The 72,089-nt window shown below is 39.0% G+C and overlaps 1 protein-coding gene and 1 long non-coding RNA gene across 2 annotated transcripts; one reads left to right on the top strand and one right to left on the bottom strand.

The window, feature by feature from the left end:
- The first annotated feature begins 11,768 nt into the window (after positions 1–11,768).
- On the top strand, positions 11,769–20,404 carry LOC115506319. The gene is made up of 3 exons (XR_004343173.1): positions 11,769–12,050; positions 18,611–18,813; positions 20,141–20,404. It is a non-coding gene; the product is annotated as an uncharacterized LOC115506319 (long non-coding RNA).
- TRPA1 (transient receptor potential cation channel subfamily A member 1) lies at positions 15,898–71,335 on the bottom strand. The gene is made up of 27 exons (XM_030304275.1): positions 71,215–71,335; positions 65,400–65,556; positions 61,960–62,135; positions 56,946–57,053; positions 53,947–54,055; positions 53,617–53,762; positions 53,067–53,203; positions 49,959–50,007; positions 48,147–48,246; positions 47,360–47,460; positions 45,673–45,842; positions 45,421–45,585; positions 43,748–43,862; positions 42,647–42,813; positions 40,941–41,034; positions 35,309–35,368; positions 34,697–34,795; positions 32,136–32,206; positions 31,051–31,213; positions 30,168–30,257; positions 28,372–28,541; positions 26,737–26,866; positions 26,160–26,342; positions 22,923–22,991; positions 18,717–18,827; positions 16,990–17,087; positions 15,898–16,166 (listed from the first exon to the last, which is right to left on the bottom strand). The coding sequence occupies exons 1-27, from the start codon at positions 71,323–71,325 to the stop codon at positions 15,962–15,964; spliced, it is 3,354 nt and encodes a 1,117-aa protein (XP_030160135.1). The 5' UTR covers positions 71,326–71,335; the 3' UTR covers positions 15,898–15,961.
- Between the last annotated feature and the right edge of the window lie 754 nt (positions 71,336–72,089).

Genomic DNA, 72,089 nt, shown 5'->3' with positions numbered 1-72,089 from the left:
TTGCTGCAGCCCCCATTTCCCCAGCACGGACCTAGGAAGGAGTAGACACGCATAAATACTTGTTAAGTGAATAAACGAATGAATGGAATTTCTCTCAACACTCATATTTTCCACAGGGCTTTCACATCTATTTCACTTTTTCCTCCAAAACCACCCTTTGATTAATTAATTAAAGGTCACAGTGTTGTCCACATCAAATGGGTGAGGAAACTGAAATCCAAAGATGTGCCTAATTGGTGATTTGCTCTCATTCATCATATTATGTTCATTAGTCCAGCATTTCCCAAAATGCTCCATAGATGTGAATTCTGAAGGATGTTAATAGTTATCGTGTGACAGGGGGATCCATGGAAGAATAGGTTTCAAAAAGACTGAAGCAAAAAGAGAATTGGCTTATTCAATACAGTTTTATCAGAGACTTTATTAAGCCAATGTACATTGTGAAAGTGGAGTAGGGTTGGCTGGACACGGTATTGAATGACGTATCCAATGTTATTAGCAGAAAATAGTCACTAGACCAGCGCTTCTCAGACTGTCATGTGCACGCGAATCACTGGGCAATCTTGTTAAGATGCAGATTCTGATTCAGTGGGTTTAAGGTGGGGTAAGAGATTCTGCGTTTCTAGCGAGCTTCCAGGAGATGCTCGTGCGGCTGGTCCACAGGCCACACCTTGAATAGCAAGGCTCCAGAACACATTAGAGTCAAGAAAAATATTTGGTACCCCCATGAAAGAGCATATACCACCACTGAAGCATATACTACTCACCATCAGGACCAATTGTTTAAACCAGTATGCTGCTTAGAAGGGATGAGGAAATGTGGGATCAACTCATACGGAAAACACGTTTTGGAGGACGCAGCCAGCGAGACTAAATTGAAGTAGCTTAAGTAGGGCAGGTTGCATTTGGCTAACGTTTAGATGGTGGGTTAACTGGAGAGGGACACAAGGATAGTTAAACAGCCCCCTAATTGGCATAGGGACTAAAGGAGGTTCATTTTGCCATGAAAACCCAGGTGGGAGGAGGGGATGGGGGCGGGGAGAAAGACAGTACTCGTTCAGATTTGTTATTATTTTCTTTCTCTACCTACAAACTCAAGTTCTGTAGGTTATGAAATTTTAAAAACGAACTCATTTTTCAAAATGGGATATTAATGTCAGAAATTGGAGGGGGAAAATGGACTGAGATAAAAAGAGGTTAACCTGAGTCAAGTGTAGTAAGGTTAGTAAGGTAAGACCACAAAATATAGTCAGATATGTAAAAAGGTTCATAAACCCTTCTCCCCCCGAAGACCCATCTTTCTGCCGAGGCCCTGTTCTCGTCTGCCAACCTGGTTCTGGCACCTGTGCTACTCCAGTGGCTTCTGATCTCTGCTGGCTGCCTTGGCCCTGCAGACTCTTCCCTCCTGGTTCCTTGACAACCGTGTTTTAATAACCTTTGTGGGTCACACAGTTCATAAATGCAGAGCTTGGGATTAGTCTAATGGAGGTGTGATAAGGTTCTCCCATAATATTTCTATCAGTGATTCATTTCTACCAGTTATGGCTTGACATATTTTGGTAACTTATTTGAAACAAAAAGGCTAATAACTCATGACTCCTTAATAGATCAAAACCTTTATCAGTGGAAAGCACTATTTTTGCTTAATTTCATAATTTCTCCCTTCCGTTCTTTACGTTCATTGGATCACTACCATTGTTTACATTTTTAGACTTATCTTTGTTTATCTTTCTACACTGCTAGCTTATATTATCCTCTAGTAATTAAATTTCTTCACTCAATTGATTTGTTGTCAGAGTCGACAGGTTTTGTTTTATTTGGGTAGTCTTGTTTATGTGTTTGGATTTTTGCATGTCCTGGCGTTTTCCTTTTTTTTAAAAGAAAGCTTCTCTTATATTGCTCATTTGGTTAACTTTCTGCTATTTTTAATCGTAGGTATTCTGTTTAAAGTATGTTTGTGGTTACTTAACAATTTTTAAAAGAAATTGTCTAACCTGTATTTCTTAAGTTTCAAACATCACGTATGAAACGGTATCTTTACTTGATTTGAATAGAATTGACTCCTTGCTAAGAAAAATGATTTAATACATTTGCCATCCCCTGTTTACCACCATAACTGCGAAATGCAAACAGCTGGACTTTTTTTATCGTTGTCAGAGCTGTCATTGATCAGTACTGAAGGTATAATCTACAGGTACACAGCTCTGGCAGTCTTTCAAATGGATACGGTGGAAATTTACAAACAGGTTAGTTTCTTCCCCCATAAACATCTGTGTCTTGCGCCATATACATCCACGCTGTGGTGTTCCCGATCTCTTGGAACTTTTGTTGATCAGTGAGAATTCATAGTTGTTTCTGCTCCAGAGTTTGGACTCAGGCATAGTCAGTTAAAACTGAGTTTTAAAATATCATAAAACAACTATCCAGTGCCTAGTAGAATCTTAGTTAACATTATTTTCTGCATGTTTCAGCGCTGCATTTTATTGCTCTTGTCTTATCTAGTGGAATTGGTGCACATGTCAAATGGTGTTCCTCATTACGGTGAAAAATGAAACAAAAGGTGCTTTTTTCCCATTACCTTGTATCCTGAAATAGCCAGAATATATACACATGGCACCAGAAGAACAGAGAGCTTGCCTTTTTCTAACTTGTTTTAAAAGTTCAGTGCAGACAGGCTAAATCCATCTGGGAATTCTGTGGGTCACAAGTGTCATTAGTGGTGCAGAGTTGAAGCCGTCTAGAGCTGACTCTAGAATATTTACATGGAAAGGTTGTTTGTGTTGCCTTAAATCTTCTTTGAAGGTTATGATAGCCACTTAATGACTGGCTATTTTTTTTTTATCAGTGATACATTCTTTGTTTAATTCAAAAGCATCTGATACTTCTTACCTAAATACAGAATTTTAAGTCACACACATAATACAATGTATATTAACATTACAGCCCAGATACATAGCCCTAATTTTCTATTTACTCATGTGATTTGTGTCATTTGAAATGTACTGTTCAAATCAGAGTTTACATTTCAAAAGTTATCTTTATTGGTAACTCTCAATATATTCACTTATAAATGGTTCTTAGGATGTCATTTTTCAGAATATGAAGATATATGAGTGTATCCTTGGGAAGTTAAAAACCACAGCTAATTATTGTTTTCTGAGACTGTGTGTGTGTGTGTGTATGTGTTTTCCTATGATAATGGTTTCTTAAAATATTCATTTAAAAGCAAATATTAACCATAAATGGAAACATCCATGGCAATTACCATTTGAAATGGTTTAATCAAAACACCCATCCTGACTTTTTCCCTGTCATCCTTTCCAAGCAGGTGAGGCCCTGAATCTTAGGAAACATTTTACCCAAGCAGCAAAGTTCTGCCCACCCTGAAAGGCCTACCCCAGGTTTCTGCTCTAGTAGCGTGCTTCTCAAAGTAAACAACCTTAAAAACTAAAAATAGAACAGAATGGCTACTTTAAGCCACTCATGGGTTATGCTAAACTGTGTACCAATCTTAGGGAAAATTAAAGCAGCAGTTTGCTGAATTTCCACATGGAAAGAACATCAGTAAAGCCAGCACAGTATTATTTTTTTGTAAGATTTTATTTAAATATTCCCTACACCCAACATGGGGCTCAAACTCACAACCCCAAGATCAAGAGTCGCATGCTTTACGGACTGAGCCAGCAAGGCACCCCCGCCACATTATTACCTTAATAATAAGGAAATCACTGCATTTTTATGATGATTCTTATAAATTCTAGGACTTAAAATGGCAGTTTCAAACATACCTCAAAAAACATTTAATTTCTCTCTCACTGGCTTTTCTCCATAGTTAAAACACACACACACACACACACACCCCTCTATTTTAAAAACTTAACATTGTGAAAAATTTGACCTGCCACATAAGCAGTACTTTCATATTGTGAAATTAATATATTCCGCATTTCAGGGGTTTGATAAATTCTGTGGACTGTCACTCACCAATGTATAGAAACTTTGAAAATCCCTGATCTTCTGGCTGGTCATTTGCTGGCAGTGTCACCATGACAAACTTGGGTTGAATCCATTTCAAGGCATTAAGTGGCAGCATAGCTCTTACAGGGTGGCCAGAGCTTGTTACCAGTACTTGGACTGGTCAGGGCTTGTTCCCAGTGATTTGGATGAGAAAAAGGCCACTCTATGCTCTTAGGAGCTGAGGCGGAATGGTGGAGGCTGACCACTAGATGGCAGTGCTCTGACTGCCACGGAACCGCAAGGGGAGGACAATTGGGTTTAACATTTCCCGTGCTATTGAGGAGGGCACCTGTTGGGATGAGCACTGGGTGTTGTATGGAAAATCAATTTGACAATAAATTTCATACTAAAAATAAATAAATTTGGATGAACACTTTTTTTAAAGCAAATTTATAATTGGCAAAGTTTTCAAAGCGACATTGGATGGTGGTAATTGCATACAATTTTACAGGCAGTTCAATACCGCAGCTCTCCAGTACTTTTCTGGTTCCTGTAGTACACCCTGGACTTGAAAGGCAAAACCTGTCTGGGTCACCATGGTGGAGACGAACAGACTTGGAGTCCCTTTTTCAAGACAGCAGTGCGGCTTGCTTGTTTCATTTCTTCACAGGACCCATCCTGTATCTCCAGGGCTGGGGACACCTCCCAGAGTCACAGTAAACTTGGGACTTGCGGGTTTATCTGGTTGTGAAAGATTTTATGTCTAACGTAAGGTGTCCTGAAAGTAGAGATGTCTGCTCTTCATCCCCAGCTCCTGGTTTTTCCCACTGCGATTTTCTCAGCTTTGGCTTCTTTAGAATCAGTGCCGTGTGTCTGTGCAGCGTATGGTTAGCAACTGGACCGGTAGTGTTTTCACTTCTACTGAGTCTATTTGTAGACAGGAAAACAATTACCTTTGTTGAGCCACTTGATTCCCCACCCCGCCTCACACACACACATTTCCCTCTTCTTGTGGACACACTTAGGCGGGGGCTTACACTGAGGGTCCTGCTTTGCTCTGAAACCAGGCCTGCAGCAGGTGTTGATGAGAAATTTGCATTTGGAGAGCAACTGTTGCTGTGGGGCTGTGGAAGAAGAGTTGGTTGTTATTCTAACAGGTTCCTGAGCTCCAGGATTGCTTCAAAATTAGATTCTTGAAAGCTGGTTTAAGAAGGTCCAAGAGAAAGTGTCCTCTTCAGGTTTTGCTGGTACCACTGAGACCCCTTCTGTCCATGAACCATAATAACCTTGCTCCTCCCTCTTTTTCTGCTTTTCTTCTCCATCAGTTTTTTAAAAAACAATTGAACAGTTGAAGTTCCTACTGATAACTTTGTCTTCTGAGACTTTTATTCCTCAGTTTACTCATTTTTTTCGGATTTGGTTCTAGAGAGGGAACATCTCCTTTAAGCCACTAAATACTTGTGATTTACACAGAAGTATCATTTACTGGCAGCCTAAATAATGTAATGTTGCAATTCCAATTGAAGCCTTTGGTAAATTAGTACCACCATCTACCTTTGCCCTTGCAAGTGATCAATACATTTCAGTAGGAGAATGGGCAAAATTGTATGTAATTGCCAGTGGAGATTTTCCTGTGATTTAAAAAACAAAACAAAACAAAGCAAAGAAGAAACCTGTGGCACAAAACAGGTCTCTGGCAATGAGGTCTTCCGTTCAGGCTCAGTATCATTCGCACCTCTAGGGGGCGCTAGTTTTATTGTTGCCATTAGTGGAGTTGCAGTTCAGTTGTCTTAAATCTCCTTTCATCTCCTGAGAACCTGTGGAAATGCTTGAATGCCTTTTTGCGGGCGAGTCTAGAGTTGGAAATGGCCAGGGGTGGCCTGCAGCTTCCTGTCTTGTCTCCCACTGAAACTGCTCTTGAGAGCAAGTTAATGACAAAGATGTTGGTGTCAGGGACTCCAAACTAGAAGGCTCAGATGTAACAATGAAATTTAACCCATCCTGAAGCCACGCAATGACAGGAACTGAGACAGTCCCCAGAATCAGAGACGGGTCCTCTGATTTTTAGACCCCATTTCCATAATGTCATCAGGAGTTTTCTAGCCCCGGATTCCTGCAATTTCCCTCTGATTACACTCGAGATCTTGCAGCCAAGCAGGTGCTGCTCTGCAGGTTTCAGTGACAGTCTTGATATGTGAGATCCCTGGGTTACTGGGTCACTGGCCCCTCCCTCAGACCCTAGGCCTGCATATGCTGCGTGCACTAAGTGATGTTTAAACATTTCTTAGATGTACTTCATATTTTTAAAAAAAATTTTAATGTTCACTTACTATTTTTGAGAGACAGAATGTGAGCAAGGGAGGGGCAGAGAGAGAGAGAGAGAGAGGGAGACACAGAATCTGAAGCAAGCTTCAGGCTCCAAGCTGTGAGCACAGAGCCTGATGCGGGACTTGAACTCACGAACCATGAGATCATGACCTGAGCCAAAGTCAGATGCTCAACTGACTGAGCCACCCAGGTACCCTGAGATGTTTTTTAAAAATAACTTCGAGGGCACCTGGTGGCTCAGTCGGTTAAGCGTACAACTCTTGATTTCCGCTCAGGTCATGATCTCGTGGTTAGTGAGATAGAGCCCCGCATCTGGCTCTGTGCTGACAGTGCGAAGCCTGCGTGGGATTCTCTATCTCCCTCTCTCTCTCTCTGCCCCTCCTCCACTTGTGCTTTTCCCCTCTCTCTCAAAATAAGTAAATAAACTTAAAAAATAAATAAGTAAAAATCACTTTCTACCCTGGCCAATGATTATTTGTCTTAGAAGGATGCTAATTTCCAGGCTGCATTTTTAAATCTCATTGCCCTTAAAAACCAGCCTTTAAAATAAATCTGTGGCTTAAACATACCTGGCAGATAGAAAGAGAACCCAGGCAATTCCTATATGTATTAACCTCCATTACCTAATCTTCAAATGATATGTTTTATGTTTGCCATCTTCGTATAATCACTGTTACTTGAAACAGATATTAGATTCATGAAAGGGTTACCAGGCACACAATGCTCCTCTATCTTATTCATAGTTTAAAAAAAAAAAGCAATTTGCCCATTTGAGTTTTTATAACTTACAAAATGTCACCATGATCTGGTGGGAAGATACGTCATATCAAGCACATGAGTGAAATCAGATTTGAGAAATTTGGGAATCAAACCAGGAGGAAAATCTGAACTAGGATATGATAGCTAAATTTTTAAGATGGTCCTTCTACAGTTCACATTTTTCAATTTGAATAAAAAGGAAAAAATGCTTTAAATAAATAGTTGTTCTTCCAGAACTTTGCAAACGATTTATTTTTCTATAATGGCTAGTAATTTTTGAGTGCTAATACTCAGAATAGTGCCAAATTCACTATTCCAAGCATTTTACCGGCACAAATTCACTTAATCCTCAGCACAACTCTGTGAGGCACATACCCTTACTATCCGCACTTGACCAAGAGTTTAAGTATGTTGTTCAAGGTCACACAGAACGTCATTTGATGTGGAGAGAGACTCGGGCAGCCAGACTTCAGAGCCTGCGTATCTGATGTCATTATGTCTGCAGTGTCCCACGCCTCCTAACCTTCAAATGCACGTACCTGTGAATATTACATTGAGAATATCCACTCGGTAACCTTTCATGCAGAGTCCCCAAGGGAAAAAATGATCTTCCTGATTTTTATTTAAGAGACAGGATAGATAGCTTCATGATGAGAGCGCAGCATCCAGAAGTCACCCTCTGAGGTCACGTCTCAGCACTGTAACTTTGGACAAGCTACTCTACCTACAAGTGTCATGATTTCCTTCATAAAACAAGGATGATGAATAATAGTACCTACCCGCTTTTGGCTGTTTTGAGAATCAAATGAGTTCATACATAGCACTGGAGCAGTAACTGATACAGTAAAATCCTGGATTGCCAGTAACTTCTTCTGGGACTGTTCTGCGAGATGAACAAGCATTTCTAAGAAATTTCAACTTGATAAATAAGCAATGTCTTGCAATATAAGTTGTACATGATGCCAAATGTCACATGATCACAACTGAGCCAATGGTTCTCCCTTTCTCTCGCTCGCTACAGGATTGTGGGTGATTGTCTCCCATGCTCGGATGCTCAGTCTCAGGCCACAGTGTTTGACATAAATCAGTGATTTTTCAGAATGTTGGAAGGTGCCCAAAACTGGCACTAGAGTATTTTTTTTGTCACTTCAAAGCACCTATGCACAGTCCTCTGCTTTTCCATACCAAGAGTAAGCTTAGGAATGCTTTGCTTCATTCTAGGTCAGGCTGCCTGCAGATATAGGCCCTTTCCTCTGCTCCCTTATTGCCAGTTACATTAAATACAGTAGATGACAAGAGTTTATCAATACTGTACTGTAGTCAGCATCCGTGTGAGCATATACAGTGGTCCCCATGCAGAAAAAGGTTGAAAAGAAAGGCAGTAAGGAGGAGGAGATGATTATGGTGGAACTTAAGAAGGAAATCATAGAGATATACAAATGAGGTATGTGAGTGGCCAAAATTGCAAGATTTTATGAGAAGTCTATGTCAGCACCTCTCCTGCAGAGGAGAAAAAGGCAGAGGAACCCCTCACTTTATTTTTTTTTCAATATATGAAATTTATTGTCAAATTGGTTTCCATACAACACCCAGTGCTCATCCCAAAAGGTGCCCTCCTCAATACCCATCACCCACCCTCCCCTCCCTCCCACCCCCCATCAACCCTCAGTTCTCAGTTTTTAAGAGTCTCTTATGCTTTGGCTCTCTCCCACTCTAACCTCTTTTTTTTTTTCCTTCCCCTCCTCTATGGGTTTCTGTTAAGTTTCTCAGAATCCACATAAGAGTGAAAACATATGGTATGTCTTTCTCTGTATGGCTTATTTCACTTAGCATCACACTCTCCAGTTCCATCCACGTTGCTACAAAGGGCCATATTTCATTCTTTCTCATTGCCACGTAGTACTCCATTGTGTATATAAACCACAATTTCTTTATTCATTCATCAGTTGATGGACATTTAGGCTCTTTCCATAATTTGGCTATTGTTGAGAGTGCTGCTATAAACATTGGAACCCCTCACTTTAAATGAGATTAGGGAGATGTGTAAAATGTGAGAAGCATTGCAAAATTTTGTAGAAGAGCAACGCCCGAATAAGGCTGTAGCGGTGTGAGCGATGAATCTGTTTAATAACAGTGCAAGGTCACATTTCTGCAAAATTCTCGAAAGGAGGCAAAAGCAAGTGCCGTTGGATAGGTTCCTTGTTAAAGTTGCGTGAAAAGAAAAGGATTCCATTGAGTCACTAGAGAGCAGTGATTCCATTAGTGATAGTGAAAGTCTTCCTAAACAATAACCCTCCTCTCTCTTGTCTCCCTCACACCAGCCAAGAAGGTTTTCAAGGGTAAGTGCAGGTTAATTTGTTTATTTTTCTTTATATTTTGTATTTGCTTTATTATTTTGTATTACAGTATTGTCATCATTTTTATATGAATATTTTGGGGTTGTGGAATGAATAATCTGAGTTTCCACTATTTCTTATGAGGAGATTGTTTTGGTGTACAAGTGCTTTGGATTACAAACATCTTTCCAGGACAAATTATGCTTGCAAACTAGGGTTTTCCTGTACACAGTAAATACTTCATAAGCCTTTTTCTTATTACTGTTGTTTAATCTGCTAATATCCAGGGGTGTCTGGATGGCTCAGTCGGTTAAGTGTCTGACTTCAGCTCAGGTCATGATCTTGTGGTTCTTCAGTTTAAGCCCCACAGGGTGCTCACTGCTGTCAGCTCTGAACCTCCTTCAGATCCTCTGTCTCCCTCTCTCATTCTGTGCCCCCCCCCCACGCTCTCCCTCTCTCTCAAAAATAAACATTAAAATTTTTTAAATGGGGTTTTTTTAATCTGCTCCTATCAACATGTCAAAAATGATTTCCAAATACACAAAGCTGATGGATTATTCTGGCTAGCAAAGAGCTGGTGCTCTGTTGATGTTTGGTCATTTGAATCTGGGGCAAAGACCAAGATAAGTGCTGTAGTACATATTTTAATTATTCTCTAAATGTGAGGTTTTTATTGTGGTACACACTCCAGGATTTGTTTGGCTAATGAGATCCAGAAGTACCTGGGAGGGCCAGCTTGTATCAGGCTGACAATTCATTCATTTCTGAGGAAATTCCATGCATAATCCATACGATATGAAACTCCTATGTTTCGTGATCCCTTTCACTTCAGGTAAATAAGTTCTCTTAAACACATTGCAATAGCATTTATTGTGGTAGGTACTTTGCATGCATAGTTTCCAATCCTACCCACACCATAGGGATATATGCTCTTATCACCACTTTACAGATGTGGAAACATATCCAGAGTCACTCAGTCAACAGCAGTTAGGGTCAGTATTAAGGCTCCAGTTGTCTTATTCCAAAGCACAGACTTCACCCAGGCTAACCATAGTAAAAAACCATAATCAACAACAACAACAAAAAGATTGAAGCAGTAGAAAAGGCAGAAAAGTGGTATTTTAATGTCTCTTCCACCAGTTAGGGGCAAATTATTCAACTATTGTAGGGCAAAGAGTCAACAGAATAGGAACACTAAACTTTTCTGAGGCAGATTGAACTAGTTTTCTTGCAATATCATTCAGGCCTGTGATATTTATTGTTTTCACAGATTTTTATTATTTATGTGTGTGTATTCATTGGCCTCTGTCATGTGCAAGGGCCTGTACCAGGAGCTACAAATCATGGGGAAAAAAAAAGGTGATTTTTGGATCTCTTGAGACTAATGACGTTAGTGAACCATGGACCCCAGTAGAAAAGAGAGTCATGGTCAACACGGCAGGCAGAAGTGCCAGAGGAGAAATGCAGTGTCACCAGGTCAGAGGAGGCAGGAGCATCATCAGTTGGGATGTTAGGGAAGACCTCAAGGTGCAGGTGCCATTTAAAATGAACTTGAAAAGAGTTGGAGGGAGGACATTCTCGGCAGAAGACAGCATCTTACGAGGCAAGGAGGTGGGAAGCCATGATGTGGTTGGATGAAATAGTGCTCTTCTGGTTTGAAGGAAGTGCAGAATACTGGAAGATAAGGCTAAACTAGATTGAAAAGCCAGGTTAGGAAGATCAGTTTGCTTATGAAAGAAAAGTTTTTTAAAGAAAGCTTTACAGCATGAGTGTGAAGGCCTAGAGCTAGATTTTAGAAAGATTAAGCAATGCAGTATGTCAGTCCTAAGTCTAGGACCCTGAGAGAATGCTGGTACCATGGACAGGAAATAGGATACCAGGAGGAAGTGACTGGTTTACCCTCCTCCATTTGTATTTAATGTATTTAATTTGAAGAACTATGGAAATGCAGAACTGGACTTTGGGAGAAGGAGCAGGAGAGATTATATCAGTCAGTCCATTACAAACATAAGTGAAGGTGTGATATAGCAAGATTGCCAAGAGGTGAGTCTGTAAGAGAAGAGGGCCAAAGACAGACCTCAGGGGTGTAAACATCTAGCTAGCGGGTAGTACAGAAAAGTCAGTGGGAAGCAGAGGAGGAGAAGTAAGCAAAATAGTGGAAAAAGCAGCAGAATTCAGTGTTTGGGCATAAAAGGAGAGAATTTCAGAAAGCTAAATGATTTATTCAATTGTAAACTCCCTGAGAGCGGGCTAGATTACCTATTTATTTCAATATTTCCCCAGAATAGATGTAGTAGAGTATTGCACACATTCTTGGTGTCCAGTAAATGTTAAAGGTCTGTAATATGCAATGCTATTCAATGTTTGAGGAGACCATTCGTTTTCATGATTAGGACATCCTGGTTATTGTTCTTATGTGCTTCCAGCCTTTCTGTTTTAAGGAAAATAAAGGACAAAGACCATGTCTGAATCAAAGATTAAGGAACATACATTGTCTCTAGGCATGTGTTCTGCTGGACCACGCATGCAAAAATGTCTGGTTTCCTCTTATTTGTGACTCAGCACTCTGCGTGTTCGCGTGAATGTATGGTTGCGAATGTGTGTGGCAGCAGGAGGTGGAGGCCACCAAGATGTCCATCTGTGGAGAAGAGATGAGCCCATGCAACGGAGGTGTGTGCAATGAGAGTAACATCTGTTGGCACCCTTGTACTAGATGCACAGAGGGTACTACAGCTGTACCTTGTAGCCATCACATCAAGGGGAGAGAAGAGAAGAATCCTAGCGTAATAACACCTATGTAAATACAAACACATACACTGTTCAACATAACACAAGGGTACATACGTGGCCAAAGGTATTCATTAGAGTGGGCATCTCCTGGGGCAAGAGAGAGAATAAATGTGAGAATCGGGGTGAATGGGGAAAAAAGAATAAAACAAAAAGAAGGACCTTGAAAAGATCAATGATGAGGTATGTGATGATTCATACTTTGTGATGGATATCAAAAGCAAAAAGGGCATATGTGATGGACGCTTTTTTTTTTTTTTTTACATCATGATAAATGTGCTCTTTAATCCTCATCCCCTATTTTACCCATCCCCCAACACATCTCTGCTCTGGTAACAGTTTGTTCTCTATAGTTGAGTCTGCTTCTTGGTTTGTCTTTCTCCTTTGCTCATTTCTTAAATTCTACAAATGAGTGAGATCATATGGTGTCTTTCTCTGATTTTGCTTAGCATAATATTCTCTAGCTCTATCCATGTTGTTGCAAATGCTGAGATTTTATTCTTTTTTTTATGGCTGAATTATATTCAGTAATATACTATATACATAGTATACTATATACTGTATGTATACTATATACTATATACATAGTATACTATATACTGTACGTATATATAGTGTAAACAATACTATAGTATTGTGTATATAGTGTATATACATGCTATATGCATAGTGTATTATTGAACATAAATATTGTGTATATATTGAACGTATATTCAATATAAAGTCTTTGCCAATTTGGATGTCTCACATCTTCTTTATCCATTCATCTATTGATGAACACTTGGGCTGCTTCCATAGTTTGACTATCGTAAATAAAGCTGCAGTAAACAAAAGGGTGCATGTATCTTTTCAAAATAGTGTTTTTGTATTCTTTGGGTAAATTCCCAGGAGTGAAATTATTGGATCATATGGTATTTCTATTTTTAATTTCTGGAGTAACTTCCATACTGTTTTACACAGCGGTTGTGCCAATTTACATTCCTACTAATAGTGCATAAGTGTTCCATATTCTCCACATCTTTGCCAACACATGTTGTTTCTTGTGTTTTTGATGTTACTCATTCTGACAGGTATAAGGTGATGTCTCATTGTGGTATTGATTTGCATTTCCCTGATGATTTGTGATGTTGAGTATCTAAGTGTCTGTAGGCCTTCCATAACTCTTCTTTAGAGAAATGTCTGTCCATGTCTTCTACCCCTTTTTAAACTGGATTACTTGCTTTTTGGGTGGTGAGTTGTATCAGCTCTTTATAGATTTTAGAACCCTTTATTGGATATGTCATTTATAAGTATCTTTTCCCCTTCAGTGGGTTGCCTGTTTTCTTGATTGTGTCCTTCATTGTACAGAAACTTTTTATTTTGATGAAGTCTCAAAAGTTTATTTTTGCTTTACTTTGCTTGCTTCAGATGTGCCTAGAAAAATGTTGCTATGGTCAATGCCAGAGTGATTACTGCCTGTGCTCTCCTCTAGGATTTGTATGGTTTCAGGTCTCACATTTAGTGAGTTTGAGTTTATTTTTGTGTATGGTGAAAAAGTGGTCCAGTTTCTTTCGCGTGTGACTGTCCAGTTTTCCCAACATCATTTGTTGAAGAGACTTTTTTCCATTGTATATTCATTTCTCCTTTATTGAAGATTGACTATTTAACTTGTGTACTTTATTTATTTCTGGGTTTTCTGTCCTATTTCACTGATCCATTTGTCTATTTTTTGTGCCAGTACCATACTCTTTATACTACTGCTTTGTAATGTAACTTGAAATCTGGAGTTGTGATCTCTCTAGTTTTTTTCTTTTTCAAGACTGCTTTGGCTATTCAAGGTCTTTTGTGGCTCCATGTAAATTTTGGGATTGTATGTTCTAGTCTGTGAAAAATGCTATTGGTATTTTGACGGGGACTGCATTAAACCTGTAGACTGCTTTGGGTAGTATGGACACTTTAACGATATTCTTCCACCCCACGAACATGGAAGGTCTGTTCTTTTGCATTGTCTTGAATTTCTTTTATCAGTGTTTTACAGTTCTCAGAGTACAAGTCTTTTGCCTCTTTGGTTAAGTTCATTCCTAGATATTTTATTGTTTTGGTGGAATTATAAATGGGGTTGTTTTCTTTTTTTTTTTTTTTTTTAAATAATTTTAACGTTTATTTATTTTTGGGACAGAGAGAGACAGAGCATGTACGGGGGAGGGGCAGAGAGAGAGGGAGACACAGAATCGGAAACAGGCTCCAGGCTCCGAGCCATCAGCCCAGAGCCTGATGCGGGGCTCGAACTCACGGACCGCGAGATTGTGACCTGGCTGAAGTCGGACGCTTAACCGACTGCGCCACCCAGGCGCCCCAAGGGGGGTTGTTTTCTTAATTTCACTTTCTGCTGAACTCAGTGTATAGGAATGCAACAGATTTCTGTATATTGATTTTGCATGCTGTGACTTTACTGATTTATCAGTTCTAGTAATTTTTTGGTGGAGTCTTTAGAGTTTTGTATATATAGTGTCATATAACCTGCACATAATGAGAGTTATATTTTTTCTTTACCAATTTGGATGCCTTCCATTTCTGTATATAGTCTAATTGCTGCGGCTAAGACTTCCAGTACTATGTTGAGAAAAGTGGTGAGGGTGGACATCTTTGCCTTATTCCTGACCTTAGGGGAAAAGCACTCAGTTTTCCACCATTGAGGATGATGTTGACTGTGGGTTTTCCATATAAGGCCTTTACAACATTGAGATAGATTCCCTGTAGACCTACTCTGCAGAGGATTTTTTTTTTTTTATTATGAATGGATGTTGTACTTTGTCTAATGCTTTTTTGGCACCTATGATATATGATTTTTATCCTTTCTCTTATTGATGTGACGTATCCTGTTGGCTGTTCTGCAAATATTTAACAACTCTTGCATCCTGGCAATAAATCCCACTTGATAGTAGTATATGATTTTTTAAAAAATGTATTGTTGGATTCGGGTTGCTAACATTTTGCTGAGGATTTTTGCATCTATGTTCATCAGATATATTGGACTATAGGTTTTTTTTTTTTTGTAGTGTGTTTCTCTATTTCCATATGTGATGGAAGCATTTTTATAAATCTCAAACTAATTGCAATAAAAAGCTCACACAATTATCAGTGAGGTGACTATATAGGCTTTACATTTATTATGATTGATTATTAGCAAACCAAAAATACAGAAATAACATATACTATCTATATCCATAGTAAAACCCATGCATATCATAAGGTCTATTAATTTGAATCCCAACTCAGAGTGACATCAGGTTTGTTAGGAGCAACAAGAAGGGTGTGGCAATTTCTTATAGTTGGAACAGAGGACACAGGGTTCCACACACAGGTTCTTCCAACACCAAAAACACGTACCTGAATGGTATAACCTAATATTTTATTATATGATGTACTTGTACATCATATAATATGTAATCAGGTAATATGAATATTATACAATTATCAAGCAGAAATCCAGTATTAACATTTGTGTTACATTTAACAGTTGCATTTACTTATTAAAATTTGTGTTCTACCAAATTAGTTTTCTACCCAAATAATGAGGAGTGAAGTGCAACTTGAACTTACTAGCAAAGACATTCTCTATACATAGTAACTGGCATAAAATATGAAAAGAGAGAAAGATGTAGTTTCTTTACAAAGAATGCAGGAACCACCATTTTGCAAATCATGAAATCATAATCCTATTTCTACTTTTTCCTCACTCTTTCCAAACTAGAAATGAGACCCAATAGGGTCCTGCAAACCACCGCCCCCACGATAGGAAGCCCTGTTGCAGGCTAAGGGCAGTGTGTTTTTGCCTTTACTGCTTTCAACACAGAATTCCATTTGCTATTCCTTTGTTCTAACTGCTCTTTTTTAAACCTGTCTTGAAAAGAATGATGGTTGTCTTCATCCTCTGTCTCAGAGATGATTTCCATCTTCTGAATGATGAGTTTAATAAGCTCATGCTGTTTCTCCACAAGAGAAGTGAGATCCTTCAGCCTAAAAGGATATACAGGGCTCATGAACTTGTTTTCAGTTATCTTCTCAGTCTCTGAGTGCAGGAAGGCCCAGGTTACTAGAAGTGTCCTAGATCAGATGAGCTGTGCTCAGGTCACAGCATCCTGGTACTTATAATCTTTCTAAGCAATACATATTTTTAAAAAATATTTTAATGTTTTTTTTTTGAGAGAGCGCACACAAGCAGGGAAGAGGCAGAGAGAGAGGGAGACACAGAATGCAAAGCAGGCTCCAGGCTCTGAGCTGTCCTCACAGAGCTGGACATGGGGCTTGAACTCATGAACCAGAGATCATGACCTGAGCCAAAGTCAGATGCTCAACTGACTGAGCCACCCAGGGGCCCCAGCAATACATATTTTTTAAGTTTAAGTGTTTTTCCTAGTTTATTTTTGCTCCCATTTTAAAGATTAAAACACAGTTACACAGAAAGATGAAACTGCTTTGCCCAGGTCAGTGAATTAGGAAGTAGTTGAAGAGGGCCTTAAACTCAGATCAGTTGATTCTAAAGCCCTCGTGCTGAACCACTGTATAGAGTGTGGTTTGGAATTCTCCAAAGCTTTCAAAGCTTTGATGTATGAATCCGGATGGATCATGGGAATGTGGTTTAAAACACTAATTGGCAAACTGGTGAATTGCAGCACATAAGTTGTTGGGTCTAAAAATGATTTTCAAATGATTCTCAATATGCTATGACATCAGTCAATTAAAAGTACGACTTAATATGTGAAATAAACACAACTATACAACATAACCTTACATACTTATTTAAAAGTTTTATCAAATACAGATAAGGAAAAATACATACCGATATTTCTGCTTCAATATTTCTGTTTCCAGAGATGTGTCAACATTTGGAATTTCCTGCCTTTCTTCTTGGGTATAAAAAATAAAATGAAATATAGCCTGCGGGATAAAAGATTAATTATTACTCAGGTTGAACTCAATTCAGAAACTATTTCTTGCACATGCGCCATGATTCAGCTACTGAGCCAGGTACGATCACACCACAGATATTCTAAGACACGACTATGACCCTCAAGGCGCTCACAGTCTTTTGAGAGAAATAGACGTATAAAGAGCTATACGACAAACTCATACATAATTATAATAAAGGAAAGTATGAGATGTACAGATAATCTAGAAGAAGGAGAAAATTGGAGTGGGGATTATTTATGAAAAGGTAAAAATCATTTTATATTTTCTCATGAAAAATGTCCATCGTCAGTGGTATTCCACACAGGATTAGTTCTTTCTCTAAAACTGCTCTGCACAACTGAATTTCCCATGAGGAAATTTCAGAAATGCCATTTTAATGTGTGTTTTCAAAATTTAGTGTTTTTTAAACCATTGGTAGACTGGAAAGCGTTAAGGGCGGACGTGAAATGACCAGGAATCAATGAGTCAATCCTAGGAGTCCACGGAAGAGAAGATGGCAACTTGCACAGGCCAACCAGGAAGACTGATCAACCAAACAAGGGAGTGACTGGGTGTGAGGGGTGAGGAGAGGGAAAGGAGGTCAAGGATGACCTCTTGCACAGGCAAATGAATGGTGGTGATGTTAACTGAAGCAAGAAACTTTGGAGAGAGGAGGCTCTGTCATTCTTTCCCTGCAGGGAGACTGAAACCTGGGAGGAGTGAAAACTGAGTTCCTTTTGAAGAGTTTATTCTGAATATGCTGAATTTGAGGTACCTTTGAGCCATACCAGTGAAGATGTCAGGTAGACAGTTGGACAGAAGAGCCTGGAACTCGAAGAGAGCTCCCGGAAGAATGAATTGCCAAGCCTTCTGTGTTTCAGGAGTGAGTAGTTGCAAACACGGGTATGAACAACATTTTACAGGGAGCTAGTGTAGTTAGAATAAGGCCTAGGCCAATACCCAAATCAACTTTATCATTTTATGACCACAGCATGGAAAATTAACATGCAAAGAACTCAGAATGTTCATAGAACTAGGAGGAAGCCCAGGCATGATCAGGATTAGCATCCAGTACTTCTGACTCTCAATACAGTCCCTTTATCATTATAATGCAGTGGCCTTGTTTAGTCTTTGATATCTAGTATATTTTCTATAATGCACACTCTCCATGCGCATGTGTGTGCATATATGTACCTGAATGTACATATGTGCTCTATATTTTCACATAGACACACACATATATTTGCACATGCATATAAATGATAGGTGACTGGGAAAAACAAGAAAGGTACACCTGCACTTTAAAAAAGATACTTAAAAGGTACAGTCAGTCCACCCACCCACCCATGTGCTCTCACAGGGATGTGGTACATGTTTAACACGGATGCTGTGAATGAGCCACTAGGAAGAAGGAGCACAGGTCTCCCTCCCACTGCCCATTGCTTTTCACACTGTTGGGTAATCATGCACTTTGTTGTTTTTTTTAAGTCACAATTCCTTCTTTTCCACAGGCACAGTGACTCAAAGTCTATAGAAGGGTACCCTTAAGGATAACACAATGAGTGAATGTCAAGCAGCAGCACATTCTCCACGCTGGTATTTTTCACATGTACTTACTAATAACCCTGTACATCTGGGTCTGTTGGGATACACGATGATGGATTTCTGATCTACTTTGCGTAGGAACCATAGTGGCAGCTTCTTCTCTAAGCTGGTATGAAGTTCCACCTAAAGCGCATTTTGGATTTATTGAGAGAAATGATTAAGAAGTATCTAGAATCCTTACACTACACAGAGACAGCGATGAGTACAGTAGACTGAAAAACGACTCCTGTGTCCTGCTTTACACCACGCAGCTGGGCTGGCCAGGTTTCCCATCTCTCCTCTCAATCACCGACAAGACAGGGGCAGCAACATGCAGTTGGGGCAAATTGTTTAAAGAAGAAGTTCAACTCAAGTGAGCAGCTGTTCACTGTTCAGGGACTGTGACTGACACTGGGCCCATAAGAAAAAGCCTTTGTCCATCCCCTGGGGTGTTACAGAAAATGTGCATGACTGCGCAGTGTGCTGGTATGAAGGCGCGCCTGTGGCAGGACAGGAAACGGTGCTTCGATGGAGGAAAACAGTGGTAAGCACTGAAAGGATTACAACCAGCACACCTAAGAGTACTTCATCGACGTTTCACCCTGTGCGATCTGGTGCAAAATGGGTTATCCATGCTATATCTTGACTACAATTTTTTTTTATGTTTATTTTTGAGATAGGACAGAGTGTGAATGGGGGAGGGGCAGAGAGAGAGACAGAATCTGAAATAGGTTCCAGGCTCTGAGCTGTCAGCACAGAGCCTGCTCTGGGGCTGGAACTCGGGAACCATCATGACCTAGGCGACATCATGTCCTAGGCCGAAGTCGGAAGCTTAACTGACTGAACCACCCAGGTGCCCCATATCTTGACTACAGTTTCTATTTTCAGAGATAACAATCCTTTGTCTCATTTAATGGATTTACCTTGAGTTGATAGTTTCTCATATTTTCAACTTTTTGTTTACCAAATTTGTCTTTCACTCTTTTTTTATAGCCCTTTGTGTCTCTTGTTTAGAATGGTTTATTGTAATTACCATATAGGTGAGAGTTTGCTAAGGCCATAGGCTTTTTTATATGTGGGTATTTAAGTGGCTTCCATCCACAAATGGTGCGATGTTTAAAGCTTTGGGCCCCCCTTCCACATATTGCTTCCCTATTTTTGTAGCACTTACCACCACATAACATGCTATATATTCCAGTTTCAAGAGAAGCTATGTTTTCTTGTATTTTATTAACAATACCAATTAGATGTTTGAGTTTCTATAATAACTTCCAAGGTTCCTCTTCCCCTTGGGTCTTAAGGTCAATATTCTTTTCCCTTTGCAATAACATTTTTTTCAGAGGTCACATGTTATCATTCACTTACTTAAACTTCACTGAAAAAGATTTATTCAAGCCTGGTGTTTGCCAACAGATCAAGCACATGTTTTGTCTTAACCTTATTTGTTTTCCACATAGGACCTGCCAGATATTCTCTCTCAGGGTCCTGGGGAGGATGGCAAGCAGCCCCCCTTGGTGGATCTAGCGGGACCCATTGCCCATGGCTTCTCTGGGCTCAGGGAGCATCTCCACCTCCTCTAACTGGCAGGTTTTCCGTGTTGAAGGTAAGAGCACTCTGTGCATTTCCTTTTGTGATTTGCGGCCTGGACGTGAACGTCTGTGGAGTGTCTACAGCTGCCAGCCTGTGCTGGACGTGTGGTCACCAAATGTTAAAAACTAAACAGCTCTGGGGCGCCTGGGTGGCGCAGTAGGTTAAGCGTCCGACTTCAGCCAGGTCACGATCTCGCGGTCCGTGAGTTCGAGCCCCGCGTCAGGCTCTGGGCTGATGGCTCAGAGCCTGGAGCCTGTTTCCGATTCTGTGTCTCCCTCTCTCTCTGCCCCTCCCCCGTTCATGCTCTGTCTCTCTCTGTCCCAAAAATAAATAAACGTTGAAAAAAAAAAAAATTAAAAAAAAAAAAAAAACAAAAAACTAAACGCTCTAAGCCCCTCACAATACTCACAACTCCTGTCCCTGTGTAACTGTTAGACCTCCCAGCATGTGCTGTCCCCACTTAGGTCTGAGACGACTCTGTGAGAAGACGAATGTCTCTCTCTGTGACACGTGCTGCTGCCTGTCCCCTTATGCCCTGGTTCTGATGCGGCCTCAGACTTAGGTTATAAGTCTGACATAGAGAGTTGTACATGGATGTAGAGATTTGCTTTAAAAAAACTCAGAGAACTAAGAGAATGGCTTCCTGGTTTTCCAGTCAATGCTCTTTGTGATCCAAAACAAGAACTGCTAACATGGGAGTACTTGCTTTGCCGTTTACTTTATAGGCCTTTGTGCCGTTGTGTTTCAGGGAAGAGATCAACTCTGATATAGAATTGTGCTTTTCAAATCACCCGCACTGAAACTGCAGTGTAGTGGCTCTCCCCTAGACATCTAGTGCTGTTGCTTATATTGTTCTTCCTTGATCTTTTCAGGAATTACTAGTTATGAAGTAATGACATGTCTGTGAAGAGGCCTTTTTGCATCTCTTTTCCTCTCTTCATCCACCTACCTGGAGTCCTACACTCCATCTTTGTTGTGGTAATAACTGGTTAGCTCTTCCTTCCTCCAAACTTTCCCCGCTAAGGTGATAATAGATCATCTTAGGCACCACTCCCATTTTGTTCCCATTCTTTGGAAGAGCTGGTAATGACTTCCCACTAACAAAATAACTCGGAGCACTTCACCCTTTACTGCCCTATCTTTCAAAGCTAAGGTTTTCCTCATTTGTTAGCTCTTTTTTTAATAAAGTGCTCTATCATCTTGGGCCACCTTAATACTCTCTAAGGAGCCATCCCTCCAGGCCATGGGCCCTTCACCCTTCCTTAGCCATTTCTCCTTGTTCCGCCTTTAGCCCATTGCTCCTGCTGGGTCCTGCCTTTCTGGACCAGTCTTGCTGTTCCTCTAAATCCCATCTTTCAACATCTGGTTCACGTGCCAACTCTTCCATGTAGCATTTCCATAACTGTTTATTTTCTGTACCCAATATTTTAACCATTTAATTTATGTACTTTTGTTCTTTAAATGTGCCAAGTTCTCTGCATAATACGCAGCTTAGTCACAGAGCATAGAGTTTAAGGATGGTTCTAAGTTGATTTTGAGATTTTAAACTCTGACTGTTTAATTGGTGTGCTCTCCAGTTAGACTTATTTTATTTAGTGAAGTCAAAGGTCACACAGGCCTTTAACTCCTCTGGGTTCTCATGGTCAGTTGTACTCTGCACATACCACGTACTGGAGCATTTTTTAGAAATAAGTATGTGCTGACGTATAGCAGAATGAGTAACAGAGAAGAATGAAGCGTGACGAACAGTGAAGAGTGAGGGGAGAGTTACCTCTTAACATGAATTTGTCTTTCTCTTGAACTTGCCTAAGTTTTTTAATGTGTATGTTCAACTGGTCATCAGGTATTTTTGAAGCATCAGATATTCCCGTTCAAATTTGATAAACACAATGCAAATGAGAGCATAGAAATAGTTTTCCATTGTGTAACAGGAACCACCTCACAAGATTCAGTAGCCAAGGAAAAACGTAAGGGAGGTCACAAAAGAACAAAACCTCATGGATGCAGTGAACACTTCAATATAACACGTTATGTGGAAAGCTTGCAATGCGATGGCCAGAGTATCAAGGGATCCTGGGAAGAGCTGGGCTGTGACAGGACAGAATACCTCACACCTGCGATAATTCTTATTTAGCAGATAGCTACCTGGTTGGCTGCATGTTGACATTTTAAAAAGCTCAGGTAATGTCTCAATTTCTCTGCTCAGATTGTTCTGAGAAAATGTTTTCATTAGTTTTTACTCTCTGATCACAGCAGGCACGCCAGAGAATGTGCACAACAAGGTACCATATGGTGCGGTGCTTTAGGACTCACAAAGTACCTGTCTTAAATACCTGTTCTCAGAAATCAGCTATTCGTATACATGGAAAATTAGGGTGGTGCTAATTTCAATACGTTTTAAATTTTTTTTTCAACGTTTTTTAATTTATTTTGGGACAGAGAGAGACAGAGCATGAATGGGGGAGGGGCAGAGAGAGAGGGAGACACAGAATCGGAAACAGGCTCCAGGCTCTGAGCCATCAGCCCAGAGCCTGACGCAGGGCTCGAACTCACGGACCGCGAGATCGTGACCTGGCTGAAGTCGGACGCTTAACCGACTGCGCCACCCAGGCGCCCCATCAATACATTTTAAATAAACGTAAGACTTACCTGCATAGCAATCCTCTTCAACAATGCGTGCTTCTGGACTTCTGCAATGTCACCAACTGCCAACCCAATCTGAAGTACAACACAGCATTGAGTCATTGCCAATTTAATGGCGCACCTATAAATGCACTAAAGGTCTCTCTAGCTGCAGTGGGGGAGTGGGCATATAGTTGCCTACTAGTGGCCTCAACATACTTTTGCCAACACATTTTACAGAAAACTGCAAAATCTGTACACCTTTGTAACACTGGTGGCCACACTGGTGGGTTCAGTAACCTTAAGTGTTATCATAAAAAATTAAGACACGTGAATCTGAAATTATTTAAAATAAAAATGTTCTTTTTGAAGAGGACAGGGGTCATATGGTATCAAATGCCATTGGGGTGGCCATGCAAATGGTTGCAGATTCCAGGAGTTTAGCATCTAGGTAAACAAGAGTGAGCGGACAACACAGAAAAGTTAAAATAGTAAACTGAGGCAATGCGGGAATTTATACCTTACGTATGTTTGGCAGGAAAAGGTACGCTTCAAGGGTGGGTGTGGCTTGATTAAAAAAATAAAGCAGTAACTGTATCTAGAAATCTGTGGCCAGATAGAATTAGGTGAGGGGACGCTCACCTCTACTCAATCCAAATGAAATCGCTTAAATTAGCTGACTCATATTTGTTAGATAACCAGTACCTGTCTATGCTCAACCAGCCTCCTGGATGCTGATGCTTTCAAGAAGCTCAAAGTCAAGTAAATTCCATGAGAGGGGCTCTGTTTGGGGCACCACTGGATGCCCAGTGCTTAGAACCATGCAGAGCATGTAGAAGATACACAGAATAGTCACTAAGTGAATAAGCAGTGAAGAGTATATGCTAGGGTGTTCAGACTAGCATTGAGAACTATCTACAGTCAGACACTTTATTTGGCAGGATAATGTTTATTTTTAATGCGGAAGCTTTTAGGTAGGCATTATCTCTAGTTTATATCAGCCACCATCAGTCGGTTGAATGTCCAACTTTGGCTCAGGTCATGATCTCCTAGTTTATGAGTTTGAGCCCTGCATTGGGCTCTCTGCTGTCAGCATGGAACCTGCTTTGGGTTCTCTGTCTCCCTCCCTCCCTCCCACCCTCTCTCTCTCTCTCTCTCTCTCTCTCTCTCACACACACACACACACTAAATAAATAAAAAAAAAACAGTCTCATACTGACTGCTTCACACATTTAAGATACTTGCCTGAGATCTGAAGACATCTGATTTTGTGAGTCATAGAGTAGATAAGTTACTAATATTTAATAGTAGCTAACGTTTACTGAGTGCTTATCATGTGCCAACCATGGTTTTGAATGCTTTACTTAAGAGAATATAACTGGGGGAGAGGGGAAGAGGGAGAAAGAGAAGATTTTAAGCAGGCTTATACTCAATGGGGAGCCTGATATGGGGCTCAATCCCATAACGCTGAGCTGAAATTGAGACTTGAACGATTAACCAACTGAGCCACCCAGATGTCCCTCAAATGCTTTGTATTAACTCCTTTTATCCTAATAACTTAGGAAGTAGGTTTTATTACCTTTTTCTGATTTGTGTCCTAAAAATTTTGAGAATACAAGGAAGGGGCATCCAATTTAGATAGGATGATGGGGTGGAGGGTGTTGGTTAGGAAGGTCTACCCAGGAGATCTGATGCTTGAGAGCTGAGTGTTAACAGCTTAGGAAGAATTAACCCAAAGTGGGAAGGTCTTGTGTGGAGCTTAGGCACAAAGGAATATAGGGCATGCTCAGTGAAAGTTGACGGTACATGTCTAGGCAAATCTTGCCAACAGTGGGAGGGGTGGATGAGATCTGGGTAAGACCCAGATCATGAGGATCCTTGCACGCCATGCTGATGGGTTTAGACTGAGTTGAAGAGGCATAGAAGAAAAAAAAAAAAAAAAGGCCTGACAGGCCCAGCTTTTCCTTATCAGAATATCACTGTGGTGACAATTTAGGAAAGATTAGACAGAAGTGAGAGGAAACAGACTGTTCGGGCTACTGCAGCAATATGGATGAGGAACCATGAGGGTGTAAGGCAAATGGAAGTGGGTGTAAGAGGAAAATATTTACCGGAAGAACTGAGCAAAGGGCAGGGCTGAATCTAGAGTATCTTCCAATGATATGAGTTAGAGGACCAGGAGGTGGTACTGAGAGGCGGCAGCAAAGTTTGAAGGAAAGAAAACATGGAGTCTTGGTCGGCTCTTTTGGAACTGATTTTCCTCTGGGACATGCAGGTAGAGATGGCACTAACATGTACTAATGCTAAGCCGAATCTTCTAGATAATTATCTTCTGAAACGTCAGCAATTCTAAGAGAAGAATGTGGGCTTTATGTCATTCTTAATTATTCTTAGCGCTATCCTTTATGTTTCTAGGTCATCAAAATAAAACTCTGGATTTGTATCAAGTAAGTGAATCAAAACATTAAGTAGTATTTTTTTTCTTTCCAGAAACATTGTACAGGACAATCTCTGGTGCATAGTCTCACTCAGAAAATGTACTGAATGTGTGCATATATGCATCAATAAGGAAAAAACATGCACTGTCAGGTCAGCTCGGGCTCTCCATGGACCTGAGATGTACTTCTGTCTGCATTGGCTAACGTGTTCATGGCTAGAGCAGGTTCTCTGTGCAGGGCATGTTCACATCTGCTGAGGATTTTCAACCTGTAACTGGTTTAGAGATGGCATCTGAATGCCACAGATGCCCTCATGCCTGAGAGGCTCTTTGCCACTTGAATATCTGGTCGATGAGAAATTTAAGAGCAGAGATGAGGTTTAATCCTTTATTCCCCCAAGGTCTCTGCCTAACCTCTGACCCCCACCCTAACACCAGAGCAGTACACACCATTTATCTTTATTTCCTTATTCTGCTTTATAGTTCTTCATAGATAGCATTTATCACTCCCATAACATTATACTACATAGTTATTTATTTACTACCTCATGACTAGTTTATAATGTAAGGACAGGGTATTGGTCTATTCACCACTGTTTCCCAGCACCTGGATCAGTGTCTATTCATAAGTATCTGCCAAGTGAATGCATCTTGGCATCCCCTGGGCTTTAGTGCTGTGTCTGGTACTAAATAAATGTTGAATGAGTGGATTTTACAATAGTCCCTAATTCCTTTCATGGAGGAAGATTAAGGAAGCTAAAAATAATGATCATTGTCAAATGCCCCAAATGATCAACAAACAGAAAACACAAGGATAAATTACTTACAAGTAAATTCATGAGCACAATTGGGACAAACATTGTGAAGGCAATAAGCTGTGCAAAAGACAGAACTGGATATACCAATTCATTTCTCAAAAACGGTTCTAGGAAGGCATCGCGGTAATTAATATCTCCTAGCATCATGCTGAAGGTCTGGATTATAGAAAGCAATGGAGAGCTGAAAGCATCCTGAGAAAAGATGGTAAGGTAAAAATGCAATGCAAAACGTGTACAATGAAAAAATGTTTTCTGGAGAGTAAAATGATAAAAATCATATTTAAAATACTCTTTTAAATCACAGGACTATGGCTAATGATAAGAACTACTAATAAATTGGTGATAAAGTCATCAAGAATATCTTTTCTACACATATAACAAATACTCATGCATTATATTTAAACTTTTTTACAATGGGAAAAAGTCATGAGGTAGGGCTGCGATAAAAATCATTTGAAGGCTATTTTATCGGACAAAAAGATAAAGTCCTATTACTATAAATTTTCTAGGCCATTCAGATTTAAGTATAAATATGTATTCCCAATATTCACAGCAACAGAATCAAGTACTGATGTAAGTGCCTCACCTGTATACTCAGGAGGACGTAGAAACTGAGGCCAAAAGCCAAAAGTAGGAAGACAAACACGACTGTAGACCTCAACAGAGTTTTCATAATTACCTCCAACATAACGATGAAAATTCCACAATTTTCAAATCTAGGCATATTTAAAAATTATATATTCACTTTTCTGGCCAAACTGTATTTCATTCAATGTCTATATTTATCATGCATTAGGTACTAGGTTTCACAGGTGAGTCACGCTTTCAAAAAGGAGACAGAATTCATGAATAGTCATCTTACTTTCAAACTGTTCACTAAACAGCTTTGCTGCTTCTTCCTTCTGGTTAACATTGATCTTTGTCCTACAACTTGACCACTAGGCATTACTCCACACAAAGGAGGAGAGAAAAATCTTCCCAGTATCAAAGAAAGTGCTACCAAAGCTTGATAAATGGATCTGAGAGGTGAGATGGGTGATGCAGCCAGTGGAGACTCTACATGAGCTCATGTACCTGAACGGCGCCTGCGTATGGTTTATTCACCATCCTCATGACCTCCTGAGGTTTCTTTTTTCTTTCCCAGCAACCAACATTGTGAAATGTTTGGGTAGATAATGGGTGTGCCATCCAGCCACCAATGTGGACATTTCCTTTGGCAAAGACAACTTGTTAAAGGGGGAATCACAAGAGTTTAAAGCTGCAAAGGACTTCAGAGGTCTCAGAAACTTAGCTCCCAAGAGTTGTCTAGTAACTTGGTAACGTCACTGATGACAAAGCCAAAGGAATGACAGTACCTAGACTTGCCCTGAAGCCTCTTGATGTCCAGACCACTGCTCTTCCCACTATACCATGTCCTTCATGACATACACAAAATATGGTAGGGAAAGCATTGTCCCTGGGGTTGGAAAGACGGGTAAAAGTGCTTACATCTTGACTTACTAGTTGAGATCCTGGGAAAGTTACTTAGCCCTTCATCTTCTTTTATATACCAAAAGCGATTACAAGTTATCTTTACAATAACTAGAGGTAAATGTTAAGATACGTGAAATAACAAGTATGGGAAGTAGGAGAGCTTTGCCCTTTGTTCCCCCTCTAGAATTAGATTCTTTAAACTTATTTTCTTCTCCTAAATCGCTATTATTCCCCATACCTATCACTTTATTTTGATTGTTTTAATCTAAAGTAAATGCTTAGCAAATAATACCAAGTAAAACCAAGAATAGCCAATACTTTTATTCCCATTTACTCCCCCCATTTAATCTAGATTTGTCTTGACCTGGAGTAATGTTGCCACTCAGAAGATATTTGGCAATATCTGGATACACTTTTTGTTGTCACATGGTGGGGAGGGGGGTTCTACTGGTCATCTAGTGGATAGAGGCCAGGGCTGCTGTTAAACATTTTACAATGCACAGGACAGCCCCCCACAACAAAAAATTATCTGGCCCCAAATTTCAGTAGTGCCAAGGTTGAAAAATCCTGGTCTATACTCTGAACTCCAAACCTCCCTCCCCTTTTCCTTAATACATATTAAAGTACCTCCACAGTCTAAAACAATTGGAAAAGGAATAAGCCAATTATAAATATGGTACTTAAAACAGTTATTCTTTTAATATTAAAAATGTCTAAGGGATACAGAAATCATTCAACCTGGCTTTACCTTTGGAGATACAGTAAGAAGTTCATCCAGTAGAAGTATATAGCAATCGCTCCACATTGCCACTGCACATAAGCTGGTATACCAATGAATAAGGGTGACACAAAAATGATACTTGTTGTGTAGATAATCCATTCAGCTCCATTGGCATTATCCAAGATGTAATTCCTTTTCTGGGGTTAAAAAGAATTCAGAATTACCACATGTAGAGACCAGGACCTAGCATCTTATGGATGATTTTATATATATGTATATATATACACGTGCATATAGATATAAATACGTGTGTGTGTGTGTGTGTATATGTGTGTGTGTGTGTGTGTGTGTGTGTGTATATATATATATATATATATATATATATATATATATATATATAAAATGTTGACCAGTAGCAACAACTGTCTGGCATTGCAGTTGGACGGGTTTAGGACCAAGGAGCCAGCTTCTGCCATCCTGGACTACACTCAGCCCTGGGTACGGACCAGTGTTGAAGGTGGCCCAATTTCTTCTGTTGAATTGGCACTTTGGGAATCTGATGCCTAAGTAAATTCTACAACTTTGTGGGCTTTCTCTGAGTCCATTCCTTCTTAAGGAAAGTCCTGGGGAGCTGCAGGTTGGTTTAGTGATTCCTTTATGCCTATGTAAGGACATGCATATAGATTTCTCAGGATACAAATGAACTAAAGCTTCTTCTAAGGAGGTTTGAGACCTATGCTAAGACTTAATTGCCATAACAATTTGATGTCATTTCCTATCATTAAAAATTTCAAGTTTTGGACATCAAATTTTCTATAGAGGTGACAATTTCAGTATCAATTAAAAAATGTGGAGACCAAGTCTGTTAGAGAAATCATATAACTTTATAGTTCAATTTAGAGTATAATCTATAAAAAATGAGAATTATGATGAGATTAAATAATATGCCCTAAATCATTCAAACTACAATGGAACAATACAGTCTAACTCTCAGAATTGTGACAATCTACTGAAACTATATACAGACATACACACTTGCAAATATATAGTACCAAACAAATGCAAAGCATTGTAATGGTCATTGACATTCTTTAAGGCAGGTATCAATGTGCTTATATAAAAGTAAATTTTCACATAAAATGAGGTACTTATAAAAGTTACATATCTTACAAAAATAACATTCACAAAAATACAAAAAAATGAATAATAAAAGACTTTAAATAAAAGATTGATGCCATTTATTAACCAAAGCAAGGACCTGTAGATAATTCACATAATTCTTGAGTCTGATCTGAACTTGGTTCATCCATTTAAATGTCTGAAGTAAAAATTATGCTATAAAAAGTTCCCAAATTTTTATTACAACTTGAGAACTTTATCCAATAAAGAAAAGCATTCTTATTAAGAAAGGAATTAAAAGACCCATTTGGAATGGAACCATGGGCCAAGTAAGTTCTTTGTAAATAGTTATATTCAAACGTACCTAATTCAAAATCCAGCTATCATGTTAGCAAAATATCAAACTGATTGAGAAAATACAGAAAAGTCATTCATAAGTTCATTTGTAGACAGACTCACACAGACTAGTAGAACTAGAACATCTCTACTTCAGATTTATCAAATAGGCACCATCTGATGCAAGAATCTTGTCTAAAATCATGTGATTTCTACGTTTGAAAAGTTTATGTTTGGTACTGCCAATCTATACATTGGTCAAGTTATGTGATTTTATTCTGACATATATTGTTCAATAATAATTTAGCAATTTATGTTCTGCATATTAAAATATTTGCAACTTTAGAGATATAAAATGTATCACGTACCTGTTGGAAAATTTGGACCACTTCTTTGCAATATCCAAATATACTTGATAAAAAAACTAAAATCATACAAACTTTTATAGAATAGGAATTCTGAAACAAAAATGGGTAAAACACAGTTATGAAAGATAGCAAATAAAACACTTTTGCTTTTGCATAATTTCCACTATTAAATATTTTATTTTCTTCTGCTTCATTTCTATGTACCGTTATATTTGCTTTAAACAGAAAATTACTGTGATACCAATATAAAGACACATACTCATTTCATAATGTCCTAAGAGGTTCAAAAATCACCAAATGAACTCTAAAAGAGTATGAATCTGTAGACCTATGTAAAATTTGTTTTACTATGGTAAAATACACATAACATAAAATTTACCATTTTAAAAGTTTTACATTTTACACGTACATTTACATTTCAAAACGTATAATTCTGTGGCATGAAGTACATTTACTATATTATGCAACCATCGCCACCATCTATCATCATCTAGCTCTATAACTTTTTTTCTATCACTCCCAAACAGAAGCCATGCATCCACTAAGAATGACCCCCTCTTCCTAAAATCCCAGACAGCCATAAATCTGCTTTATTGTAGACATATTTTAAAGTAGTATATACTTCAGTATTAAAGCTACTATCTCATATGTCAATTCCTTTAAATTAATTTACAAACTCATTTATTGACCTAATTATTTATATTCCCTCGCATTTCACAAAAGATCTTAGGAAAAATTGTTCACATATGAATCATACAGTCCATAATAATAAAAGCCTTAATATTTCAGATTTACTATGAGGTTAGCATTTCTGAGGAAAAAAACACACTTGTAATAATCTTTTATTTTAAAAATTTGAAATATGATGACCAATCAAAAATACCTTGGTGTCTAATATTTCTGAATGATCACTAGTTTCATTGATGATTCCAGTTGAGTTGAAAGCCATACCTGGCTTTATACTGACAACAAGAAAGGTCATAGGCAGGAGACCAAGACAGTAAGATCCTAGGTTCATAATATGGGCTCTAAACCCATAAGCCAACCTACAAAAATAAATCACAATCTCAACAAAAAATATTTACTTAAGATAGCCTGTGGAAAAGGTAGTTATAATCTCTCTCAGAAATCTATTTGGTAAATTCATTGAACTTTAGAACCAAGATCTTCAAATTCACCTTTTTTCATTTTCATAAAAGAATCTCAACTTCCCAGGAAATCATGACTTACTTAAAATATCTCACCAATTAACGGAAGAACAGAGACTTTAGCTCATATTTTCTGACTTCCACGTTGATTGCTCTTCCCAGGTACCCCTCTCACTTCACTGTCCACTAAACTGCAAGGCCCAGGAATGCTGCTTCATATCTCACACAAGGGTTTCTACCTCCTAAATATTTCATTTAATGTCAAAAATAAACAACATCAGCATTCTTAATACCAAAACATTTGCCTTCGACATGTTTCTTTTTCAAAGTGTAACACATTAATATAATAAAGTCCAGGGGCATCTGGGTAGCTCAGTTGGTTAGGTGTCCAACCCTTGGTTTTGGCTCACATCATGATCTCACATCACATCATGGTTCACAGGTTTGAGCCCCATGTAGGACTCTGCTCTGACAGTGCAGACAGGGGATTCCCCCCTGCCCCACATCACTCTCTCTCAAAATAAATCAATAAACTTAAAAAAATCAAAAACATATTATTTAAGAGACTTTAAATTATTAAAAAGAAATACCACTTGGAGCACCTGGATGGCTCAGGTGATTAAGTATCTCACTGTTGATTTTAGATCAAGTCATGATCGCATGGTTCCTGGGTTCAAGCCCCACATCAGGCTCCATGCTGACAGTGCAGAGCCTTCTTGGGATTTTCTCTCTGCCTCTCCCCTACTTGCTCGCTTGCTCTCTCTTTCAAAAATAAACTTAAAAAAAATACATACATACATACATGCTGCTTAATACCCACCATTTCATAAGTAAATATTCTTTACATACAGGATGATTGAGAAGCTCTATGCGGTTATGTTGTACCATTGCCTGAGAATAATAAAAATAAATATTAAACTATTAAGTACAAACTAAGTTTTTTGTTTGCTGGTTTTATAACTTTAATATTATAAAAGTAACACTTTATGAAAATTTGAAAGATCAAAAATTATATCAGGAATGTGTTTTTAAAAAACCACAAGCTAGAACCATTTTATATAAATGCACTTACTTGATTCATTTTGTCTCTTTCAATTTCTTACCAGATGAGATAGAATAAGCACTTTAATCTTACACAAAGTTACAACTGGAAAGGATATTAAAAATAAACGAGCAAGAGCTACACTCATTCTTTCCTTGAAGAAACTCAGGCTTCTCTCTCTAGAAGGATTTTAAATAGTAGAGTACACATAGTCATTAAATTAGCTTGTGGATTAAGTTTTAATGAATCATTGGGAACTACTAGTATCTATTTTAAAAACAATTTTTAATTATTCAAGAAATACACAGAGGAAGTGACATCAGCAAGATGGTGGAATAGGAAGTCCTGGACCATCTATACCCATGGAGACAAGACATATCACAACTTAACAATACCTGGACCAATTGCCTTTGTGAGAAATACAGAAACCAGTTAAGAGGTTCCTGTACCCCAAGTGAACCTGTACCCAAGAAGAACCACATCAAAAACAGTAGGAATATTCATGGCATTTACTTGTTCTCTCCCAGCACAGAACAATGAGATCAAGAGAAAATCCCCAACTCCTGGCTTCCACCTGAAGAGGAAAGCGATATGTGGAATGTTCTAATTGTTCAGAGAGTGGCCCAAGGGACTGGTTTCTGTCTTGCCTGAATCTAAGCACTGACAGGTCCATCCAGTCTCTCAGACTTCTGTGCACAATAATTTCCTATTGCAGACCAGCTCTCCTTCCAGAAGAACCCCACTCAGCTCAGATATAATGACAGATTTGTCATGTTATTAAGGCATTATTCAATTATGCCAAAAGTCAACCACTAAGTGAGGTGTATTTATTCAAGCACACCTGTGTCATATAAATTATTCTGAGTCTATAGTATACAAAGCCTATTTCCTCTTAGAAGCTACAAAGTTTTATTTCCTCCTTATTCTGCTGGTGGAAACAAACTCTGGTAGAAGTATTGCCTGTTCTTCAAATTATAATTTAAAAACCTCCACATACACACACAAAAATTCTAAGTAGAGCTATAGTATAGTTACTTTTAGGTGACTTTGTTATTCAGTCTGAACTAAAATAACAACTACAAAACATGACATACTCCAGCAGAGCTAAAATGTTTTGCATAGAGCCAGTGTGAGGTTAGTTTCCACTGTCAACCTTGTGGGCATAAAGTCCATAGGACTCTGCATCCCTCCCACTCCAAGTACTCAGTAAGCCTTCTAGATATCACTTAAGGTGATGGTTGGTACCATGGTCTCTATCAAAGGCTCCCATGTAGAGAAATGAGTTCATTTAAAGTGAATAAAAATTCCCAATTGGTCTAGACCAGTGCTGTCCAATAGAACTTTCTGCAATGATGGAAATGTCCTATATTTGTGCTGTTCAATATGAGAGCCACAAGGCACATAGTCTACTGAGCGCTTGCAATGTGGGTACTGCAAATGAAGAAATAAACTTTGAATTTTAAGTAGTCACACATGGCTAGCGTTTACTGTATTAGACAACACAGATCTAGACCCTAGACCACAATTTGGAAATCACTTTCAAATAGGTTTTCTTTTGCTTGCAACAGGGTTAATTTGTTGCCAGTGTGTACAGGGCTGGGCTGCCATTCCCACATGGCACCAATCTGTTGATGCTGCTAGCTGCTCTCCCTTTAGACGAAGAGCCCACTCATCAGTTACGTCTTTCCTCTGCAGTTATGTATTTGAGTTGGAGACCCCTGATTTAGACTGCAGTGGATCATCTTGCATGGCTTTTATTGTCCCATCTGCTAGAAATGTAAAATCCACTTTGGAGTAAGAGCTGGTTTGGTCTTAAGTCTCTTGGGCAATTTGGGTCCATACTGTGCATGTTAGGCCTGCTTTCAGATTGGGATCACTCCTCCAGAAGGATCAAAGAGCTTCTGAAAGGTCAGAGTTTACCGTGGATCCCCTTAGATTGAACTTAGAATCTGTGATTGCAAAATGTCGCCCCTACATTTTCCTGTGGCTTGCATGGAGAAAACTCTTAAATATATAGGTCTATATTTAGATGGATGGAGTCAGGGAGTAAGCACTGACTGTCAGCCTATGTTGTCCATGGTTTATTGGATTTTGAATGAGGCAGGTTTGACATGACCATTAGAACTAAAGTGATTAAGAGTGTAGAACTGAAGGGGACTAAAGTAAAGGATCCGTGGAAAATGACTGCTTTCTTCACTAAAAAGTAAAGGGTTAGGACACATGGCAGAGAGAGACATCAAACTGTAAATGTGGAATTCTCTCCAGGCCCCTCCCTGGAAACATACCAAAACACAGAACCCATGTAGAAACTACCTAGATAGTGAAAACACTGGACTTACGTTGAGGGTTGTAAGAGGCTCATATGTAACATCCTGTGCAGGTGTTACTTTCTTGGTAAATTCTAATGGACACTGAAGATACCTGAAATTATACTCAATCTGTAGAAGACACAATTTTTAAAACATTAACAATCTAGTATACACCCCAAAGCAGGTCTTGACAAATCAAATACGTAAGTCTACCATTCTTCTGAAAATTAAATATTTCAAATAAAAGTGAGTCATTTTGTCTGAAGAAATGTAGATTGTTATTTCATCTTAATTAAAAAAAATATCCTGAAAGGCTGTTACGTAACCTTCTATAACCCACAGTCATGGAAGAAGATGAATTCTCAAAAGGCCACTCAGATCTTTGGAATTTCATTCTTCAGGTTAGTACTACCCAAAAAAATACAAAGACTAGAAACAACCCTAAATAATGCTATTAGAAACAATTAAAATATTGGGGGGAAACCAAGGAAAAATTCTCTCACAAGCGGAGGATATAATCATATGACAAATGAAGACAGTAATTACCATCTTCCGAGACTGTGGAACTCTAGTAACATTTTTTTTTAGTATTCATTAAAGAATTATAATAAACTTTCAATGACCATGATAAAACAAACTTACATAATAGTCTTGGCAGGACTTGTCTCTTTTGGAGGGCATCATGCAACAATCTAAAAGGACCTTTAAGAGAGAAAACATGGCTACGACATTGGTCAGAAAACGAAATGAGAGATGGGATTTGATCCCATTTCAAAAATTATACCCAAGACACTCCCCTCTCCCTTTCCTTTATTTCTGGTACTTCAAAGATAAACTATAATCCATGTCATTCAGGAACAAAGTTTAAAATATAAAGTTTTCAACTACTACCACATGCCTCAGAAATACCTAGTGATTCTGAAAAATATGCCTAAGAATGAAATCACATTTACTAAAATTTGAGTCAAAAATATTTTGTGAGTTTTACCCAAGAGTTGATGTCCTTCTGGCCTTCTACAGAATATATAGCTTATAAAGGGTTCCTTTGCTCCACCTATATCTCATCTTCTATACTGCTCCAGCACGGAGTGCTATGTTGGTTTCTATCCTCACTCGCTGAACAACACTGACAAAGTATTTGCCCAGAGCAGCATGAACAGCATACTGAAGGACAGAGGTTAAATGAAGAAATATTGAACGCCCTTCAGGTGCTTGAGAAAAGGGAAGGACACTTAAGGGATCATTACAGCTACCTCTAGGACATGTAGGGATAAATGTTTTTGTGGGGTCCCTGTTAACATAAACTATTTCAGTCACCCCCAATCTGTGTGCTGGCACCTTTCTGGTGCCCAAATTCATCATCCCAAGAAAGGAATACTGCCCAGTCAGATTGTTCTCCTGGAGAAGAATCTGGACACAAAAAGCTCCAGATGATTCCACCAGTGTGTCCCCCAAAACTCCTGGGGCATCTGGTCAACCCCACCTGCAAGAAGCAAGGGTAGAGGACTGGACAGCACCCCTTCATGAAGGAGAGAAACAGGAACCCAGGCCCCATTGGGAGGGCACCCCTGTCCTGCTGGTAGTCTCAAACACCCGGAGGGACTTAAAAAATTTTCAGTCTCAGGGCACCTGGGTGGCTCAGTCGGTTAAGCGGCTGACTTTGGCTCAGGTCATGATCTCGCAGTCCGTGAGTTCCAGCCCTGCGGCGGGCTCTGTGCTGACAGCTCAGAGCCTGGAGCCTGTTTCCGATTCTGTGTCTCCCTCTCTCTGACCCTCCCCCGTTCATGCTCTGTCTCTCTCTGTCTCAAAAATAAATAAACAAACGCTAAAAAAAAAATTTTTTTTCAGTCTCTGTTGGTGACCAGGCAGTGATACTAAGAATCATAAAAAGCACCCTAAGAAATAAGGACAAAACTAGTCAGTAGTGCTGTGCAAGGCAGAACCAGAGAAGCAGGTCTGAGACTGTTTGAGACCTTTTTAATTAATAATCAGCATAAGCTACAGAAAGGAAGGTGGAAACATGGGGAGGGACTATGTAAATTACTCAAGTGTATGATGTGAGGCTAAACTAAGTTATTTAAGGACAAATTCACAATACTAAAATGCAAGCAAATTATCGAAAATGAACTAGAAAATATATAATCATGTAAAGAAAAGAAAAACTAATCATAATCCCACAATTGTGGTAATTCTTATTAACATTTTGGTGTAATCTTTTAAGTTCCTTTCCATGTTTTCCATATGTGAGTATTTCTAACATTTTTTACTGTTATTAATGCTACATAAAACATTACTATATGTAAATCTGTATCTCTGTTCATTAGGACAGATTCCAACAACTAGAATTATTGAGTAAGAAATTCTGAGATCATTTTCAATCCTGAATATTTATGTTCCCTTTGATGAATTTAAGTACTTGAAATGCTAACCTATGAACTGGACGGGCTCCAATTTCTATTGGATATTATAAAGAAAAAAAATGCATGTGAAGTACTTAGCACATACTAAGTGCTTACTGACAAGTAAAAACAGTTAAGTGTGAGTAGCTGTAGTACTAATAACCAACCACACAAGCAGTATAATAACAGTAGGTTGTACAAGGTATGACAAGCACCCTCCTGAATACTTCATATATCTTGCCTCTACTTTTTGTAATCACTTTGTAAGATCAGTATCAGTGTCACTTGTTTGGAGATGAAGCAGAAAATGAAGTTCAGGGAAGAAATGACTCACCTAAAGCAGTAGCAAGAGCCAGGACCAAAACCCAGGACCATCAGGCTCTAATTTTGTCCCTGTGCCCCTGTCTTACTATGTCTCACTGCCTCCTCCATATTTGAATATATTTTCCCTCTGAATGACAGCCAAAGGCATCTTTTTTTTTTTTGATTATTCTTTGTCCCAATCTTCAAATATCAACCTTCTCAGGAGGTTTTTACCTGCATCCTTAAACACGCACATGCTCAACAGTTCATGGGTGTTTCTCTTGTAGTGAAAGTCCAGTTACATGCTGGGTATATGTTCAATCCAGCACAGAGAATCACACACTTGGAGGCCCACAGAAGCCAGGGGGTAGTGTAAATGAATGAACTGTGCCAGCATTAAGAGCTCTTTTCCACTGTTTTTGGAATGTTGTCTCTCCTTGGGCTGGTTTCTGTCTTTACAATTTGGGCAAATTCATACATAGAGAAATATCTCTCGACTACAAGGAGAGCAGCTGCACCAAAATGACAATACACGGCAATGAACGGCAGGCATTAGACTGAGTATACAAAAGGAAGAGGTGGGACTCGCGGGCCAATGGTGGAGAAGTAGGGGGACCCGAAGTTCCCTCGTCCCTCAAACACAGAAGTGTTGAGGCCAAAGGACTTTGAATTCCAAGAGTCTGGGCTGCAGAGGGACAGAGACGTCCCTAAGGACCCACCAGGACAAGCTGGTGGGCCATAGGTATATGACTGTGGGAGAGAGAAAACAGGCTGCGTAGGCAAGGAGGGGAGGGATCCCCTTCTGCGGAGAGACAAAGGGAAGAGAAAGAGAAGCTGGGGAAGCATAGGACTGTATCTGGACGAGAGGAAAACCGTGGAACAGGATGGAGAAAGACCCAATCTCTAACCTCTTTGACCTCAGCCACAGCAATTTCTTGCTTGACATATTTCCAAAGGTAAGGGAATTAGAAGCAAAAATGAATTACTGGGACCTCATCAAGATAAAAAGCTGCTTCACTGCAAAGGAAATAATCAACAAAACTAAAAGGCAACTGACAGAATGGGAAAAGATATTTGCAAATGACATATCAGATAAAGGGTTAGTATCCAAAATCTATAAAGAACTCACCAAACTCCACACCCGAAAAACAAATAATCCAGTGAAGAAATGGGCAGAAAACATGAATAGACACTTCTCTAAAGAAGACATCCGGATGGCCAACAGGCACATGAAAGATGCTCAACGTTGCTCCTCATCAGGGAAATATAAATCAAAACCACACTCAGATATCACTTCACGCCAGTCAGAGTAACCAAAATGAACAAATCAGGAGACTACAGATGCTGGAGAGGATGTGGAGAAACGGGAACCCTCTTGCACTGTTGGTGGGAATGCAAATTGGTGCAGCCACTCTGGAAAACAGTGTGGAGGTTCCTCAAAAAATTAAAAATAGATCTACCCTATGACCCAGCAATAGCACTGCTAGGAATTTACCCAAGGGATACAGGAGTGCTGATGCATAGGGGCACTTGTACCCCAATGTTTATAGCAGCACTCTCAACAATAGTCAAATTATGGAAAGAGCCTAAATGTCCATCAACTGATGAATGGATAAAGAAATTGTGGTTTATATACACAATGGAGTACTACGTGGCAATGAGAAAGAATGAAATATGGCCCTTTGTAGCAACGTGGATGGAACTGGAGAGTGTGATGCTAAGTGAAATAATCCATACAGAGAAAGACAGATACCATATGTTCTCACTCTTATGTGGATCCTGAGAAACTTAACAGAAACCCATGGGGGAGGGGAAGGAAAAAAAAAAGAAAAAAAAGAGGTTAGAGTGGGAGAGAGAGCCAAAGCATAAGAGACTCTTAAAAACTGAGAACAAACTGAGGGTTGGTGGGGGGTGGGAGGGAGGGGAGGGTGGGTAATGGGTATTGAGGAGGGCACCTTTTGGGATGAGCACTGGGTGTTGTATGGAAACCAATTTGACAATAAATTTCATATATTGGAAAAAAAAGACAAAAAGCTGTTTCACTGCAAAGGAAATAATCAACAAAACTAAAAGGCAACTGACAGAATGGGAAAAGATATTTGCAAATGACATATCAGATAAAGGGTTAGTATCCAAAATCTATAAAGAACTTACCAAACTCAACACCCGAAAAACAAATAATCCAGTGAAGAAATGGGCAGAAAACATGAATAGACACTTTTCCAAAGAAGAAATCCAGATGGCCAACAGACACATGAAAAGATACTCAATGTCACTCATCACCAGGGAAATACAAATCAAAATCACACTGAGATACCACCTCACACCAGTCAGAGTGGCTAAAATTAACTCAGGAAACAACAGATGCTGGCAAGGATGTGCAGAAACGGGAACCCTCTTGCACTGTTGGTGGGAATGCAAACTGGTGCAGCCGCTCTGGAAAACAGTGTGGAGGTTCCTCAAAAAATTAAAAATAGACCTACCCTATGACCCAGCAATAGCATTGCTAGGAATTTATCCAAAGGATACAGGAGTGCTGATTCATAGGGGCACATGTACCCCAATGTTTATAGCCACACTTTCAACAGTAGCCAAATTATGGAAAGAGCCTAAATGTTCATCAACTAATGAATGGATAAAGAAGATGTAGTTTATACATACAATGGAATACTACTTGTCAATGAGAAAGAATGACATCATGCCATTTGCAGCAACGTGGATGAAACTGGAAGGTATTATGCTAAGTCAGTCAGAGAAAGACATATATGTTTTCACTCATATGTGGAACTTGAGAAACTTAAGGGGGAAGGGAAGGGGGAAAAATAGTTATAAATAGGGAGGGAGGGAGGCAAAACATAAGAGACTCTTAAATACAGAGAACAAAGTGAGGACTGACTGGGGGGTGGGGGAGAGGGGGAAATGGGTGACGGGCATGGAGGACGGCACTTGTTGGGATGAGCACTGGGTGTTGTATGTAAGTGATGAACCATGGGAATCTACCCCCAAAACCAAGAACATATGGTACTCACTGTATGTTAGCCAATTTGAGAATAAATCGCATTAAAAAAAAAAAAAAAAAAGGAAGAGGTGGGATGTATCAAATGGGAGAGTGCTTGCCCTATCTCAAGGAAGCAGCTGCTACTTGCCCGGAAGTTTCTGCCTCACCAGATCTGATTTTTACAGGAAGCCAGATATCTGGATCCTTAAGAGAGGCATACTGGTTTTAAATATTAACAACTAACGCAGATTTGAAACAATAACATACGTGCCCCCAAAAAACTACCTGGAGGCTGTATTCCACCAGCAACCACCATTAGTAGTCTCTGTTCTCGATTTGGATTATTCTAATAAAAAAATGTTGACCATGTTTTCCTATATTCCATATAAAAACTAACATCATTCTTTAATTCAAGTAAACACTTGTTGGCTAACTTCTCTGATCAATAGCCTTTTGTTAGAAACTTTACTTTAAAAATGAAAATTACATTTACATTGTGATTACAGCAATAAATCCTCATATTATATTATATGCCAAGCATATACCCAAAATCAGTTTTGTCTGGAGAGCTTACCTTCATGCATTCAGGGAGGTATTCTACCATTTCCATAACTGGACATTTATTGCTTGGAGAATAATGACTAAAAACCTTAAGGCATTCTTCCCATCTATTAAAAAGCAAAACAAAACAAAACAAAACAAAAAACAATGGTGATAGTAATAAAACAATTACAAGTCATAATCCTTCTGTTCTACACCACAAAGATGCCAGTTGAAATTCAAGATTATACCTTTAGGAGAAACCTGAAATTGTTCCAATGGAACCAATAGTTCACGAATCAAGATCAAACCATTAATAGGGTCCTTGTCCATTAGTGGAAATTAGAAATGTGGGAAAATTCTAGGATGGATATAATCACTGTTCTTTTTCTCTAAATTCCTTCTTAAAAAGGTAAGCTTTTACCTTCTTTTCTCCTGAAATCATGAAATAGTATGAGCTGGTCATGCTGGGTAGAGATACTCACATTCACATATATACAACAGCAACATAGTACTGAACATGATATATTTTTTTAATTTTTTCTAATGTTTATTTCTGAGAGAGAGAGAGAGAGACACAGAGTGTGAGCAGGGAAGGGGCAGAGAAAGAGGGAGACACAGAATCCGAAGCAGGCTCAAACCCACGAGCTGTGAGATCATGATCTGAGCCGAAGTTAGACACCCAACTGAGCCCCCCCAGCGCACCTGAACACGTGATATTTAATGGGTAATCCATGTATATATATCATGTTGAATTAAACTACAAAATAACATGTGTCAAGTACGTTAATAAGCATGGATTCTGCCAGGAGATTACAGAGTCTGCTCCTTTCTTCCCTGCCATTTGTTTGGACACGATAAGAAGGTGCTTTTGACACCAAGGAGGAAATAAATCTCCAACAGGAAGTAAAGAAGAGACCATTTATCTCCAAGATCCTATCTATGTCATAGGAGACTACTTTCAAAAAGTACCAAACTTTCTGTTAACAGTATCAGTAAAATGCATCTAGAACATCTGCATAATCAGTGGCAAACTTCTGGTTGCACACTTGCATTGGCTAGCGTTTCAAAGGAATAATCATTGGTGACAGGTGGGTCTTGAGATTGCCCATGCTTAAAAACACAGGCTTATCTGTCTTGAATATGAAATGGCTCACCTCTGTGTCCACAACTGGGTGATACGGGGCCCTTGAGCATATCTGTGATTATACAGAAAAGTTTATGTACAAAAACTAGGACAAACTACCCTCCAACTTTATCATTAGAACTCCTTAAAATATGGCATAAAAACCCACAACCACAAAAGGTTATGTGTTAAGGGAAATTCCAATCGATGGCCCTAGTAACAACCTGGATATACCCCAGAGAGGATTTTCACCAACATCCGGTTTTCACATTCATATTGGCAAGAGAGTGTTGGCAGATTCAGGTTGAGCAGGGAAGAGTGTGCTAGACAATGACCATAGTGCCAGATACTACCCATGCCCCATGAGTGTCACATGAGTGTTATGAAGGTGATCTATGCTCCCATGATTTAGAAATGGAAACCAAAAACCAAAGAGTTCAGTAACATGTCTGTTATTACCCAAAGAGTACATTAAAAACTTTATGTCAACAACTGATGTTTAAGAAATGTTGATTAACAGCTGAAACTTATTCTTTTTCTGTTTCCTTTCAGGTTATAAATCATCCCTCGTGCCAGAGGACACGAAATGACAGTGGAATGGGAAGAAAGCATACCTTTTGTTCTTGATGGTTGTAAGAACCACGTCCTTCCTCTTATTGTGAATTGCAACATGCAAAAAGGAGGCCTGCTGGTTGTTCAGGACGATGTCAGCATCATAACTCAAAAGAAGTGCGACGGCTTTGGCATGGCCTTCCCTTGCAGCAAAGTGCAGTGCAGTGTTCTTTCAGAGAGAACAGGACACAGAAAATCCAATGACAATGGCTAGTCATCCTTTGGCTATCGTACTGCTTTCATCTTTGAACTGCTTAAAATAAATTATTGACAAACCCAACTATTTAATACCAAAATACGTAAAATTTAAAACCAATGCTCAGAGTCAAGCATCAAATAAGGAGTTTCTAGTTCACACACGGGGTGTGTGTGTGTGTGTGTGTGTGTGTGTGTGTGTGTGTGTGTGCATGCGCACAAGCAATTCCAAGTGGTTTGTTTTACTTTGTTTTTATATTGGGATGATTCCGCAAGGACAAATGACAGACTTTCAGAGTAAAGATGTTGGAGTGAACACAGAATACTTCTAAGAGGTTTCTTGTCTTAGTAGAGCAATGATTTCCAGATGTTGGTTTTTTGTAGTCTGGTGAAATTTTTTAAAAATCAGGAATTGCTCTAAGGTTGCCAATCTTTAATTTGACACATAAAGACATCTTAAAAAGCAATAACAACCTTCTACCTCTATCATTTCATGAAAGAATGTGAATTTTAATACTCTCCATAAAAAGAGGAAGTATATTATAGCAGAATAAAGGATAGTCTTTCAAATCAAATACACTTAGCTATATGAAAACATACCCCGGACCTCTTCATTTTTCTCAGTTCACCAGGGAGTACTGAAAATTTTTTCATCAATCTATGTGGGCCTGTGGACTCTCTGCGAGACTCAAGAGGTGTCCTCAACATGCACCCACCTGTTGGCATTCTCCTTATTCTGTTCCCCTCTTACTCATTCCTCACTTAGCGTCTGCAGAGTAAGAACCCAACAAAAGACTATGAATGCATCAAGGAAGGAAATAAAATGGCTGGAAAGGACACTTTCATGCAATTTTGGAAGTTTCTTCAATGCCAAGACTTTGGGTAGGTAGGGAGAACACAGTACATACCCCTTCTTCATCTAGCTGATCTGTGCACTTCATGTTAGTGTCAAGAATGACCTTCATGGTCTGAGTGTACCCGCCCAAGGAAGCATGATGCAAAGCAGTCCAGCCACTATGGTCACTGTTAAGAGTTAAGAAAGGACTGTTCATTCACTTCTCAGATGAATCCTGGGAAGGAATGCCACCCATTTGAAAGGTGAGTCTGATGAGTACAAAAAATAAATGCATATCTGAGTTCTAGCAACTAAATATGTATTACATATTTCTAAAAATGAGCTAATTTCAAGACTAATGGTCTTAAGTAATCTTCCAATAATGTGATTCACACATATTTTTAATTTAGTAGATTAACATAAAAAAGTATATAAACACATCAAACATTCTAATGGTCTTAAGTAATCTTCCAATAATGTGATTCACACATATTTTTTAATTTAGTAGATTAACATATAAAAGTATATAAACACATCAAACATCTGTGGGTGGGTAAAACTTGAAAAAACACATTTTTCAAGACTATAATGTACTTATACACACTCTTTTAAATCTTGTTTTATTCTTTCGTTGAATATTGTATCAAAACTTTTCCATGATGGTGGTTATTAGTCTTCATGGCCACTAATTGCTGCTGCTGCTAATAATATTTTACAATACACGGCCTTAAGATGCTTAGCTTAATGCTACTTCTGTTTCTAAGACTTCAGGACTGAAAAGATCATTCCTCCAGTGCTCTCAAAGACGCTTATTAATCCCTTTAGAAAACATCCTTTCTCTCACAGAAATTCAAGATGTAAATACAATGAAGCCTTGTCATCCTTCCAAATTACAGATGGAAAAAAAAAGTATGAGATCCTGACACAACTTAATTTCAGCACTAGTGAGCACCTATTTTAGGTTGCAAGGGCCACCTCGCCATTTCAATTGTGAGGCACTTAAGCAACAAGTGTCTGGCCTGGATCCATTTGGGGTCCCCCACGCATGTCCGCTGAAGGCAGAAAGGAACTGAGCAGAGCATTCACTTCTCAGCTGCAGCCCTACCTTGCAGGACTGGTGCTCTGATACAGAAGTGTGTTTTTGAACATTAGCCTAATGAGCTCTTTGCTTCCACATTGGTAAAATTAAAAGATAGTTCACCACACTTCTATAAAACTTGGCTTTTTACAAAGATGTCATTTAATTATGCTATCTTCTAATTATGTTTAATTATTTTTAATTTGTTTTTGCTCCTTGTGTTAGACTTAAGTATAACGAAATTCAGGAATTCTTCATGTTTCGTGTTGTAGCATAAAGAGAGATTTTCACGTCCATCGTTCATCAGACAAAATGAAAAAGTCTTTGAATTTGTATGGGGTGTGTGTGTACATGTATCTGCATAAAAGGATAGTAGCGTGACAAAGCAAAGTATGAAGAATTGTGTCTCAAACTACTTTGCACCAAGCCACTTATTCTGTGAACTCAAATGAAGTCTTCAAATCTATAAACCTTGATGTCATTGTCAATTAGAAATAAAACTGATGTCCTGTTCAACATATGAAAAATCATGTAGGTTCTGAGAATTAAATAAGATGGACAAAAGCACTTAGTGAGAAAGTTAGATATCATAATTCAGAATAAAATAGAAAAACAGCCAAAAAATGGCTAATGAAAAATACATAAATATTCTGGTCACATATCCTTACCTGAGAAATAATGCACCTTTTTTCAGAAGAAGTTGAACTACCTTATCATGCCCATTTTTTGCAGCCAGGTGCAAAGGCGTCATTCCATGGAGGTCACCTTCATTCAAAAGCCTCGTGTCATTCATATCTTGCAGAAGCCTCTGACAGGTGTTGATACGCCCGTAACTTGAAAAAATTAGGTTTCATGTTTTCAAAGCATATATTAAACAGAAAGAAGGCACGCTCACAGGGTCAAGGTAAATGGACCCTTACCTGGCTGCAAAATGTAAGGGTGATTTCTTATCTTTGCTTTTGGAATGAATGGACACATTAAAGTCAAGGAGGTTATCTACAGAGACAGGAATCCCGTGTCTACATGCATAATGTAGAGGAGTACACCCGTCATCATCTTCATCCATTACCAGCTTTTTAATATGTTGCATCTATAGAAAAAATTAATATTCTAAATATAACTGTTCTCAAGCTCATGTAGTGTTTTTCAAACTATCCTGTAGGACAGAATTTTCCAATGGTCAATATATACACCTTGAGGGCAAAAATATAAGTAACTCAAAGGTACTAGAGTAAAATTAATTTGGATGATGGTGCATGCTCTGTCTCCCTGAAATGTAGACTTCCATATTAAAGGTTATGCAAAGTCCTAAGAATAAGATGTGTACTTAACTTATTCAATCCAGCATTGCTACAGGCCACCTCTTCAGCCCTCCTTTCACTTTTTTGTCCCAAATAACACTTAAGAACTTAATGCTAATGTGTTCCATTAGACAAAAGGAAGGAGATGTTAAAAATTAGGTTTACTTTATTTTTATATGAATATTAAATTAAAAAATGAATGGAAAATGAGCACTTAGTCCAATCAATAAACATTTTTACTTTTAAACATGCAACTACAAGGATTTTTATTCTCAATTAAAGACTTTGACAATGTTAAAAATCTATTTATTATAAAAATATGGTGAACTTCAGATACACCTAATAGTCACTTGATAAGTATTAGCTGGTGAATATAAATACAGAGATAATGTTTCAACCTGTCAAGTGAAATATGTTGAATAGTTTGGGTTTTTTTTTTAATGTTTATTCATTTATTTTGAGAGAGAGAGAGAGAGAGCATGCAAGCATGAGCGGGGTAAGGAGAGAGAGAGAGAGAGAGAGAGAGAGAGAGAGAGAGAGAGAGGCGGGTGGGGGGGAGAGGGAGGGAGAGAGGGAGAGAAGAATCCTAAGCAGGCTTCGCATTGTCAGTGCAGAGCCCCAGGCAGGGCTGGATTCCAAAAACCGTGAGATCATCATCTGAACCAAAATCAAGAGTCAGACGCTTAACTGACTGAGCCACGGAAGCACCCCAAATAGTTTTCCTTAATTGATGATTAAGTATTATGAATTCACTCCCATACTTGGCTTTTCCACTGATATGTAATTTGTAATAGTTAAAATACTGATGGAAAGCTAAATTATAGATGGGGATATAGAGAGGGCACCTGGGTGGCTCAGTCAGTTAAGTGTTCAAATCTTGACTTTGGCCCAGGGCGTGATCTCACGGTTTGTGGGTTAGAGCCCCACATCTGGACTCCATGCTGATGATGAAGAGCCTGCTTGGGATCCTCTCTCTCTTCCTCTCTCTTGCCCCTTCCACGCATGCTCTCTCTCTCAAAATAAATAATAAACTTAAGAAAAAATAGATGGGGCATATAGGAAACCTTTCTAACTTGAAAAATTCAACCCCAATGAAATTTATTATCATAATCATCACCATCATGTTGTAAATATTAAAATATGGAATTTTTACTTTAAAATAATTTTTAAATTCCAAAATGAGACTTCATAATAATAAAAACCATAAGCAAAATTATTTTACCTAACTCAGTTTATGGACATCCACATATATATCTTTTACCTGAACCCAACTTGCTTTATGTAAATCCACATATATATCCATTACCTGCATAAACTCAGGTCGCAGATTTTTTAATCCATGAGGTTGCTGTACAGTCAAATGCAAAAAATTACGTCCAAGATGATCTTTTATGTCTACATGGGCACCTATAAAAACATAATATAAATATAACTTCTACTCATTTATTTAAAGCATGACCAATGGTGGATTTTCAGTTTAAGAAAATCAAAGATTTTTTACTTAAAACTTTGTCAACCATTAGCTTACAGGAAACTTTATTTATAAAAGAAAACTGTATTTAAAATGGATTTACCCAGGGGCGCCTGGGTGGCTCAGTTGGTTGAAATGGATTTACCTTACTGTGTATGTGTATGGGGGGTGGGTAGAGAATCTATGATTTGTTGCATTAATTAATGTAGGAGATCTCACCTTATTAAAGCATAAAATATAAAGATGGAGAGATTAGATATCAAGAAAAAAAGGGACAGTAGTTATCTTCTTTGTTATCTTTACATCAGGTAGTACCTACAGTGGAGACAGTTGCAGTACCTACATCACAGGATTAATCATCGAGAGAATGTAGACAAAATGTTCAGCAGCATGCACACAACATAAAACTTGCTTTACAGATGTCATCTATTATTGTTCGAAATTATCTTTTTAAGGGTCACTCCCTTACTGAACTTACAATTTTTCTAGACAGGGCAAGTGTTCTATTTATCTCTGTATTCACAGCACCTGGTCCAATGCCTGGCACATGATAAGTCGTTAATAAATGTTTAATATCAAATTAAGTAGTAGTTGTAAAGCTTGGCCTGGTCCCTCATGGTACCTTTAGACAGTAGCAAATTTACAATATTCCAAGATGCAGAAGCAGTTGCTAATATAAGTGGAGAACGTCCTTCCGAATCAGTGCTATTGATATCTGCTCCCTAAAATAAAGAGTTTATGAACAAATTAGCTTACAAACTGTAATCTGTAAATAATGTTAATTCATTGAAATAAAGTGTCCATATATGGCTAGCATTCAAATGTATAACTATATAACTACTTGAAATCTCCCTAGAATTCATATCTTGTAGCATCAGAAATCAAGGCATTCTTTTATAATTTCAACAACAAATTATCCCCACGTGTTAACCTTTTGACTGACATCTGGTGACAGATCAATGTTATTACCGAAATCATAAAACTAAAATCCTTTGACCTATACCAATAGTTTAGTTCTCAATGTAAGAAAACATTTTTAAATATCCATGATAGGGGTGCCTGGGTGGGTCAGTTAAGTGTCCGACTTTGGCTCAGGTAACCATCTCACGGTTGGTGGGTTCCAAGCCCCACATCCAACTCTGTACTGACAGCTGGGAGCCCAGAGCCTCCTTAGGATTCTGTGTCTCCTTCTCTCTCTGGCCCTCCCTCACTCACACTCTCTCAAAAAGAAACATTAAAAAATTTTTTTGAATATCCATGATAAAAAAATCATCCATATTTATTGCATATAGGATTTTTAAAACATTCACAAGAAATAGTTCACTTAAAAAAATCTACTTCATCTAAAATAGATGAACTTAAATAACTGAATTCAGATCCTAAAGTAAAATTTTAGTCAAATATCTGATAAAATGTATACTTAAAAATCATATCGTACAGATAGATTTTAAATTAAAAAGTCAATATTTAACATTATGTGTTACGGTTATAATATTTTGCAGGACCAGAAACAAAAGCTTAAAAAAAATTCATGGGAAGAATTCTGTCTCTTGGACAGGGATAAAATAGCTTAAACTCCGACTCTGGATATTTCCCTGTTCTTTGGGGACCAATAAATACAGATGATGATTTACAGCACCAGTACCCCCTTTGAAAGCCTGATATTGGTTAGTGAGCTCCTGCCACAGTTCTCTTGCCAGGCAAAGACACAGCTGTGTTTGCAGAAAACCACGCATGACAAAACTATGGCATATAATGAATCTTTCCAGGATTCCTCTATGTAAATATCACAATTTCAATAGTTGCTATTGACAACAAACGCCTGAGGAACACGACAAATGGAACTACATTCATTGCTGATATGGTGGGGCTTAAATACATACATCATATAGTCATCTGTGTAAATGACTTGTTAAAATTTAACTCGAAAGTCAACTGAGTACACCTCTTAGAATGAAAAAGATTGTGTGCTTTCAGTTGTAACAAACTCTGGACAGTATTTTTCTCAGTTTCCATCCTTGGAAAGACGGCGCTGAGGCAGCCGGGGTGGAAGCTTACGGAGAATGCGGAAGGTGACGTGTACTGCCTGTCCTGTGTCCCTCTCCAAGCTGTTTGTGCGTGAAGAGTCAGCAGAGCTGTGAAGCCTAACACTCCTCGAGGACTGCTTCACAGAACTGTCCTTGCTATGTACCCACCAACTCCCAACACTAAAAACACGGGTACAGTTTCTGCCCAACTTGGTGGTAATGAAGTCCGGCCATTATGGATTCGTATATAACATACTCTATTTGTAAATGTGTCGGTCATCTTTTTGTAAACTTTTTTTGCTGATAAGCAACAAAATTCGGCTTAGTTTTGAAAATCCATTATGTAATTATATGATTTTCTAACTGTAAATAGTAATAAAACAAAAAACTGTCTATAGAATAGTTACCACTGAAATTAAGTAGTCTGCCAGTTCATGGTGATCAAATAATGAGGCTCTGCAAAAAGAGAATGAGAAGCATATTAAAGTACTACTGATATAAATATATAAAATAAAGCTATACTATACTCAAAAAGTTTATTTACATTATCACTTAACAACATAATAAAATGCTAGAAAATCAATAGCCTTTCAAAATTTATAATTGATTGTGATTTAGGGTAATATTTTCAAAGTAATAGTAATCGAGAAAGTTCAAACACATCACAATATTTTCTTCCTCATCTTTTAGTAAAGTGGTTATGTCCTCATCAAATCATCTTGAACATGTGAAATGAGTAGTAACATCTGTCCTAAGAGCTTAAAGTAAACGACAAAAGAACAGGCTGTTATCACTGTGATCATGGGGGAAAAAACAGTTGCATGCAAGGTGCACCTACAATTCACCTGCAATATTCAAAATGCCCTCTCTTCACCAAAGTTAACAAAGCATTAGCTTTCCTAAGGTTTTATGAAGCCAAAAACAAATTATGGGGAGAATTGAAGTCATTGTGGCATTACGTCATAGCCAGTCACAAAATGACATTAATAAAGCAAACCAAAGTTTTCAATCTAAAGTGCCTCCATAGCAAATGTTAATGCTAATAATTGAAAGCTTATGTTTCGTATTAAAATATAATTTCTTTGTCCCTATTTAAGATTATCTCATCTGTTCTTAGCCTCATATATAAATTACAGAATCAGTTTGTCAGTTTTCACCCCAAATTCACAAGAGGTTGTTTTATATTTAAATTACATTAAACCGGTTTAGTAATTGAAGGGAAATGAATAATAACATTAGGAGCCCCATATGATTTGTTCTTGTACCCCCCCTCCCCCCAGTCTAGAGCTTTGCTACTCAAAGTGTGGGCTGCAGACCAGCAGCACTGACACCACCTGGGAGTTCATTAAAAATGCACATTCTCAGTAGATGTTAGCATTGAGGCTTGGAGAGGTAAATGATTTGCCAAATGTTACGTAACCAGGTAGGGCTGGCACCCCATTCCCCTTACTCTAAAGCTCATTGTTTCAGCCAGAATAATGTACCGAGGTCTTTGCACTGTGGTAAAAAAAAGAATTCTAGCCCAAAGAACAAACCTTCCTTTGAAGTTCAAGATAAACTCCAAATGTCACTGGCTACTAGAAGGATATTCCAGGATTCTAAGTAAGTATTAGGTTAATTAGAATTGGACTGAATTGGTCCAAGAAATCTACAGCCAATCCAAGGTGAGTATGTCCAACTAGAGTAGTCACCAGGCTAAAGACACTTATGGGTAAGGTGAATGGATTTTTTCCTTAAATAATTCCTTCTTATGCATACTTGTACATTAAAGCTGTGATCTAAATGCACACATTTTCACTATATCCAGATCATTGGGGTTCTAAATTGGATATAACCTGGAAACAGTTACAGAGTTTTAAAAAGTTCCTAAGACCATCGTGAAGAATCTGATGTAATCTGGGATATGAACTGGCATGAGGACTTTATAAACTACCCCCATGATTCTAAGGGGCAGCAATTTGAGACTCTCCAGTGTGGACGTCAATCTATCTTTTGTTTTTGTTCTGATCAGCCATTTCATATCACCAGTCTTTTATTCCAAATGCCAATTTGTTTTTAATAATCTATCATCTTAATCTACTTATTTTCACATAGTTGATTATTCCTTCCTTTAAATTTCTGAACATCTTTTTTTTTTTTTTAATTTTTTTTTTTTTCAACGTTTATTTATTTTTGGGACAGAGAGAGACAGAGCATGAACGGGGGAGGGGCAGAGAGAGAGGGAGACACAGAATCGGAAACAGGCTCCAGGCTCTGAGCCATCAGCCCAGAGCCCGACGCGGGGCTCGAACTCACGGACCGCGAGATCGTGACCTGGCTGAAGTCGGACGCTTAACCGACTGCGCCACCCAGGCGCCCCTAAATTTCTGAACATCTTAAATAGCCTTATTTTCAAATTATTTTCAGCTTGCTCTATTATTTCTATTCCCTTGGACGCAAATTACTCTTTCGTTGACCTTGCTGTCCTCTATAAATTTTCCTCATTGCTATGAAATTTTACTTTGCAAACACATCCTAAGTGGGAGGTTCTTTCCATTCGCACATAGCTCATTGTGGCTGGTGCTTTTACTAATGTGGACATTCATATCCACCTCCCTAGTTGAGAACTAGATCTTCTATTGGTAGCCAGAGTTTCTTTGTCCCTGAGGGATAGTGTAGATTTCCTGGTCCAGTTACCTACTGGGAATACTCAGCTCTTTCCTGCCATTCAGGGCTTCTGCATACTCACAGTGTGTGCGTGAGAGAGAGAGAGAGAGAGAGAGAGAGAGAGAAAGAGAGAGAGAGAAAGAGACAAAGACAGAAAGAGAGAAAGGGAAGACTCATCTTGCCTACCTCTTTCACTCACACAGGAAGCATTTAATCCTTGTCTTCCAAAAGGAATTGAACTCAGTCCACACTGCCTGTTTCCCGTCCTACCATCTAGTAAGCCTACAGTTTCAGATGCTTTTTTTTTTTTCTGATGTGTATTTCTGTTAAGCCTCAAAAAAAAAAAAAAAAAACACAACAAAACAAAACAACAAAAACACCACACACATTTATCTTGTTTGGTGCTTGGTGACCATTTCCTAAAACTGGATGCTTTGAAAACATTTGTAATTGCGAGGGTGAGTGGAAAGGGTAATGGGGTGCAAAAAGTGGAACACCCCTATGTATCTGCTCCATTATCTCTAATAAACATGAGAAGACACATATGACGAAGTGAAACAGATTAGAAAAAGGCTTGGAAAGGACATGTCTGTTGACCTCCTGCACATACAGAGAATTCATCTTGAGCCTATTCCGCTGGCCTGAGAAATGATCCAGAACAAGTCAATGGAAATTTTATTTTATGAAAATCTATTTAACGCTCTAATTTTAGAGGAACACAGAGATTCCAGCTGAAACACAGAATCTTTATGTTATTTTCTTCTGAACTATAGAATCTGTTACTATAAGCACTAACTTTTTCTGGCAGCGTACAATTTAATACATGAAGACTGAAAATGTGTACACACAATGATAGGTAGGAAACTTGCCTGTGAAGGAGTGTCTCCTGATTTCCATCCACTGCATTGACGATATCACTGCTACCAGAATAGGAAGATATCATCAATTTAACAATCTCAGTGGCTCCCTGGGTGGCAGCAAAGTGAAGGGGTGTGCACTTCCCATTCTGCAAAGAGGTTTAATACCAGAACCAATATTTAAGTCCAAATTTAAGGATATAACCTAAATTCAGCTCTGGGTTTTTTCTTCCCAAGTCAACAAAATCAAGCATCAATATAAGAATCATGGCTAGCAATTTTGTTTCCATGTAATCTGATAGCTCTTAACATCTCAGTATCTCTACCGTCATTATCAGTATCATTACCTGTACTGTATTTGCATTTGCAATTGTTTTGGGTAGCTCTTAAAATTCTTTGGCTAGACTGAAATTTGGGATGTTTTCTTGTTCTGCTTCTACATGAGCAGCAAAAAATAATGCCTACTTCAATCTAAATTAAATGTAAAGGAGTTATAAAGCATTTTGGAATCTAATTTATGACAATTCTAAATAAAAGTAGCATGTAGAATATGAACAATTACTTCCATCAGATCCAACTGTGCACCATTGTCCAAGCACATTTTAATCATTTCCAAGTCACCACTTTGAACCGCCATGTGGAGGGGACTAGCTTTTGCATTATTCACAAAGTTAATATGAGACTCTCTGCTATATCCATGTTCCTCACCTTTAGAAGAAAAAATTCAAGACAACATTATAAATAAATAAGAGGAATTTTAGGAAAAAAAAGGACATTTAGATTTATATAGAAGCAGGTGTATAAACTCTATTAAATATTTTTCAAATTAATATTTGAAATCCACCAGAATAGGATTCTTTACAATATATAATGTACGAAAGCCTCTACTCACCAAACTTTAATATTATTTCCATGCATTTTTTGGCACCTGAGAATGCAGCCTGATGAATAGGGAAACATCCCCATTTATTTGCCTTACATGGCTTAGCTCCTTTATTTAACTGGAGTCAAAGAAAAAAGTCAAACGACACAAGTTAAGCCTCAAATCACAAGGACAGACAAGAATTAAATGCCTCTCCCAGACCATTTCATTATTCTCGGCAACACTACATAGAAAAGCTTCATAGACTATGAAATTTAGGCACAAAAGTAATTTTGGAAGTAGGCTAGGATAATGAACTAGAGACATTTTATATTTCCAAAGATGAAGTAACAATGTGGACATAAACATAATCAATCCTTATACTCCAAACTAAAGTCAACACATTTTTCAATGGAATTAATGAAATGTTTAAAACATTACCATGACTTCTATATCCATGCTCAATTCTTTATGTTAATAAAGTGATAATATTTCCCAGATTATTTCCTCTCACTTATGTAAAATTTATAAGTGGTAAGACCAGCACTCTTGTTAAACTATGAAAATCAAGTATTTTCATTAATGGAAATACTCTGCTAAAAGGACAATAGAAGAACCGAATCTAATGTTATCTTGATCTGAGTCCATCATTTTCAACTATCATTTTTTAATACATCAATGAACTTCAGTTTTAAGTGCCTTTTATTTTCACAAAAGTAAAGAATTTGAAAAAGCAGAATAGTGTGAAGAGGCTAATATTACCTGGAAACTCACCTTTGAGGGACAGCGTTGGTTTACGTTTTAGGAGACATTTGTCTTATTTCTTTGCAAAAGTAATTACATGTATACTGTGTAATCACACTGCTTAAAAAGATTTTACTTAATGACATTATTTAAAACTATGATTTTATTAAGTACATATTCCATTTTTGGATACACAAAAGTTTATACAATAAAATCTCTATTACTAAACTTTTTTTCTCAGTTTTCTCTGATATATATCTATAGATAGATCGATATACATAGATATGTATCTATATCGATATGTATATCTGTATGTAATGCTAGCATTAAAATAGCTTTAATTATATCCTTGGAATGTATTCCAAGAATTGGAATTGGTAAATCAAAAATATTCATATTCACAGTGAATGAAATTCTCTGATTCATCAAAATTTCTCTAACCCTGAACGTCAACAAGGTTGTTTCGTCCTTCCAATTTAGGAGACGAAAAAATGATCTCATTGTTTTAATGGGTTTCTTTTTCATTATTAGAGAAATTAATTAAACTTCATGTGTCCCTTGCCAATCTTCTGTAGAGCACACTCTTTTCCTCACAAATTTGTAAGAGTACCTTATAGACAAATTTTTATCCATTTAAAAATAAACAAATGGATGTAATTACACACTTGGTCTGGTTCAGCTCAACTCATGTGCTATCATCCAATACTGAACTATCTGTACGTTCCCTGGATAAGGCCAACATGGTACTATGTGTTACTCTTAACCATTTCAATCAATTTGCTAGTATTTTTAAGATTTTGCATCTGTGTTTATTTACAGGTAAAACTGGTCTCTATTTTTCTTTTGAGGAAAACTGTCAAATTTTGGAATTATTATTACTTTTGCTTCTTAAAATTAATCTGGAGGTTTTTGCTCTTCTCCAGTGATATAAAACAGTTACTTGAAATGGAAACTTTTCCCTGAAAGTTTGAAAGAACTTGTAAAATCTACAAAAGCTTATCAATTAGTTGGCTCCAGAGCTTAATAACGCATTTTTAAAACTTTTTTATAGTTCTCTACAGGTCTTTAATTTTTAAATTAATTTCTAAATTTCAATTCCTTTCAGCTACTCATCCATTTTTAGAATAGGATTATGCACAGTAATCTTTTATCATCTTAAAATTCTCCATCATATCCAAATAAAGTCCTCTGTTATTTGCATTTTATCTTTTTCTGTTTTATTCAGACTTGCCAAAAACAGCTCTATTTTATCATCATTTTCAAAGAAACAACTCTTGACTTATCATATAATGATGATATAATGATAATGGCTTTTTCCCAAAAGCCATTAATTTTTGTTTTCAACTTTATTCCTTTATTACAGTTTTGTTTTATTTGGGGCTCTTTTTCTAAATTCTTGGCTTGAGTGTTAACTTATTTTTATTCTCTTTTTGGTCCAATCATGACATCTTATAGGAATATGTATTTTTTTTCTCCAAAACATCTAACAAACACATTAGAACATATTTGTAAATTTAAATATTCAGAAAGCTATTCTAAAATTATTTTTATTCTGTTTTCCTACTCTCTGGGATAGTGAAGAAAAAAAATCAAGTGGTAAAAATATATAACCTGGCCTGAATAACATACAAGTGATTAAGGGATAGTTGAAAGAAAGCTATTTTCTGGAATTCTAATACCACACTCAGAAGGGACACAATGTAGTCAGTCATTTAGATGGGCATCTCCAGAGTTTCTGTGGATCACATCAGAAAATCTCACCAGGAAGAAAGGGCTGGCTCTTGTTTTAGGGCTGTGGTTAAGGACCTTGGTCATTATGCCATGCAGGGCTCCCTTTCTGAGAATCTTCTAGTCCTGCGAACATGAATGGCTTCTTCTCTTGGTTTATATTTCATGAGCCCAACAGTAAGTTTGTAGTTGACTATGTTTCTCTCTCCCTAGACCATTCAGAAGCTCAGATCCACTTTTACTAGCACACAACCCACTATACTTTGTATTTTGTAGTCTCGCCTGACCACCAGCTTCATATTCATTTCTGCTGTCCATACTTTCTTTTCGCTTGTATTTTCCTTATTGTTTTCCTGTTAGCCTTCTGTAAGCGATTTCAGATGGACTTAAGATTTAAGGGGTGTGTATAACTACAAAAACATGGAGAACTTTTTTTCTGACATTTTCTGCATTTTATATTTTGCTAAGAAGAGAAGCTGAGAGCTGTTACAAATGCCAATGACTCATGCTATCCTAATGGAAAGAAAGAAGATGGGGACAGGGGTTAAAACACAAACCAAGATTTGCAGTGCTTCACTATTATCTTTGGCACATGCGATTATCACAGCTGTGTTTCCATTTTCTCCTTCCAAATTAATATTAGTGTTGTTGTGCTCAGTCAAGACCTACACAAAAGAGGGGAATAACGGTCAGAAAGTTAGCTTTCAAGTTTCCAAACACGGTACTTGTCTTCCATTAGATTATAAGCACCTGCATGCTAGAGACCATGTCCTTATTCATCTTTTTTTCATCTTTCTCCCACAGAATCTGGCACAACATAGTTGGTACTACGTAAGTTTCTCAAAAAGATGAAATAATGGTGATTTCTATATCACATCGATTTAGGCAATATGGAGTTGTGAAACTGGAAATAGAATACGAATTATGGATGCTAGTAAACATAGCTCACTTAATACTTTTCACTTGTATTAAATGAACTATGTTGACTAATATCTTCAAGAAAATAAATCTGTGGAACCATCTGGAATATGTGAGTGTGGAGCAGAAAGGGAAGGGAAGAAGAAGAGGGAGAGTGAAAGAGAGGCAGGGAGGGAGAGGAAAGGCTGCTTTCTCCTCTCTAGCCATTTTTCTTGTACCTCTGTTCCAAGTATTGTGGGAAATGTCAATTAAAACTCCATTCTCTTCAGCATAGAAAAGAGAGTTCACATAATGCTGGTATGGGTTAACTCAATTCATTCAAACTTAGTCTGGAACAGAAATTTATTGTAGGATGTAATAAATTAGCATTCCTGATAAAATGGTTAAGCAATTTTTCTGATGGAATTTAATGACCTGTTGCCCCCTCACCTGGCTGACTTCTAGCTGATTATTGGCCAAGAATCTATAGATCTTTAACCAGTCTTCATTTTATATTAAATTTAACAATAATTATCTCATATAAACGTCTCTCCCAAGACAGAAATCTTTAAGTTGGCCTCCTAGAGGTCTTTTCTCTCATGGTAAGACTATAATAAAACTATAATATGTGCTTACAATTAAATTGCTTAAGAAGAATTTATTAAATAAGCTGTTTGCTAGAAACCTTGCCTTAAAAAAAAAAAATCACACAGAACTCCTTGTTAATAGAACGTGTCCTGATAGATCAGCAAATGAATTAGGCTTCCTAATTAACTCTGCTCATAAACCAAAATTAAATTGAGATTTTAGTACATAAGAACACATAGAAAATTATTGACAGATGAAAGAAAATGAGAGCACAAGTTCAGTCTGAACCTCAGGCACTTTCACATTCTGTTCTCAACAAACACTAGATTCTCATGCAAAGTAACCTACCAAGTCTATAAGATTTTTCTCTTTGCCCTCTTAGAATCAGAGACCATAGATTTATGGCACTTATTAGGGTGTTACTGCTTACTACCATAAGCACAGTTTTTCATAAAGCTGTGTAAAATTCTATGTGGCAGAGGTCCCAGAGAGAGCAACTAAACTGTGCCCACTTCAGATTCACTCAAGACCAGGCAAGTCTGGAGGTTTGCAGGTGAGGCCTCCAGAGATCCCTTTGATAAAAACCCAGGAAGCCTCATGGGAGGCTCAAACCACTGGATACTTAAGGGTTGAGCCCTAAGGACAAAGGCCAGACTACCTGCTAACCCCCAGGCCAACGCGTCCCGGGGAACACTAAACACACCACTGGTGTCTGCACAAGAACCCGAGGTGACATGTGAATAACAACTTTTTACTTTACAACCATCTAGGCAGAGGTGGAAGGCCTGGGGGAAGGCTAGCCAAAGAGACAATGGAGAAGCATTCTGCATTACGGCTGGTGGGGTACAAGCCGGACCCAGGGGCGCAACTGGGAAGGGTAACCCCAGAGGCTTGTTTGTAAGCACATAAACACACCAAAATTCCTCCTCCTTCCATTTTCTTCATCTCCGGTTCAGTAAAGGGGTTTGGAGACACTTTTTGATGAAGTTATGACTGGTAAGACCAAGCAAAGGAGAGACCACTAATTTCAATTCTCTTATAACCCAGCTTTTTTTCTTGTTCTTGTGTCACCAGGAAATTCTGTTATATACACCATCTAGTTTATAAATCAGTTATGGGCTTATTTCTAAACTCTATTTTGTATTTCTATGTGATACCTTTCTGTATCTGAAGATTTCTGATATCTAATTAACAGCCTTTCAACTGTTACCTGCCTTTGAATTCCCAAATCAAACTTTCAGAGTCAAGATTAATTAAGTACTTGGGCACTTGCTTCTGAAAAGAGCCTTCAGAGGAAGCACAAGAGTTCCTCGAGGAAATATGTGGCCTCTCTGGGTGGGGAGGGGAATCCCCACAGTCACTAGTTTCCAATGCAAATGGTAGAGAAGGAGCATTTGGCTCACAAATAATGCAGACAATTAAAAGACAGTTTAATGCCAAAGGCCTTTTCAATAACCTCTTCAAGGGGCTGTCCTGACCCATCTTCTTAGGTGCTGATACCTAAATTCCTCCATTCTCCTTCGAGCAAAATGCCCATTCACTCATTCATTCACTTATTCAAGAGCCATCCTTTACCAGGTGAGAACTGGAGAGATTTATATTAGTTGCACACAGTCCCTCCTTCAAGGATAACCAGCCACAGCAGGAGAAAACCAAATGAACATTTGATTACAACATCATGTGTTAAGTATTACGGTAGAGCTATATACAAGTTATTGTGGGAAAGCAGAACACAGGCTCCCCTCACACCCTCTTTGCTTGGCCTCAAGAACCCAAGGACCCAAGAGGCTGAGAGGAAGGTGTTTGGGTTAAAAGGGGCATGGAGCTCAAGAACACTCCTAGGATTTCTTTGGTAATTTATCAACAAGGTAGGTTTTCGTGTGGTATGATGGACCAGAAATTTTTCCCTCAAAAGTTGAAATGCTAATCCTCAATGTGATGGTACTGGGAGGTGGGGCCTTCAGAAGGTGATTAAGAATGGCATTAGTGCCCATATAAAAGAAACCCCAGAAAACTCTTAACCCCTTTCACTTTGCAAGGACACTAAGATAACAGCCATCTGTGAATCAGGAAGTGATCCCTCACCAGACACCGAAACTGCTAGTGCCCTGACCTTGGACTTCTCAGCCTCCAGAACCGTGAGAAATGAATGTTTGTTATTTAAGGCCCACAGCCAATGGTATTTTGTTACAGCAACTTGAACTGGCTAAGATATGTGGCTTAGCACAAAATCCAAGTCATTATGTGCAGTATAATTTCCTTAGGAAAACTTACTCTCGGTTCCAAATTGCCTCCTTTAGAAATGGATATCTGGTGGCTAACAGACACAAGAAAAGATGCTCAGCGTCACTCATCGTCAGAGAAATACAAATCAAAGCCACACTGAGATACCACCTCACACCTGTCAGAGTGGCTAAAATGAACAAATCAGGAAACTACAGATGCTGGCGAGGATGTGGAGAAACGGGAACCCTCTTGCACTGTTGGTGGGAATGCAAACTGGTGCAGCCACTCTGGAAAACACAGTGGGGGTTCCTCAAAAAATTAAAAATAGATCTACCCTAAGACCCAGCAATAGCACTACTAGGAATTTACCCAAGGGATACAGAAGTGCTGATGCACAGGGGCACACATACCCCAATGTTTACAGCAGTGCTTTCAACAATAGCCAAATTATGGAAAGAGCCTAAATGTCCATCGACTGATGAATGGATAAAGAAGATGTGGTTTGTATATACAATGGAATACTACTTGGCAATGAGAAAGAATGAAATCATGTCATTTGCAGCAATGTGGGTGGAACTGGAAGGTATTCTACTGAGTGAAGTAAGTCAGAGAAGGACAGGTATCATATGTTTTTACTCATATGTGGATCTTGAGAAACTTAACAGAAGACCATGGGGGAAGGGAAGGGGAACAGAGAGGGAGGGAGGCAAACCATAAGAGACTCTTAAATACAGAGAACTGAGGGTGGATGGGGGTGGGGGGCAGGGGAGAGGGGAAAGTGGGTGATAGGCATTGGGAAGGCCACTTGGGATGAGCACTGGGTGTTGCATGTAAGCCAATTTGACAATAAACTATATTTAAAAAATAGAAATGGATATCTGGAACATATTCCATTTGTAAATTTCATTGCCCTTTAAGTAAGCATGTGTGTCTTCTAATGTGTCTATGAAACTCTGCAATGCAGTTTATTTATTTATTTTTTTAATTTTTTTTTCCCAACGTTTATTTATTTTTTGGGGGGACAGAGAGAGACAGAGCATGAACGGGGGAGGGGCAGAGAGAGAGGGAGACACAGAATCGGAAACAGGCTCCAGGCTCTGAGCCATCAGCCCAGAGCCTGACGCGGGACTCGAACTCACGGACCGCGAGATCGTGACCTGGCTGAAGTCGGACGCTTAACCTACTGCGCCACCCAGGCGCCCCTGCAATGCAGTTTAAAAGCCTTGGACTAAACCTTACCCTTTAGACATTCACCAGTATCTCCACTATTTGACAGAATTCACTCTGAAGGTTTGGAAAAAATAAGAAATTCCCCAAAAGTATGGTTCTTCTTTTGCTAAGACATGCCAGACGCTAAGGCATGTCGTCCATCCTAACAAAAGTCTTAAATCACAATTATGTTTTCTGTGTTCACTGAAGCACTCATCACTGTCTTCCTTTTCATCATTAAATCAGGCAGGTAAAAAAAGTAAAGCATTAACTCACAAACATGGAAATGAGAACAAAATTACTAATTCTTGCTTCCAACCAGTTATGCAACATTAGGCAAATTATTTCATTCTATCTGTGCCTCAGTTCCTCAGCGATGAAATGGGGACAATAACAGTCTGACTACAATGTTCTGTTTCTTTTAATGATGATTAAATAAATTAAAATATATGAATCTTTTTAGAAAATGCTGCTACATAAAAGCAAGACTATAATCACTATTCATCATTGGCTGGTCAGAAGTAAAACCAACATTATTACCACTATTTCCATTTGCTCTGGTAAGGTTAGGTTGGCCACTCTGGCTCAGGCAGAGACCACAGGACGTGGGTCCTATCCTATGCTATGATGGGGAGATGGCAGAAGCCTTACCTTCATCACCTCATTGTGTAAGCCCTGCACAGCGATGTGAAGAGGAGCCAACATGTTGCTGTTTCGGAGGTTTGGGTTGGCTCCTTTGCTAAGAAGAAACTTAACACTTTCAACCTGGTTTTTTTCTGTGGCCCAGTGCAGAGGGGTATTTCCATAATCATCCATCACATTCAGCACTAGAAAAAGACACCAAAGTAAGGATTAGATTTTGCTTGGACTATATCCAACACCTACTGATGCCTATTCACTTCAAATCTCAGTGCCAAGTGCTACTAACATAGGCTTCACCTTCTGTATAATAAAATGAAGGGGTGGGCTCAGTCAGTTAAGCATCCAAGTCTTGATTTTGGCTCAGGTCATTATCTTGCAGTTCGGGAGTTTGAGCCCTGCATCGGGCACCATGCTGACAGTACAGGGCCTGCTTGGGATTCTGTTTCCCTCTCTCTCTGCCCCTCCCCTGCTCACTTGCTCTCTCTCAAAATAAACATTAAAAAATTGTTAATTAAAGTATTGCTACAGTTCTTAAGACACATCTAATGGACACCTGAATATACAGCAGATATGCTGACGTATGGCATGGACTTTGTCAAATGAGTTAGATGTCTGTCTGCAGCATCTGTAAGAAATAGATTCTCCTACTGCTACAAGCTTTTATCTGTGGTATGAATTTGGGGATAGTTATAAAATATTGAGCTCACCTAAAAGCAGAAACTATATGCCAGGAACTCTACTAAGTTCTACACAATCATTATTGCACCCAACCCTCTAAGGGCCCATAAGGAACCATGAACATTTTTCAGAAAGATAAAGAAAAATGAGCCCTGGAGAGTTTCAAAACCTTGCTAACATTACATAGCTAGTACAGAGTTCTACAAACTGCCTTACCTCTTTGAACCTCAGTGTTAGTATATTCAAATTTGGTAAGAGGGAAGGAAGAAGAAAAGGATGAGAGAGGGGAAGGGACGAAAGAAAGGGGAAAGAAAAAAATTTAAATATATATATTTCACAATGTTTGGGGGAAAAGAGTATCAAATCATGTCTTCGAAGATCTTAGTAGAGTATTTGGCCCCTAGCCATGGTTCAAAAAATGTTAATGAGAAAAAAAGACATATCACTAATAAACTAGAAGACTGGAATTAGGGCCTGTGCTCCTGATGCCATAAATGGTTCCCACTTATTTCTAGGATACAACATATTGTACTATTTACCCTGTGGGCTCAGCCTAAGAATATGCCCTTTCATACCACAATGTCTTACATCTGTTCTAAAATAGACTTGACTATATGCTTTTTAATTAGTGGCAAAATATTCTTATGTCTGAGGCGCGAGGAAAGTATTCAGTCACAAATATTATTTGAGGACCATCTGGAACCATGCTGCAACCACATTTCACATTTTTTCTTTTTCTTTTTAAATGTTCGTTTATTTATTTATGTATTTATTGAGAAAGAGACAGAGAGAGGGGGAGAAGGAATGCAGGGGATGGGGCAGAGAGAGAATCCCAAACAGGCTTCATGCTCAGTGCAGAGCTCAATGTGGGGCTCGATCCCACAACCACGGGATCATGACCTGAGCTGAAATCAAAAATTAGATGCTCAAACAACTGAGCCACCCAGGTGTCCACCCCTCATTTTGCTCCTTTTAGAATGTAGCTTTCCATTCTTTTCACTCCCCCAAGTACCTCATTCTCAGCAACACAAGTGTGCACGCACACACACACGCCCTCTCCCTCATACTCGTACACATTATTTGATCATTTTGATTGATCAGGACACTCAAGTATTTCATTCAGCCCCAACTTAAATAGGGGCTTAAAATTATAAATTCCCATTCATTAAATAACTTGAATTTGACTTTTATCTCCATCACTTTCCAGAAATCATTTTTACAAAGGTCACTGAGGCCTTTTAGTATAAGGGTTATTGGGATCTTACTGCTATTTGATCTTTTTGATACAGTATTTCTCATTACTCATCTATTCCAAAACTCTTCTCTTGGCTTGTGTACCATTAATATCTTCTCCATCACATCTCACCATCCTCTTGTTGGTTTTTCTTCTGCCATCTGATCCTTGGTATTTGTGCTCTACCCTTAGCTACCTTTGCGGGCAATTTCATGGCCTCCTAAAGGATCTCCATGCACTTCCACAGCCTCATTGGCCCTGTGGGGGCAGCTCCCTTCCTTCTAGAGTTCTAGTCTACTAGAATACTAGCTATTAATCTACTAATCTACTGGACATTTTCAAGTAGCTGTCCTCTGGGCCTTTCAGACTCAGTATGACCAAACCAAATTCACTATTCCTCACATCTTACTCTGAGTTTTCTTCTGTTGTTTCTTTATTTTTTTTTAACGTTTATTTTTGAGAGCGAGAGAGATAGACACAGTGCAAATGGGGGAGGAGCAGAGACAGAGGGAGACACAGAATCTGAAGCAGGCTCCAGGCTCCAAGCTGTCAGCACAGAGCACAACACGGGGCTGGAACCTGTGAACTGTGAGATGACCTGAGCCGAAGTTGTATGCTCAACAGACTGAGCCACCCAGGTGCCCTTGTTTTTTTCATATGCCTTCTTTTCTGGATGGCTATACTATCAGCCTCATCTCCTAAATTAGGAATCTCAAAGTCAGTTCAACCGCTTGCCACTTTCTCTTCACGTCCAATCTCTTATCAAGCACTGTCTGCTCTACATGCAAAAGAGCTCTTGATTCTTTCTTTTCCCTATTCCAATCTCAAAACCCTGGTGGACTCTCACCTTTTCTTTGCTACTAAGGTAGCTTTCTCATTGGGCTTCCACTTCCAATCTATCTTCTACAATTTTGATAGAATCATCTTAAATAATGAAGGTCTTATCATAACATCTCACTGCTTAAATCTCTGTGGCATCCCCCTTCCTTGTTACAGTTGAGTTTCTCCAACAAGACGGTGTATGCACAAGGCTGAACTAGGGGACGATGTTCCATCTTCTTGGAGTCTCAATATTATTTAATGATATGAAATTTAAGTGCAGAATGACCTCAATGGAAATAATAGAGAAGAATACATAAAATGCATATGAAAGAAATCTGTTCATGTTGTACAGCATCCCAGGTATCTGTACCATCCTTTGCAGTATTTCAGTGGAAATATATATTCTTTTTTTTGAGAGAGAGAGTGCACGTGAGCGGGAAAGGGGGGGGGGGAGGGAGAGGGAGAGGGAGAGGGAGAGGGAGAGGGAGAGGGAGAGGGAGAGGGAGAACCTCAAGCAGGCTCCAAATTCATCACGGACCTCAGTGGAAACATTTGAGGAACACTGGCCCAAAGGGCAAACCACACTCCTGAGTAAGATATTCAGGTCCCTTATAATCTGGAACTAATATGCTCTTCAAAATTACTTCATACCACTCTTTCCAATGAATCTAACGGATGATGGACTTATGTAGCACTTATTATAACATTTCGTCACCTTCAAAAGAGGAGTCATTGATGATCATCCCCATCAGCTGCACTTGACCTTCTTCTGCAGCATGGTGCAAAGGGGATGCGTTCACATCATCATATTTGCTTAACTTCTTTCGTTTCTTCATCAAGTTAAATCTACATGTACTTCCTTCAAAAACCACCTGGAAGCATACAAAAAATTGTTACCTCCAACAAGTATATATAAAACTCAATACAGATTAACTGTTAAACGGTTACTATCATCCAAAACTATTTATCATGCTTATGATAAAATATTTTTTAAAGAACACAAAATGCACACAGACATATAGAAGGTACAAGTAAATGCTTGAAAAGTTTTGAAGTAATTGTAAGGGATATGATCTAAGAAATACTAAGTATAGTGAAAATACAGAGAAGTTTTCTTTGTCAGGTGAAAATGTACTTAAATTAAAGCATGGGGGATTTTGGTTAGATAAAAAGATTTTCATGAATGCAAGGATCAAGTCATGTAACTTATGTGGTCAGTACCCTAAAACAGCTGCCCACTCACCACCCTGGGATTAAGTAATTCCTCCTCTTCTGACTACTGGAATCCTGCACCAGGCCAATTCAGGTCAGGTTCACCTCCTCATTGTTCTCTGCACACTGGAAATGCCAGCATTTCTGTGCACTTACTTAGGACCAGATGTCAGGACACTGAGAGGTGACACAATTTGCCCAAAGGCACGCTAAATGGCAAAGTGAGAACTTGAACCAGAGGTGCATGGAATATATATTTTGGTTGACTGGCGAATGTTGGAAAAACCAACATACAGTAGAAAGTAAAGCCAAGGTAAAAACCATCATCACAGAATGAACTCTGATACAGTAAATGCTTTAATCATAAACCATAAGAACAGATTTTGTATAGTAAGCTCAGTAAGCTTTTGGCACAGTTGATGTTGTCACTGGCCTATAAAAGTGTAACTCCAAGCACACGCTCACTTCCACTGATGCCAAGGGAGGAGTGTGAGCTTTTATGAATACCTGTTTTTCTTTAACACTCTTTTCTTCCTGTTTTTTAAATTATTTATTATGATCGGACTGAGGATGATTTATCATAATCATAATTCTTCCTTGTAAAGTTTGTGGGGACAGTGTTGACATTCTGCTTTTGATTCTCACAAGATATGAAAAATTCCCAAACAGAACCTTTTCTAGAAAATCTCACGGCCTAAACAGACTAAGGTAACTAAAAACTAACCTTCAAAAATAATTTTATTTGATGTTATTAGTGTTACTCTAGCAAACAAAATTTTTTAAAAGCCTTCATGTGATAAACTTGTTTCTATTATCCTGCCTTGCATTATTTAAATTTTCATAAATACTTCAGATCAAAAAGTATATTCCATTTTTCTAAAAGTTAATTAATGTATCCTCTCTTACTACCTGTATTAGCTGACAATCTAGTTCCCTATTCAACTACTGGAGAATTCTTAGTATTGGTTTTATACAGAAAATTAAGAATTTTCAAAATAATTATACTCATTTATAAATTATACTTCAATTGACTGATAAGAGATTTATTCAAAGTTGCTTCTAGAATTCCCCCTTATACTTGAAAGTGAGTACTAGGTATGATCCATAAATATGAATGACATACCTTATTCTATTGCTAACATTTTTATATTGCTTAGATATGATGGTATTGATTACATACCAATTTGGAGACACTGGAAATTGCACTGGATTAGGTATTTTGATATTTGCTTGCCAAAGCCAAATTGCAGATTTTGGCCCCCAAATAAGGCTGTAGCCAAACCATGGCATGTCCCTGAATGGTATACAAGTGTTCTACCAGAAGCTAACCTCTTCTAGCCCCACGCTGTGCTGTGTTCATGGGGGACTTAGCGAGAGTTAAACCAGGCTGTCTACCAGAGTGAAGCGTGCCCTTCTCTCTCTTCTTGTTTCCAATCCAATGCCCTCCTTAATTCTCCCTCCTCCTTGAGGCCTTCATGAGAAATACAAGATGTTATTCTCTAGCCTGGCCTTGCTTTGTCTCTCAAAAGTGCCCAATAACAGGCCACAGGACATATGGGGACATTACAGCACTGACAGTTGCTGGAATGTGTGCCATGGATTCCCATTTTTTCCTCCATTTTTAAAAAATTTCCGACACAGTAAATATTGGTGGCTCTAACCCCAAAACAAGCATTCTTTGGAATCTTCAATTTTAAGTTTAAAGGGATTCTAAGACCAAAAACACAGTTTGAAAAACACTCGTTAGTTCTTTCCTCACACTGTCTGTACTGAATGTGTACCACACATTTGGATACTTATTTTCTGTGATACTTTCTACATGTAAATAAGTATGCCAGAAAGAGACAGTGGAGGAAGGAAGGAAATAAGACCCAGAGCTCTTATAGAGTAGCAGGTGGGGCCAAATGGACCATTATACACTGCAGAATTTCCCCCAGACTACCTTTTTAAAAAGCAATGTGGAAAATTAATGGAACCTCATTCCATTGCTATGGTAATATATGTACTAAAATTATTTCTCAATGGCCCTTTCAGCTTTGCAAATATGTGACCAAATAAGACATTTGTCTGATTTTTTTCTGAAGATATTTCTTAATATTTCATCACATGAACCAAAAGCAAAACGTTTTATAAGATAATAGTCCTAGAAACCACTGTAGAATAAGTACTTCCTGAGAATGCTGAAACCTTCTTCAAACAGATGATCCAGGTACTTGCTTTAATTCTGTCTTTAGCTATGACTAGTCACATTTGACACACATGAAATAAAATGAAGTGTTAAAGTACTTATTTTATTTTATTGAGAGAGAGAGAGCAGTGGAGAGGGGGAGAAAGAATCTTAAGCAGGGTCCATGCTCAGTGGAGCCCAACGTGGGGCTCAATCCCCTAACCCAGGGATCACGACATGAGCTGAAATCAAGAGTCAGGTGCTCAATCAACTGAGCCACCCAGGTGTGCTGTACCTAACGCATTTTAAAACATAGTTAATAAACATGGAGCATATTAGCATTCACTCATCAAATGTCAGGCTGAAATAAATAAAACAAAATCCCTTAAAATTTTGAACTTTGGGTTTTGCTCTGTTATCATGGAATAGTACCAGAGAAATCACTTTTCCAGGACAGTCCTTAAAATACATTGTATCACTTTTCAACTACTAAATTCTATGTAAGCTACACATAATTTTAGTGGATGAAGGATAGAATAGCATCCAACCATTTCCAAATTTACAGATTCAGTTATAAATTTAAAATGAATTTCTTACAGAAATAAGTGAATTCTCAATGTCTCACCCAGCAAAGGCAGGGTTTGTCTAATTCCATTTGGAAGTATTTTAGCCACTGAATTTGATGTTCTTCCAGTGATAATAAAGGGATTACACTGCCCACCCCACGGTGCCAGAAAGAACAATTCACAAGTCTGCTCAGCGATGTGCGGTCAACACAAACCCAACTACACACTCTGAGAACAAGTACTAAGTTCAGACACTGACAAAGTACTGCTGAATTCACAATGACAAAAGAGCATCTAAGTACTTTATATAAGCTCATCATATGTGCTCAACAGTCTGAATTCAGTACATGATATGTTAAGGCAGGCTTTGAAGAGACTGCTTAAAGAAAGTTCTGAAAGTAAGCCAAGGAGGTCATTTAGAGAAAATTATTATACATTCAATATAGTTTTTTATGGTCACAGAGTTACTTCAGATTCTCTTGATTTCTGAACTATATGACTAGCTATGGAACACGATGGACTAGATCACTTTTAAAGAAGTTAATTCTAAGCCCTTTAAAACAGAGATATCAAATACATTTGTTCTAGGTTGCCTCAGTGAAATACATACAAGCAGTAATGGAGTAAAAAAGAGGGAACCTAGGTGAAAGACTGTAGCAAATGAAGGGCCGAATGCTAATGTATTAATTCTCTTGAAAGAAAGTCATGAAAAAAGCTAAAAGCATCAGATGGTTCTTTTTCCACATTTCTCATCTTGTAAAGTTTCTCCCATCCTTTGATTTTGTTAGTACTCCTGAAATAGTGGGTCTATGCTGGAGAAAATATACACCATATCTTTTTAATAAGGAAATCCTTAGAGTAAGAACTCTCCACAGTATTACACGTACTTATTTGTAATTAGTCTCACTCACCACTGACATTTCTACAGAATCATCTGGAATTATTGTACATAATAAAATACATAAATCCCTCAAACTACAAGCTCTATTGTGGTTTCTAAAAGTCTTAAATAACCTAAATGGCTCCACTTGACTCAGGCAATAAAACTAAAGACAGTTAAATAAAAACCATGAAGAAAATGAAGTTTGAGACTTTGTGCTGCAGAAAACCTCCAGTAAATATCTAAGACAAAATCACATTGGTAAGTGAAGGATCTCGGATGAGATTTTTGAAATGTAAAATTTTCTTCCATTCCATAATATTAATTCCAAAGACATTATCCTAGTGCTTGAAATCAACCCGAGAGCTCAGGACTTTGTGTTAACACTATAGATGCCGGTTAATACTCTAATACTAAGGAGGAGGAAAAAAGTCAGCGTTTAATCTGGAGGTGCAAACAGAGTCACCTTGGGAAGTCTGGTTTGTCAGTTTATGTGACTTACTACACGTGCCTGACTTACATGATTGGCAGCAGTGCCAATCTGGTGATTTCAATCAAAATTAAAGCTCTTGGGGCACCTGTGTGGCTCAGTCGGTTAAGCGTCTGACTTCCAGCTCAGGTCATGCCTTTGAGCCCCTTGTGCTGACAGCTCAGAGCCTGGCGCCTGCTTCGAATTGTGTCTCCCCGCCTCTCTCTGCCCCTGCCCGTCTCGCACTGTCTCTCTCTCTCTCAAAAATAAATCAACTTTTTTTTTTTTTTAATTAAAGCTCTTGATCCTGCTGGGACTTTTACATACATGCATATTCACTAAATGTACTGACAAAAGAAACTGCATCTACACTCAGACACAATCTCACCTGTGATGCAAAACAAAAACCCTGTCCACTCTTGCTGGACCAATGAATGACAAACTCATACAAGAGACTACTATAAAGCTGCAGAATAAGAGTGAAGTACACCTCCAGGTGCTGAACTTTAAAGTATTCTAAAATATAACATAGTAAGTCACGGGCGTGTATTTGTGCAACCCGCGTCTCCCTCCCTGTGCGCTCTGGAAACACAAGGAACTGTTAACATGGATTCCACCGTGGAAAGGGATTCCAGGTGGGGCACGGGAGACACACTTGGGACGTTTTAACGCTTAAAAAGAGACCCTTCTTCCCGCCGACCACGTGAAGACAGCCAGGGGCGGGTTTGCAGAGCCCCCAACAGCCTCGGCGCTCAGACTGCGCCCTCCCTCTCCGGACGTCAGGGTGTCCCGGGAACCGCGCAAGCAACAGAAATCCGTCCTAGCCCTCGGGGTCTCGCGAAGACCACCTACCCTGCGTCCAACGGCCTCCTCTTTCACAGTCCTTCCAGAAGCCCCCACTCCCTGGAGGAACTCGCCAGTCCCGCCATGTTCGGTACTTTGGGCTAAGTCCCCGAAGCCGCAGGTGCCCGCCCGTGAGCAAAGGCGGGCCGCGCAAACCAGCGGACAAACACAAAGGACCCGGCAGGCTGCAGGGGCGCCTCGCTAACGCGCCCCTCGGGGCCCCCAGTGCACCGCACACACGCCCTGAAACCCGCCCGCCCATCTCGCGGCGCTCGGCGCCCTCGGGTCCCGGGGCAGCCGGCTGGGAAACCTTGAACGCAGGAGCGCAGAGTTCAGCAGGGCCGCCCCCGCCCGTGCTCCGGACCCGTCCCCACCGCCCAGCGCCTAGGGTACCTTCAGCGAGTCCTTGCGGCCGTCCACGCCGTTCTCCACGCCCTGGTAGACTGCGCCCTGGGGCTCCTGCTTACCCCCAGGGCTCAGCATCTTCCTCAGGCTGCGCCTCATCGACCGCACCCCGTCGCCACCTGCGCCAGCTGCTCCCCACGTGCGCGAGCACCTGCGGCGAGAGATTGTTGGGAGGAGGCCGGAGGCCGAGAGAACTTCTGGAAGGGGTTCTTCGGCCCCGGGGCCGCTTGCAGCGCAGGAAGCAGGAGGGACACCGGGAAGAGGCAGGGACACAGACCTCTTGTCCGCGCGCGGCGAAGGGGTGGCCGCGCCGAGACTGTCCCCCGCTCGTCGCTTCGGGCCCAGAGCACGCACGACTCGCCTGTCCGACCTGCGACCGCGGCAACGTACCCCCTAAGTCATGGTGTCAGGCCAGTGTGGATCCAAGGAATCTGGAATCTTTTATAATAAAAACAGTAAGAACCGCCCACCCGCACAACCGGGGAGAGGGGCGGGGGAAGGAAGGGAGGCGGGGGTGGGGGTGGGGGTGGGGGGGTGATAGTTGAGAATGAGAGAATAACTGGGTACATTGGGAAGATTTTTAATTTTTAGGATGCCCCCCCCCCAAAGCTTCTGAGGTTGTGTTTCTCGTTTCATTTTAGAAGTCTAGCTCTTTGACTTGGAAATAAGGTTTTTAGAAAAGCGTCTCTTTCCAAAAAAAAAAAAAAATGAGGGACTAAATCCTAACACTGGTTTGAGCAACTAGATCAGGTCTCTTAGCACCTCAGGTTCCTTTTCCTGTGGATGGCAATGCTTATCTCATGATTTGGTGTTTCACAATGGCTGAAAAAGTTACTTGTTAGGTTAAAGGTAAATCCTATCGA

This window comes from Lynx canadensis, chromosome F2 (genome assembly GCF_007474595.2).
Source record: "Lynx canadensis isolate LIC74 chromosome F2, mLynCan4.pri.v2, whole genome shotgun sequence".
Classification (NCBI taxonomy): Eukaryota; Metazoa; Chordata; class Mammalia; order Carnivora; family Felidae; genus Lynx; species Lynx canadensis.
The sequence above is the reverse complement of the archived record's forward strand: the minus strand, read 5'-3'. Positions and strand labels throughout refer to the sequence as shown.

Bases quoted from the DNA above. Each gene is read 5' to 3' on its own strand.
- TRPA1 (XM_030304275.1), bottom strand. From the start codon at position 71,325: ATGAGGCGCAGCCTGAGGAAGATGCTGAGCCCTGGGGGTAAGCAGGAG. The intron at 50,008-53,066 runs GCAAGTTTCCTA...CTCTTTTTGCAG, and splicing joins CAGGAGACACTCCTTCACAG to AGCCTCATTATTTGATCACC. The intron at 45,843-47,359 runs GTAATGGATATA...TTTTTTCTATAG, and splicing joins TGCGACCTGAGTTTATGCAG to ATGCAACATATTAAAAAGCT.